General features: G+C 36.5%; 1 protein-coding gene and 1 non-coding gene across 3 annotated transcripts; both read right to left on the bottom strand.

The window, feature by feature from the left end:
• Positions 1-19787: 19787 nt before the first annotated feature.
• LOC116016884 lies at positions 19788-29354 on the bottom strand. Of its 2 annotated transcripts, XM_031257322.1 has the most exons (11): positions 29045-29354; positions 27029-27208; positions 25905-26015; positions 24806-25126; positions 22612-22788; positions 22234-22524; positions 21831-22154; positions 21492-21745; positions 21206-21401; positions 20491-20805; positions 19788-20264 (listed from the first exon to the last, which is right to left on the bottom strand). In XM_031257322.1, the coding sequence occupies exons 1-11, from the start codon at positions 29249-29251 to the stop codon at positions 19953-19955; spliced, it is 2688 nt and encodes an 895-aa protein (XP_031113182.1). In that variant the 5' UTR covers positions 29252-29354; the 3' UTR covers positions 19788-19952. The 2 variants fall into 2 exon arrangements, with proteins under 2 accessions (XP_031113182.1, XP_031113183.1); XM_031257323.1 differs by lacking the exon at positions 24806-25126.
• An 8198-nt stretch (positions 29355-37552) lies between these two features.
• Positions 37553-37659, bottom strand: LOC116018032. Its single transcript, XR_004098067.1, has one exon. It is a non-coding gene; the product is annotated as a small nucleolar RNA R71 (small nucleolar RNA).
• Between the last annotated feature and the right edge of the window lie 22234 nt (positions 37660-59893).

Raw genomic sequence — 59893 nt, 5'->3', positions numbered from 1 at the left:
AAATGATCTAAGTGGTGCTGTGTTCGAATCCCAGGAGAGTTTATTTTGAGAAAAATTAATTCAGATGAAAATGAAATTAATTCAGATGAAAATGCACATTGAAGACTGCGAAAATTCATGAAGGAATATTACAAGGAAGTAATACAAACACTAAGGACAAATGAAGGAATATTACAAGGAAGTAATACAAACACTAAGGACAAAAGAAGAATATTACAAGGAAGTCATACAAACACAAAAAGACAAAGGTGTATAAATCTGATTTGTTCACTTCAACGGATATATTTGACTGATTTGCTCAAAATGGTTTTGAGCTGTGGTGGAGGTACGGAGATACGAAAATAAGGAGAATAGGTCTATTTACTACATTCCAAACAGATGAAGAATATCTGGAGATTGAACACTACACTACAAAATGGAATATGTCTACAAACACTACACTACAAAATAATATGAATTGTGGAATAAATATATCAACTCAACTCAAAGTAATCTGACTACATTGTGGAATATATCAACTCTATATCAACTCAACTCTCCAACGGAATTAAGGCCAGAAGAAAAGAGGAGCAATTTCAGGAGGAATATAAGGAAAAGAAGAAGGAGCAATTTCAGGAGGGAAAGGAGGATCAGGAGGAATATCAAGAAGCGGAAGAAATACGGAGACTGCAATAAGCACATCAACAATAAAGAATTAATCTTTTCCAACGGATTAATTCTTTCATCAGCTATAAATACGAGACACTTGAGCAAGAAGAAAAATAGAGATATACAAGTGAAAGGCAAGAAAAGCAGTGTGATACATCTGAGAATAGCAAAGCAAGAAAAATCCGAAAAACCAAAAATCCATATTTTTAGTTCCTGAGAGTTGGAGAAAAATATTTTCTTTTACTACCTTGTATCAAAATTTCTACTGAGTGTAGACAGAGGGCTGAGTAACAAGAGAAGCTTGTGAAAACCCTAGGGAGTGTAGCTTTGTGCGAGACACTCGTTGGTGTAGGAGTATAGCTTTGTGCGAAATACTCAATATCTACTAGGTGTAGATAGAAGTGCTGGGTTGGCACTTGGTGTTCACTATTGTATCTGGGTGATTGAAGATAGTGAAAGGAGTATAGTGGACGTAGGCTGGGTTTGGCCGAACCACTTAAAAATCTCTCTCTCATTTATTTACTGCCCATATATATTTTTGCTCTGCACACATAATATTCATGCTCACACACACACTCTAATTTGCAGCATAATATTTTCTAAACCCAGTTACTATTTCGTCACTATTCATCACTATTCATTCTTATCTGGGTTTGCTATTATTTGTTATCTCTTACGTCCGCATGCAAGTCAAATTTATTATATATCACATTTGAGCTATTCCAAGTATTTCTATCGTATTGCATGTGATATATCTCCTCTCCTTCACTGCGTTTTAATTATAGCATTTTACGTACTTTATTCCGCTGTGCATTTCAAGTTCAATTTATTCACTTGGAATTATTTTTAGTTAAAGTGTTATTAATTTTTAATTTGCTTGAAAAGTCTATTCACCCCCCCTCTAGACTTTTCACCACCCATTCGGGACCAACACCAACCTTTCTCCACTCGTTTTTCCCACATTTGATGGGACATGCCATAAGACAATTTCAAGAATACATATTTAATAAATGTAGGAAAAACATAATATTTTCACTGTACCCTTGAATTATAGTGATATAATCTTTGTTGCTGTAGACACGGAAAATGAAGCTGACAAATTGGTTGATTCGTATGTTTTGGACTTCATTTTGATGTAATTGGACTAATTATTAAATTATTTTGATTAATTAAATTGTCCAAATAAATTGACACAATTGTCCGAATTAAATATTATTGAAGGCTAGTGGACTCAAATTATAAGGATGGCATGTGTCCATATATTTGACCCAGCAAGTAAATATTTATATATTTAATTAAATTAATTATTTAGTTTAAGTATATGATAAGATATTCATATATTTAAATTAATTTTTATTTTAAATATGTGATAAGATCATAAACCTAGATGCAATTCTAGTACACACATTTTGGGTAAATATTCATATTATCCTAAATATTAATTGATAATATAAGGATAATATTGAAGAATTTGAGTTCTAGTAAAGATCTTCTATATTCTCTTCTATAAATAGAGCTCTTCATGGCACCCGGTTTACACTCCCACATGGAAGGGAGTTGGTTCGAGTCTCAGTGGAGGCGACTGTTGAAATTTAAACCTTTGAAATTTAAATACATATATTCTTTGAAATGGGAAGCCATACAGCATTGAACCCTTCCATATATATATATATACACATGAGTTTTGGTGCGAAAAATTGCTCAGGTGCGAATATGCGGTTTAATTTGAGCCCTTGATCAAATCTAGATCAACGACTCAAATCAATGAAATTAAAAAAAAATACGTCCTCAATTAAAGAAGCAAACTGTAAAAAATGACGCACCTTAAGAACAAAAACAAAGAACTTTAAAGAAGGAAAACCACACATCTAAAGCTTTAGACCGACGCACCTTAAGAAGGAAAACCACACACCTACAACTTTAGGCCAACGCACCATAAGTTTTAACAACTGACGCACCTTAAACACACAAACCACACCTTAAGAGGAAAAACCACACACCTAAAGCATTAGACCGACGTACTTAAGTTTCAACAACTGACATACCTTAAGCACGCAACACAGAAACCATGCACCTTAAACACAAAAATTACACACATTAACTTTGACCTAGATGCAAAAAATAAAATTGCCACCACATTTTTTTTTAAATCCTTGTTAGTCACGGACATTGATTTTGGCAAGATCAATGACTCTCATCTCACTCCATGTCCGCACCTGAGCACATCATCCACATTTGATATGTATTATATATATATTGTGATACCCCGGATCTAAATCATGTCGTGAACCCCGTTAATTCTTCCTTTCATGGGGTTAATTTAATTAATTGGGCCCGATTCTTTTAAATAAAAATATATTTCCTATTCTAGCTCATTAAATTGTTAAGAAAGCTCAATTCTCTCATTTAATTTTGTAAGGGATACCAATTGGGTCTTTTCATCCCTTATAATAAATTGAATATTTAATTGGCTCAATCCTTTGAAGAACCAACCCTTATGCTATTTAAATTAGTTCTTGATTGGGCATAGCCCATCCTTAATGTGAGAGCTCATATTTCATTTAATTACCCTAATATTATATATATTATGTATGTATAGATTTTTGGGGATCCATATAAAAGCTCTCTAATAATTAATTTCCCTAGTCTTCTCCCTTCTCTTACATGATATTCACAGCGCTTTCTTCATCCCTAAAAACCCTACACATCATCTTTCATCCTAGCAAGGGTTCAAGCAAGACTACTCTTTTAGGATCTCATATGCTTGGATAAGTGCTAGTCCCTGTTTAGATTGCATTTTTTCCTACAATTTCTTAGTCTTTATAAGTTTCTTATGGTTTTTCTTGGGGTATTCTTGGGTCAATATGATCATGGTGATGGTGGTGGTTTGATGGATTGAGCTAGGAGTTGGTGTTTGGAGAAGCTAGCATAGAGGTAATCCTCCATGTCTCACTAAACCTACTTTCACTCTTGTATATATGTGATTTGGTGTATCGTAGAATCTTGTGGATTATTCCTTGGTTATATCCTATGATTTGTTGGATTATTGAGCCTATATTGTGGATCTTTGGATTTGTATTCATTATTCTTGAACCTTGATGTGTCTGAGTATTGTTGTTATGGATTCCATGTGTTATTTGGCCTCTAAAATGTGTAATATGATCATATTCTGGGTACTAGAATGAGCTATCGTGTATTCTGTTCTAAGTCTGGGATCGGTGCTTTGGGGTTGCACTTACGATGCATTCTGGCGGTATAATGTGTCCCGTTGGGGTCTTCCGCATGGGTAACGGCGGTGTGGTGTGGCGGAGAGTGGGGCACCGTGGGGGTGTTTCGCCCTCTCTTGCGGAATGGGCTGGCGGAGAGTGGTGTTCCGCGGGGACGTTCAGCCAGGTCGTGTTCCAGTTTTGTTCCAGTAGTTGTTTCGTGGTTTAATGACTCTGATTGTTTCCCCTTTGATTCTAGAGTATATTCTGAATATGTTGTGGAGTATACTACCTTGCTTATTGAGTATGGATTCATGATTGTTAGTAATTTATCTTGAGTTATTGATCAATTATTGTTGGTTGATTCTTTGGCTAATGTTCTGAGCATGTCTTGTATTCATGTTCTGAATTTGAGTACTGTTGGTATGAGTATTCCTGTAGAGATGAACCTGAATTTGATATGTTGAGGTCTTGAACTCTTGTGAGTAATTCTTTGGCTTCTTGAGTCTTGTGTACCCTTTAGGAAGTGGTTATCCGAGCTACAGCTCTACATGTGTTTGTTATTATGGGAGGAGTTATTTGGGCTTTATGCCTCTGTGATTGGGCTTATACGCCTCTGTGATTGGGCACCATGTGCCTCTGTGATTGGGCTTTTATGCCTCTGTGATTGGGCTTTTACACCTCTGTGATTAGGCATTATATGCCTCTCGGGTATGTTATTTATGTTACAGTTGGGAAGTTATTCCATGTTCCTTGGCTTAGGTCACTCTAAGGGAGTGATGTGTGGATGTTGATTGGTTGATGTCACTTGAGTTGTTTAGTTGAGCTTGTGCTTGGGTTGAGTATTTGATTATAGAACGGTGGTATTGTGGATTCATTCTTTGCTATTGAATTCGTTTGAGGTGGTCCTTGGTTTGTGATTCATTCAACCTATTGTTGTTGAGTCATCTGGTTTTTAAATAAATGACAGTTTCGTTGGCGTATATATTCTATATGCGTGTGTAAAATCTATTTACAAGCTATGCTATACTATTGTAGTTCTCACGAGTGTGAGTGGTTGATTATTACTTAACATTTCTTTGCTAATATTTCTAACTATTTTCCAAGTATGGAGTAGATTGCGCATGAGAGAGCGCTAGCAGTAGATCTACTTCTCAGGTCTGCATGTCTTGGACTCATGATTTGTATTGACTTGTTTAGATTGTGATTGCCTTTGAGGATTTATGAGTTGGATGTTGGATTTTGCCTTAGCATGTAGGTGATGGTTAACCTAGATGTAGCGTATGTGTGTGTTAGGGGGAGATTAGAGATCATATAAGAAGCTAAGGACCTTGTGGTCTAGTGGCACCAAGGTGATGGTTAACCTAGATGTGGCGTACTGAAAATTTAGTGGTGTGGTTAACCTAGATGTGGCGTACTGAAAATTTAGTGGTGTTACATATATGTATATATGTGTGTGTTAGGGGGTGACTCTTGGTGCTCCACAAGAATACAATGTGGTATCTGTTCATAACTACTTTCTCAACCTATTGAAGCACAAGAATCAGTATTGTCTCCACTGAGGCTCGAACCTACCACCTCCCATATAAAGGGAAGGGTTTGATGCCACCGGACCACAAGGTCCTTGGCGGTTGGTTCTTTGATTAGTTGTCCATATTGGGAGATGAAGCAGACCGCACCAGAGGAAGGTGATAACACAGAAGGCTAGGGGCTTTATGGTCTTTCTATGTAATAGTTTGTTGTAACCAAATTTGCCCGGCTTACTTCCTTTTCTGGTCACCTTTATATACCTTGTATGTACAGCTTCAATACATGAATCACCATTTTTCTTTCCTCTTCACGCTTCAAGCCAAAATGCTCTGTTCTCTCTGTCAATAATCACCATTGCCAGGCTCCATCATGGTATCAGAGCCCAGGCGAAACAGTTATGCAGCCGCGGTCGCCGGTGAATCCAGCCAGCGAACACTTTCGACGACGCCGGTGAACAGATCTCCAGTTCGTCTGTCTCCAGTAGTTGATCCGTAGAGGATCATAACCTTATCCAGCTAGCGAACACTTCCGACGATGCCGGTGAATAGCTCTCCAGTTCGTCGATCTCCCGTAATTGATCCGCAGAGGATCATAACCTTACAGAGGAATAGCCATCTCGAAGATATCGAGAATCCTTTGTTCTTGAGTAGCAACGAGAATGCAAAATCAACTAAGCAACTCCAAAAACGGATCTCTCTTCTCCAAAATTAGATGGGACAAAATCAACTCCAAAATCAACATGTTTCCACTTCTGCAGCCGTCTCTCTTGTTTCAGAATTCAATAAACCAAATCCTCTAAATGAAGGCAAGTGCCACACTATTACTCATGTTAATTCTATTACTTTGCATCCCTCAGCTTGGATTTTGGACTCGGGAGCAACTGATCATATAGTCTGTTCATTGAAATTGTTTGATAACTATCATACTGTTAAAGGAATGGTGGTTAACCTACCAAACGGAAAGCAAGTCAGTGTTGAACATGTAGGGGATATAAGGTTTGCTGATGATATATGTCTACGAAATGCTTTGCACATCCCTTCCTTCAACTTCAACATAATATCGGTTAGCAGATTACTTAAGAATTCTTCATGTATGCTAACATTTACATCTGATCAGTGCCTGCTTCGGGGGAATCGTGGGAAGACCGTTGGTTTTGCTAAAGAGGACAATGGCCTATACTTGATGCTTAGATCACCAGATGTTTGTTCTAATTCTTATAATCACTTTGCTATGTAGTGTACTGCCAAAATTTGGCACCAGAGATTGGGGCATTTCCCTCTAAATAAAATACACCTCTTACATGGCCTTGATATCTCTGTTTCCCATACAAAGCCTCCAGCATGTGATGTGTGTCACTATGCGAAACACAAAAGGTCACCATTCCCGATTAGCAACACAGTGGCAGAAACAGCTTTTGAGCTTGTACACATGGACATTTGGGGACCATTCTTGATTCAATCGTTAAATGGAGAACGTTATTTCTTAACTATAGTGGACGATCACTCGCGGTTCACATGGGTTCACCTAATGAGGAATAAGTCTGAGACACAAGGGCTGATTAAGAAATTCCATAAGTTTGTTAGCACACAGTTTGGGCTGCCCATCAAAACCATTCGCAGTGACAATGGTATGGAATTTAGTATGGAAACTTTCTTTGCTGAGAATGGGATAGTCCATCAAAGATCATGTGTGAACACGCCGCAGCAAAATGCAGTAGTAGAGCGCAAACATCAACACATATTAAACGTAGCAAGATCTCTACGTTTTCAGGCAAGTTTGCCCCTAGAATTTTAGGGCCAATGCGTGTTGCATGAAGTTTTTTTAATAAATCGTGTTCCATCACCCATTATCGAGTGGCAGAGTCCGTATCGAAGGTTATATGGGAAAGATCCAGATTTGAGCAATCTAAGAGTATTCGGGTGCCTATGTTATGCTTCGACTTTACCTCATGCTCGTCATAAAATGGCACCTCGAGGGAGGAAGTGTGCATTTATTGGAATTCCTGCAGGAATGAAGGGCTATCTAATGTTTGATGTGAATGATAGGACAACATTTGTTTCTAGAGATGTTATATTTTATGAGACTGAGTTTCCTCTAGCTAAGGCAGAACATCATACACATGAGCTTGATCCAGTACACAATCCTTCACTGCCTATTATTCTTTCAACTAACTGTGAGGAGTTCAACTTTGAAAAGGCCAATGACAATTGTCCTGGTTTGCCAACTGATGAGAATGTGAATCCTGGATGTCTATCCCCAATACCTGATGAATCTATGATCAATGACAGCTCATTACATACAGATGAATCAAACACCGCACCAGCACATGATGAAAATGATGGAGCTAATGAACCCGTGCTACCAGATTTGCATCATGACACCTCTGGCAGTTTTAATAGCATGCAGCCTCGCAGATCGACTAGAGAACGTCATGTGCCAAGTCGATTACAAGACTACTATTGTGACACAATCATCAAAGATAGGACTTCACCTCATTTTCTTTCAAAGGTAGTCTCCTATGATAATCTTGAGCTCCATCATAAAGTTTTTTCTATGGCAGTTACTTCTGTCAGTGAGCCAAAAACCTATAGTCAAGCTGTGAAACACGAATGTTGGAGAAAAGTCATGGAGGCAGAAATTGAGGCTTTACAGATGAACCAGACATGGGAGCTGGCAGAACTTCCTCCTGGAAAGATTCCTATAGGCTGTAAATGGGTCTTCAAAACCAAGCTCCGGGCAGATGGAACAGTAGAAAGGCACAAGGCAAGGCTCGTTGCCAAAGGCTACACGCAGCAACTCGGAATAGACTATCTTGAAACATTTTCCCCGGTGGCACGATTAACCACAATTCGTACATTCCTAGCTGTAGCCACTTCCAAATCATGGCACATTCATCAAATGGATGTAACAACGCCTTCTTACACGGTGATTTACATGAAGAAGTATACATGGCATTACCTCTCGGGTTTCAAAGTGAAAGTCCCAACCAAGTTTGCCGATTATTGCGCTCCTTGTATGGTCTCAAGCAAGCTAATAGGCAGTGGAATGCAAAACTCACTGAGGCATTGGTTAACATTGGCTTCAAACAATCACAATCAGACCCATCCTTGTTCACAAGAGGCTCCGGTATCAATTTTGTTGCCCTGCTTATATACGTTGATGATATTCTAGTAGCTAGTTCTAGCATGGATCTAATTCGTGAACTGAAAGGATTTCTGGACACTACTTTTAAAATCAAGGACCTAGGGTCACTTGGTTACTTTCTGGGAATGGAGATAAAATCATCAGCTGAAGGGCTTAACATCTGCCAAAGGAAATATGCCCTTGATATTCTAGAGGAAGCTGGATTTTTGGGTTCTAAACCGTCAAACACTCCCATGGCACAAGGCTTAAAACTAAATCATGGTGATGGTACTCCTCTTGAAGATGCCAGTAGCTACAGAAGATTGATTGGCAGGTTGCTTTACCTCACAGCCACGAGGCCCGACATCTCATTTGCCATCCAACAACTAAGTCAATTTGTTGATGCTCCTACAGACATACACCTCTCAGCAGCACATCGTGTGCTGCGTTATATCAAGAGCTCACCCAGCCAAGGTCTCTTGTATCCTGCGAACACGGAACTACAACTCAAAGTTTTCTCCGATTCCAACTGGGCCACTTGCTCAGAAACTAGAAAATCCATTACTGGTTATTGTGTGTTCTTAGGACCTGCTTTGATAGCCTGGAGATCTAAGAAGCAAGCAACCGTGTCCAGGTCTTCCTCCGAGGCCGAATACCGTGCAATGGCTGCCGCCGTATGTGAGATACAGTGGTTGACATATCTGCTCCATGATTTACAGGCTGAAACAACAAAACCGGCAACATTGTTTTGTGATAATAAATCAGCCGTGGCCATTGCGGAGAATCACGTTTTTCACGAGCGTACTAAGCACATCGAGATTGACTGCCACGTTGTGCGTGAAAAATTAAGCCAAGGGTTGATCAAGCTTCTTTCCGTCTCTTCTTCGAATCAGGTAGCCGACGGGTTCACCAAACCTCTCCCGGCACCTCAGTTTCGTCATTTCACATCTAAGCTGGGCATACAGAATCTGCATGCGCCAGCTTACGGGGGGTATTGGGAGATGAAGCAGACCGCACCAGAGGAAGGTGATAACACAGAAGGCTAGGGGCTTTATGGTCTTTCTATGTAATAGTTTGTTGTAACCAAATTTGCCCGGCTTACTTCCTTTTCTGGCCACCTTTATATACCGTGTATGTACAGCTTCAATACATGAATCACCATTTTTCTTTCCTCTTCATGCTTCAAGCCAAAATGCTCTATTCTCTCTGTCAATAATCACCATTGCCAGGCTCCATCAGTCCAAAAAATAACATTTTGTAAGTTTGTATATAAAATTTATGAGCACACATTGAGTCTTTCAGTTACACTTCGTCAAACACTTAAGACTTTTATTTTGGTACGTCAAGCTATGGCATCTGGAAATTTATTGATTAAATTTGAATTTTGACCAACTATCTTAAAAAATAATACTCTGTATATAAAATTCATAAGCACACATCAACCCTATCGGCTACCGTTCGCCAAATACTAGACTTCTTTTTTTAGTAACATAACCGTACGTTTGTGACTCATCATTTTTCACTTACATCATCATCGTATTACCGGGTGCCTAATCCGTATATATTTATGGTAGCTAGCCACCAACGGTTTGTGGTTGAAGAGAAGTACTGTACTTGCTCTTCAATGGAGTGTGTTGTCACTCAAAATCAACCAACATATTAGATTAATTGTCAATGTGCCTCAATGATTTGCATATTTTTTTCAAAGTGTCTCAATGATTTGCATATTTATTCAAAGTGTTTATATACCAATGCCTATAATAAGATCAATTCTATATTTTTTCTTGTTGGTAGAAATGGAGCCTTGCATTATATTATTATGCTTGCACCATGTAGTTGCCACTAAAACTAACATAACTTTTGTTTATTGATTTATTTATTTATTTATTTATTTATTGGGTTAGTCAATTAGTTTAGTTGTGTCACAGCACCAATATAGAGAGTATTTGGTAGTTCATGATATAGAAACACACTATATATTATTGTTTGTCAAATCATTTTATTATGATACGAAAGTACTGTGTTTTTACGTGTCAATTCAAATTATTTTATGATAGGAAAATATTACGTCCTCGTATGTCAAATCAATGATATGATAAAGGTACCACGTCCTCATGCGCCAAATCATTTTACGGTAAGAAAATACCACATTCTCATATGTCAAAATCTTAAATATCAACTGGATAAACTCTTCATCTATGGGCTAACATATATCATTAAATTCAACGATATACATACAGTGTTCGCTAGTTCATGATATAGGAAAATACTATATTCTCGTATATGAAATCGTTTTATGATACAAAAGCATCATGTTCTCCCATGTCAATTCAAAAGAAATAAATACTACATCTGCCAAAGACTTTTTAGTCTAGTGGCACCCGGTGTCCCGGTTAACACTCCCACATGAATAATGGGAGTGGGTTCGAGCCTCAGTGTAGGCAACTGTTGACTCATTGTGCTTAAGTAGGTTTAGAAAGTAGTTATGAACAGGTACTACATTGTAACAGAGTCAGTAGTACTCAAAAAAAAATACTACATCTCATATTTACAATAAAAAAAAATACCATTGCACATTCTCGTATGTCAAAATCTTAATCATGCACCAACTGCTAGTAGGTTGAGAAAGTAGTTATGAACAGTCATGCAAATACTGCATCTCATATTTACAATAAAAAAATACCATTGCACATTCTCGTATGTCAAAATCTTAATCATGCACCAACTCCATAAAATATGCATCGATGAATGGACTAACATCGTTAAATTCAATGATACACATAATATTTCCTAGTTCATGATATATGATAATACTATATTTTCGTTCATCAAATCATTTTTTGATACAAAAACACCGTGTTCTCGCGTGTCAAATAAATAAATAAATAAACACCATGTTCTCATATGCCAAACCGCTTAATTAATAGTAATTAATTAAGAAAATATCATGTTCTCGTCGTCAAAACTTTAATTATCAATTGGATAAAGTTTTCATTGAAGGACTAACATGGTTACATTGGATGAACTAAATAAATGGAGTGAAAGGTTTGTTAAGAATCAAATGTGGGAAGTCATTTGGAGTGTGAAACAGATATAGGTGTTGTTGCCACTCCAACAAAAATAAAGTTGTGAAAGAGGGGAGGGATTAGGAGATCATTAGGCCGGAAATGAAAACAGATGGCCTTCGATCCATACAATGTGCGGAAGATATTTTGCCCACTAAAGCTTTCTATTAATTATCCAACGTCAATTGCATCCTTTTCTTCTCTTTTGCACTGTATTTATGCTATATATTTCCGGCCTTTGGTTCCCGGATTTTCGCTGTGTTCATATAACAAAACGGATAACATTTTGCCCAACTTTATTGCTATCTTTTTTTTTCTTCTTTTTTTTCATTTGTGATTTGTATTCATTAATCATTCTATCTGCACCAATGTTAGATATTAATTACCCTTAGACCCACACACGCTCATGTCAACCAAAAAAAAAAAACCATTATATAATGGGTTTTAAATTTAAGATAAGTAACTAATTTGAGTTAATGGAAAGAAAATGTTTCATTATTAGGTAAATTAATATGTATAAACTCATGTTTACATAATGTAGTAGTATAAAATTACAATATTCTTTGATTTACATCAAAGTCTGCAACTTGCATCGTGACTTTAAGGTAATAAGCAGCTCTCACTTATAGGGAGTTGAACTTGAAACATCATGGCTAATTACTAAGTTAATTAACTATCTGATCAATTAGACTAGAATTGTCCCAAAATTACTATATTATTTCTCCATTGAGATCCAGGTGTCCAGTTAATTTAAAAGTTCTAGGTAATTTGTTCACTTAAAAAGTTTGGTTTAAAATAATGAATTTTAATTAAAGAGTTAAAAAATTTTTTTTTTTGGATCAAGAGGAGGGTCAAGCCCGAAGTTCTCGTTATTTGAAATTCAATAAAAGGTTTTTGTTTTTACCCTTTCCTTTTGGATTCTAGTGATGAAGAACGAAGAACGCAAAGGATACAAGGGGCCTTTGATCCACTTTGAATTCTTTCTTTGATTTTGGATTTTTGGCATTCAAATATTTTTTATTTTGGCTTCTCCCAAAACATTATTTTTTGTACAAAAAATATATTATTTAAGATTATTTGAGTACTAAAAGTACATTATTTTGTATGATATCAAATATTGTACATTCAATACATAAATAATGTGCTTTTAGTACATTAAAAATATAATGTAACTTATATTTATGGAAAGTAAATTATTTGCGTACTGAAAGTATATTATTTTATATATATCATATATCAAATTATATATATTTAGTACATAAATAATGTTTTTTAATATATTAAAAATGTACCTTGTATTTATACTACTGCATGGACCATGGTCCCACAAAAAAGTTACCGCCTAACAATCCTTATACTATAGACCAGGGTTCACAGTTCATTTTGGACCCTGGTTCATGTGTATGTGTTTTGTGTTATTGACTTTTTGTGTCTTAAATTATGAAATTCTATACCTTAAAAGTATAAATTCTATATCTGAAACAAATTAGTAATTATGTCTTATGCTACGAATATATGTCTCTTGTGTTATGAAATTCAGTGCCTATGAACACAAATTATGTACATAAATCAAATTTGAAAATTAAGTAAATATATAACACGTATATTGGTCTTGTATTCCTCCATGTGAGGGAACCTCCAACGAACATAAGTCTGAGTGAATAATCTCCAACTATTTTGCGGCTTTCCTTGACTTGCCCACGGGGAAGGGATCTCTATGTTTCTTCCCAATCAAACAAATCTCACAAATATGATCAGGGACATTCACAACAGGTAAATCAGAAATAAGCTCCTTTTTCGCTAGATAGTTTAATCCAGAGAAATGGAAATGTCCAAATCGCATATGTCATAACCAATTATCATCACAAATTTCAGAATTAAGCAAGCAAGAAGCGCATGATTGATTTTCAAAGGAAATAGTCGATTTTGGGACATATTTACCTTTACAATCAAAACTCCCTTAGCATCTACAATGGTACAACATCCCTGAGTAATATTTATCTTATATCTTTTTTCTGACAACTGCCCCATACTCAACAAATTTTGGTGTAGTTCAGGAACATAGAACACATCGGATATAAAATTGTGAGTACCGTCCTTCAACTAAATAGAGATTTTACCTTTTCCCAAAATTGGCACTTTTGACTTATTACCAAATGTCACTTTAGACCAGACTGATTCATCTAGTTCGAAAAACAACTCTTTCTTCCCAGTATACCAACAATTTGTAATCTTATGCCCATACTTGCCACAATTGTAGCAATGAAATGGAAATTTACTTTGTTTGGTATTACCTCCACCTCTTCCTTGGTTGGAGTTACCACGTCCTCCTCTTTGATTAGAGTTACCATGTCCTCTTCCTCTAAATCCTCCTCTTCCTCTTCCACGACCTCTACCAGATCCTCCACCTCTTTGATTAGGGTCAGTCATATTAAGGGTGACTTGTCTCTTCAAAGCTTCTTCTATTAGTGGTTCCGATTTTGACTCAATCCTGTCAATATGACTTTCAATCATACCTTTCAGCTCTGCAACTGATAAGAGCTCGGTTTTGTGTGGCTGAGTTATTGAAGCCACCACATAGTCATATTTCATCGGCATAGTTTGAAGAACTTTTTCAACCACTACACCATCTTCAATCGTATCTCCATATAACCTCATCTTATTCACCTGATCAATAGGACGAGTGAAATACGTATCTACTGTTTCTATAGAGGTCATCTCACAATGATCATACAACATTCTCAACGACTGCAACTTAGATTTCTGTGCCCGATCGACTCCTTTGTGTGACACCATTAGGATGTCCCATGCTTGCTTTGCTGTTTGGGCACGAGCTAATTGCCCAAAAATTGAGTAATCAACGCCTTGGTGAATCTGTCCCAAGGCTAATTGATCTCACCGTATAGCGGATGCTTCAGCTCCTTCTTGTAAACCGGGATCAATAAAGCTCCAAAGATTCTAGGCTTTCAAATGTGTGGTCATCATAATTTGTCAATAATTGTAATCGAGTTTCCCATCTAATTTGGGATCTGACCACACAATATTGAAATTTGTGGTCATATTTTACTACGGACAATATCTCGGGGTTGGAAGTTGATAGGCTCTAATACCAAATGTTAGATATATTAAATATAATATATCTATATATTATATAGTTATATATATATGTGTGTGTGTGTGTATAAATATATATATATATAATTGAGAGTGAGGAATAGATAAGAAGGATTTTCAATTGATGATAACAAGCTTTGAAACACAAGCTATTTATAGTAAAAAACAAGCTTTGAAACACAAGCTATTTATAGTAAAAAACAAGCCTAGAAATTAGGAAATGTAGCTGCATCCTCTATCCACGTAATTCACTCAATTACTCAGGTACGGCTAAGCATGACCACTAATTCCTAACAAACTAATTACTTGGAAGTTGGTTTAACAATTATAATAATTACTAGTTTTACACGCGATTGCGTGAATGGGTTAATGCTCAATGTTTATATATTAATATTATATAGGAGAAGTTTATACATAGATAATTGAATGTCGAATTTGTTTATTTAATATAGGAAATTCATTATAATTGTCACTAAAATAAATGTTTGCAACTTTATAAAATCGATAGTCTAAATACCACTACAAGAATGAAGATATTTAGTGACAAATCTTTTGTGACACTTTGTAATTTAGTCACAAATAGTACAGTTTTTGTGACCAAAAAATAATTCGACACTATTACGCGGGATAATCGTGATAACATTTTTTCCGTCACTGATAGTATGGTAATTCTGACAAGTAAGTATTTGTTACGAATAAGTTGTCACTATTACTAGAATAATAGTGGCATAACATATGTTGTCACTATTTGTTGTCACTAAATGTATGTGAATTTTGGCGGCATTATAATTATGGCGGGAAAGAATACAGTTGTGACAAAATATAATGTTGACACAAATTTTAATACTTTTTGTGACAAATAGTTGTTGGTCACTCTTGTTTATAATACTTGTGACAACTTATTTTGTCAATAAAAATACAATTGGTTAGTACCATTATAAATGAGAAACAATTCTGAGAAAAAAAATACTATTATCACTAATATTATCATTTTTTGCGACAAAATTGTTACAAATATTTGTGACGCTCTATAATTTCATAACAAAAATTACTAAAGTGTGACAAAAATTGTGTTGGTTTCAAGTTTTGTCACTAATTTATGATAATTGTGACGAGTAATTAGTTGTTACTAAGAATGTCATTCATAGGGATCGCTTGTTCTTCTATCAATATGGTGTCTTCATCTCTAAATTTAATTCAAAATTAATCAAATGTATCGGATGACTACCCTAACGACAATAGCCAATTATTTGTACATTAAGAGTCATCCATTGTAGCACAATTTTTACAATATATGGTTAGTTATATCAAATATATAATATAAAATAAATTATATATAATAAAAGTTTGGTTATGAACTAATTAATCGAATTACTTAAAGTATAATTTAGTTTGGTTGAAAAAATAACAATTTCTCAAAATAAAAATTCAATTAGTTTGATTTAAAATTAATCAAATTAATTGAAATATTACTCCTAAGTCCTAACCACATTAGCATATTATTTGTATATTAAGAGTCATCCTCTTAGTACAATTTTTGTACAAGATGATTGTATCAAATATATAATATAAAAATATTATACATAATAAAATATTGATTAATCCGAACGACCAATTAATTGAAACAATCAAAGTATTAATTTAGTTGATTATGTAACAATTTCAATTCTCTCATACGGTAATTCAATTTTAAATTGATCAAATTATTAAACGAATTTAGTCTTTTCGTTATTTATGTACATTATCAAAAAATTAATTATTTAAAATATTAACTATAGTCAAATATATCTTATTATAGTTAATAATTAATAATTAATTAATTAATAATAATAATTATTATATAAAAAAAAAAGAAGAGAAAAGTGATGTGGGATCAAAATGATAGAAGAACAACCCATCTCTAGGAATGAAATTCTTAGTAACAACTAACTACTCGTCACAATTATCATAAATTAGTGGCAAAACTTGAAAACAACACAATTATTGTCACAATTTAGTAATTTTTGTTACGGAATTATAGAGCACGCATCACAAATATTTGTAACAATTTCATCACAAAAAATGACAATATTAGTGACAATAGTATTTTTTTGTCACAATTGTTTCTCATTTATAATGGTACTAACCAATTGTATTTTTATTGACAAAATAAGTTGTCACAAATATTATAAACAAGAGTAACCAACATGGTTGCAAAAATCGCGCCTAGGCGCTAGGCGGCGCCCGGCCGCGTCGAGGAACGCCGAAATCGGCCTCCTCCGCGGCCGGCCGCCTAGGCGCCGCCTAGCCCGCCTGGGCTGCCTAGGTCTTCGGCCGACTAGGCGGCCGGCAGGCTGGCGTTTTTTTTTTTTATTGCAAATCTTAAACATGTAAACTATTAATGTTATAATGTATTAACTAATACTCTAATGGTCTAATAAGTAATAACTAATAATTAATAACTTAATAAAATAAAAAGTACTACGTAATAACTAAATTAAACTAATAAGTAATGCACTAATAATTAATAAATAATAACTAATAACTTAATGAGTGTTAACTATTTAACTATTAAAGTGTAAAGACTTACAATATTAAACACTTTACAATTATTAACACTTAAAATATTTTTAAATTTTTTTAAAAAAAATTCAAAATTTAAAAAAAAAAACTAGGCGCCGATTAATCGGCGCCTAGGCGGGCTAGGCGCTAGGCGCCCCCCAGGCACCTAGAGGGCGCCTAGCGATTTTTTCAACCTTGGTAACCAACAACTATTTGTCACAAAAAGTATTAAAATTTGTGTCCACATTATATTTTGTCACAACTACAATCGTTCCCGCCATAATTATAATGCCGCCAAAATGCACATAAATTTAGTGACAACGTATGTTACGACACTATTATTCTAGTAATAGTGACAACATACTCGTAACAAATACTTACTTGTCACAATTACTATACTATCAGTGACCAAAAAAAGATTATCACAATTATCCCACACAACAGTGTCGAATTATTTTTTTTTTGGTCACAAAAAGTGTATTATTTGTGATTAAATTACAAAGTGTCACAAAAAATTTGTCACTAAATGTCTTCATTCTTGTAGTGTTTATCCACTACTACAAAAAACACTTTTAACCGACGTCGTATGTTATTTTTATTTTTATTTTTATTTTTCGCGTAAGACATACGACGTCGGTTATTTAATTAACCGACGTCGTAATTTTCGCGTGAGACATACGACGTCGGTTATTTAATTAACCGACGTCGTATGTTATTATTTCACTTTTAACATCGGTTTTTCAAAAAACCGACATTATATCTCCGACGTTATATGTTGTTTCTGTAGTAGTGATCTCTAAATTTGATTCAAAATTAATTAAATGAATTGGATGACTACCATAACACGAATAGCCAATTATTTGTACATTAAGAGTCATCAAATTTAGCACAATTTTTACAATATAGTTGTATCAAATATATAATATAAAATAAATTATATATAATAAAAATTTAGTTATGGACCAATTAATTGAATTAGTTAAAGTATAATTTAGTTTGGTTGATTAAGTAACAATATCTCAAAATAAAAATTCAATTAATTTGATTCAAAATTAATCATTATTACTCCTAGCCACATTAGCCTATTATTTGTACATTAATAGTTATCCTCTTAGTATAATTTTTGTACAAGATGGTTGCATCAAATATATAATATAAAAATACTATAGGTAATAAATAAAAATTTAGTCTACAAAGTTTCATCTTCTACATGACTATCAAGGTATAGTACTGCATGTAGTACTAATAGTAGTAATAATAATAACAACAACGTAACAACAATGTTACATTAATAATAATAATAATATAATAATAATAATAGTAATAATAATAAAATTTAAAAAAAAAAAGAGTGATGTGGGACCAAATTATTATTAGAGAAGAGGGCGTTGGACTCCCTCATTAAAAGGGGAGCTCAGCGCCCCCTTATACTGCATCATTAAATACAAAATTGAAGCCTCAGGCTTCATTGTAATGAAGTCTGAGGCTTCTAACAATTATTATTTTTAATTTACAATTTAAAATTAAAAATATTAAGGACGTTTTGAGTGTTTACTCAAAACATTAAGGAGAAACGATGTTAAATACAATATTTGTTACTGTGTTTGTTATCCCAACAAAGTAATTATGTGTAATTATTTTTGTCACTAATAATAATTTTGTGTCAAGAACAATTCTAACAAGTGATTAAAGTATTGTCACAATAAAATAATTAAGTGCAACGATTTTAGTTGTCACTAAATTAATTTTTTATAATAACATATTAGGTCACAAATTGTACATTTATTGTGACCATTATTGGTATCACTCAAATACGGAAAATTATACTCTGGACCATGGTCCATAATGCATTGTGGACCATGGTCATGGTTGATACTACAGTTGTGTTGAACGCATACTGCAATTGTGTTGAAAAGATACTGCAGTTGTGTTGAAAGAAAAACTGCAGTTGCGCGGAACAGAGGTCGTTCATCCATTCAACAACTGCAGTATCCGTTCAACACAACTGTAGTATCAGTTCAACACAACTGCAGTTCCGGACGGATGAAACGACCTCTGTTCCGCACAACTGCAATTCACTTTCAACACAACTGCAGTATCCGTTTAACACAACTGTAGTATCAGTTAAACACAACTGCAGTATCAGCCATGACCCATAGTCCATTGTGGACCATGGTCCACGATATAACTACTGCTCAAATACTATTAGTGTACGTAAGTCTTCACTACTACAATAGTGAAGTGACGGAGGATATAGTGACCACGGGTGACGACTTCAAAAATTGGTCACTAATTTCAATAGTGACCAAAATCGATAGTTTTGGTGACAACTTCTGTTATCACTGAATATGAAATTTCTTGTAGTTTTGGTGACAACTTCTGTTATCATTGAATATGAAATTTCTTGTAGTGGGGTCACACGCGTGATCGTACTCCTGCGAATTTTCCTTCTTCTTTTGTCCTTCCTTCCTGATTGTCTTCCCCCTGCAAATAGTTCACTTCCAAAACCGAACAAGAAACACAAATAACATATGTACAAGAGAAAAAACTTCAAAACCGCTTTGGTTGCCTCCAAAAACTGTGGGAAGGATTAAAATTGATTAATGCTACAAAAAATTAGATAAGTTGAAGTCATATTTTGAGAATGTCACTATAATAATGAGGTCAAAATTGAAGTTTTGTCATTTTGGTTTTTGTAGTATTACTCTTTCATGTATAACAACCCTTATAATGTACTTAAACTTGTATTCAATGGTGTACTCCATCTTCTTGTCTGCTCTAAAAAACTTCCCACTACGGCAGACTGTTTGCCATCACCGAGTATATTTGCGTAGAGATGATAGTAAGCCGATGCATCCACATTTTCCAACACCTTCACTCTTTTGCCTTGCTTTTCATCAGTAATAACCATTTGCCCATCATCAGATTCTACCCCTGTTGCACATACTTTAATTTTCTTGATGCCAAATGTTGGTTTCAAGGCAGAAACATCACCTGCAACAAGTACTGATCCTAGGATTTCCCCAACAAATGTTCCCTGCATGCAACATAGATAGAAATGATCGATGATGAGTATGTAACTCAAGTAAAGGGCTTAAAAGACCAAGTCGAGCACCCAACCTTTCGAAAATATGATGACGGTCCATAAGAAAATAAAGTTACAACTTCACTATTAACTATAGATTTTGGCGTAATGGTAAGCGCTTATCTTTAACACTCTATGTATCGATCATTGTTCAGTTAGTATGTAGAATTGAAGTTACCGTGTGTTGATATCTATGAGACTTGATTTGCAGGTGATGTAGTGTTGACAGCAGACGTTTAGCAAACACTGCTTCAGGAGTTTCCTTTGGATTGAGAGCAGATATGATTTGGAGGAATGAACTTACTTTGCGTTGTGTGGCAAGTGGAATGAGAGTGATATTGAGTTTCGATGCGAAAACTGTTTTTGCCGCCAAAGGATCAAGAAACATATTGAGTTCTGCAAATTTATTTGATGGCAGAAGATTGATCACATTTCCTTTGTTAGAACTGTCATTACTACTGGTCTTGATTTGCCCCCCAACAACTACTACTTCCTGCACCACAGTACAACTCAAATGAACAGTCGAATCTCATTTTTTTTTAAAACAAAAATTAGTAGAACAAGAAAACCATCCTATGTTAGGATAAGACTGGTCTCGGTCCAATAATCCCCTAGTCATAGTCACATTATGCTGGACTTGGCTTTTATCGGCCTTCGCCCAACAATCCACTTAAGCCAAAGCTATAGCTAATAACAAATATGCAACTTTATTTCTTTATATCGGCACACATTTTCTAGAGCTAAGGTGCTGGACTTACCCCTTTGCAGGCCTCCACCCAACAATTTCTCTAGCCACATTATGCTGGACTTGGCACTTACCAGCCTCCGCCCAACATACTGCAAATTAAATATACACTTGAACATTAGCCTCTATATATATAACTATTACTTGCCTGGATAGCAGACCACATAGTCTCACCACCACCAACAATCTTTGCAATGTTAGTGAGTGGACCATTTGCCAAAATGGTAATCTTGGATTTGGGATCAAGGGATTTCACCACAGACTCCCACACCTGTAATGCAAGAGGTTGTCGGAGTTGAGGATGATCAGTATCGCGTGGAGCTCCACAATTCTCTGCTGTATATCTGCAAATTAAATGAGATAGATGAGATTAGCAAGAATGATCAATCTGAGTTACGTTTTGCAGGCAGGAAAAGAAGCTTAGCTTAGTTTACCTTAGAGGGCTACGAGGCAAATCACGAGCTAAACCGTATAGAGTATCTGAGTCAATAAATCCACCACTACCATGGGGGATAACCTTTTGATACTTGCAGTCTCCAACTCTTGGGTTAACTGGATTTGCAATGTTTAATGGAAATACATCTCCAAGGCCGACTGGAATATCGTCACGACCCATCATGTGTAACACATCATAGATTACATCAATTGTTGCTGCATTTGCCCACCCAGTTGGGCTCACCAGAATTGCCTGCCATGGGTATATGAACATATATTATCACAAAAGAATAGTTAAGCTAGGCAAATCAGATTATACAAGTATGAAATGGCCGCACCTTGAGATTGATAACCTCCACAGGAAGTTTAAGAAGATAAAAGAGAGCTAGGAAGTCTCCTGCGCTCATGTCCATGTCAAACACAACATTTTTCCCAAGTTTTTGTTTCCCCCTAAGATCTGGCTTGTAAAGTAGTTGTTTATAGTTAGGATATTCTGTTGTGAAATTGAACCTGCCAGTTTGTTGTGGGCGGTTTATTACATCCAAAAAGTTGACATAGAATGCTCTGTCTAATGGGCTATGAACGTGGTGGTTGGGTTTTGCTCTGACTGCAACAAGAACTGACACACCTTCTGGACCCTCTACCACTGGTGTATACCCATCCTGATTCATTCATATATATATGTTCAAGATTCAGAATATAATGTATGAGTTGATTGAGGGCATAAAATTATATACATACTCTGCATTTTCCAGTGCGAGTTTTGACAAGGCAAGATGCATCACGAATACCAGTCTGAATATATCCACTATGGACTCCATCTCTTTTTAACTCAAACTTTGGAGTGTTGCAGGCATCAAAGAATGGATTTGAGCCATGAGACACACCATAGGGTTGGTTGGAGGTAATTACAGTGATATTCATGTACTTCATTTCTGCAAACTCATTTTCACCTTTGCCATTTTGTGCCTGCTGCTTACTCATTATTGAAGCAGCTACACCACACATGAATAAGTCCCACATGAAGTAGTTCTGCATTGCATATATTATTGCAACAGATCACTAACTAATTAAAAAGCAATTATATATCAAGATGGCATGCATGCATGCATATCTTACTTTGTAGAATTGATGATCATTGGTAGTATCATGAACCATTTTCAAGGACTTGAAAATGTACTGTGACTCATATGTATGCTGATTACGCTCAAAGGTATCAAAAAATCCTGCAGTAATGGGAATGGTGTTTGTGGCATCCAATGGAACAAGAGTAATTGGAATTCCAGAATGAATAACCTGTAAGACCACATAATAATATATAATGATTAAAAAAAAAAAAACTAATTGGATCAGAATCTGAATATCACTGATGGATTAAAGTGACTCGGGTATCCGAACTAATTAACCCAATAATTAAAGAATGAAGAAATGAGTAAAGACAGGATAATGAGATGGAAAAGACAAAGAATATTGTATTTAGGAATTGGAGAAAATATCATTTTTAATCCCTCAACTATAATACATGTATCAATTTTGGTCCTTGACTATTAAAAATTTCAAATTAGGTGCATGACTATTCAATTTGTATCACTTTTGGTCCTTGACTATTAACATTTTCAAATTAGGTGCATCACTATTCATTTTGTATCACATTTGGTCCTGCCGTTAAATTTTCCGGCGAAGTCATCGGGGGTGACCGGCATTTTCTATTTTTTTATTATTATTTTTTATTTTAAGTTTTTTTTTATTTAAAAGTTACGGAGTATTAAAATAATTTTTAAAATAAAAATTAAATAAACTAGTCGGTCACCGGTGACTTCGCCGGAAATTTAGCCGGAAAATTTAATGGCAGGACCAAATGTGATACAAAATGAATAGTCATGCACCTAATTTGAAAATGTTAATAGTCAAGGACCAAATGTGATACAAAATGAATAGTCATGCACCTAATTTGAAAATGTTAATAGTCAAGGACCAAATGTGATACAAAATGAATAGTCATGCACCTAATTTGAAAATGTTAATAGTCAAGGACCAAATGTGATACAAAATGAATAGTCATGCACCTAATTTGAAATTTTTAATAGTTAAGGACCAAAATTGATACATGTATTATAGTTGAGGGACTAAAAATGATATTTGCTCTTAGGAATTGTGTAATGTTATTACAAAGATTAGATTGGTGTCTTAAAAAGATAATGATGAGAGTATTTATACTATTTCATCTGAGCATATATCATTTTTAGTCTCTCAACAATAATATATGTATCAATTTTGGTCCTTGACTATTAAAAATTTCAAATTAGGTACATGACTATTCAATTTGTATCACATTTGGTCCTTGACTATTAACATTTTCAAATTAGGTGCATGACTATTCATTTTGTATCATATTTGGTCCTGCCGTTAAATTTTCCTGCCAAACTTCCGGCGAAGTCACCGGTGACCGACTAATTTATTTAATTTTTATTTTAAAAATTATTTTAATACTCCGTAACTTTTAAATAAAAAAAAAACTTTAAAATAAAAATTAATAATAAAAAAAATAGAAATTTGGCCGGAAAATTTAACGGCAGGACCAAATGTGATACAAAATGAATAGTCATGCACCTAATTTGAAAATGTTAATAGTCAAGGACCAAAAGTGATACAAATTGAATAGTCATGCACCTAATTTGAAAATGTTAATAGTCAAGGACCAAAAGTGATACAAATTGAATAGTCATGGACCTAATTTGAAATTTTTAATAGTCAAGGGCCAAAATTGATACATGTATTATAGTTGAGGGACTAAAGATGATATTTGCTCATTTCATCTCCTAATTAACTCCACGAGAATAGGGCGGGTGGTTGGGAACCTCCTTGACCAAGTCCATGACCGAGGTTGAGGTCAGCCCTAGGCGCCTCAGACGCCTAAGACCGAGGTTGGCCTTAGGCACACTAAGTGCCCGAGGCCGAGGCCAAGGTTGGCTCCCGAATTGCTCTCATTTTCTCCACCGGTTGGTCTGTCGCGAATCCATTTCTATTATATTCATCAATCATAAATTTTTTTTTGGTAAATTTACAGGATTTTTCTCTCCGTCCATTTAATGGTCCGGGGTCCACCCACGTTCGCTCCGGGAGGCACGGGAGCTGGCCCAGGAGGAATCGTCACTTGTGGGGAGGAATTTCGGGAGAGGTTGAACCTGGATTCCCCCGAAATTCCTCCCCACAAAGAGAGCTCACTTGCCACTTGAGCTACTCCACTGGGTTCATCATCAATCATAAATAATCTAAGTGATCGAATGCGATCCGAGATGCATGTATGTATCACCTGGTATGCAGCAAAAGGATCCATAAAAACATTGTACTCTGCATAAGGATTAGTAGTGAAATCAGTGAAGAGATTGCCAACGTTGTTAGCACATTCACAAGATCTGCCGCCATTCATATCACAGCCGCAGCCAGTTCTCACACTGCCACCCATCACATATATGTGCTCTACATTTTGTTTCAGATGAGGATTGCTCATAAGAAATATAGCCAAGTTTGTATGAGCTCCAGTCATCAATACACTGGTTGGGCCACCAGAAATAGTATCAACCAATACTTGCTGAGCTGTGGGCTGCTCAAGGGGCCGATATCTTCTCTTTCCCTGCACTTTTTAAGTTCCATCACCAACTCTACTCTATATATCTATATTTTCTCAAAAAAAAAAAAAAAAAATATATATATATATATATATATATATATATATATATATATATATATATATCTAGAGTTTATTACCGAAATGGTCCATCGACTATTGCAAAATTATCAATTTGGTCCTTGACAATTTTTCGTGCCCAATTAAGTTCTTCGACTTTGAAAATTTTAACCAATTTGGTCCTCCATTAATCTTGCCGTTAAACATACGTTAAATCGGGACCAAATTGATAATTTTGCTATAGTCAAGGGACAAAATTGATAATTAATTTTCACTAAAATGGTCTCTTGACTATAACAAAATTACCAATTTGGTCCATTGACTATAGCAAAATTATCAATTTGGTCCTGATTTTAACAGATGTTTAACGGTAAAATAAACGGAGGACCAAATTGGTTAAAATTTTCAAAGTCGAGGGACTTAATTAGACATGAAAAATTGTCGAGGACCAAATTGATAATTTTGCAATAGTCGAGGGACCATTTCAGTAATAAACTCATATATCTATATATGTATGCGTTGGATGGAGGCCGGTAAGGGCCAAGTCCAACACCATGTAACTAATACATTGTTGAGCGAAGGCCAGTAAAAGGTCAAGTCCAGTACCCTGAGTCTTGAAAATGTGATGGCATTTTACAAGACAATAAAATTAAGTTTTCGCTACCAATAATTATAACTTTTGGCATAGTGATAGTAAGCGCTTGATCTTAATGGTAGCACGTACCTGAGGAAGAAAGCTCTTTCTCAACCCAAAATTTGTGTCAACATCTAAACGTCCCCCAATGCCTACTGGAACAGCTTGTCGATATCTACAATATCCAATCGTACCAACTCCCTGATCCATCAATTGTACATTATTGTTTTAATCAAACATTGCACTTTTACTTCAAAATGTCGATCAGTTGACTAAAATTTTTACCAACTATGCATTTTAGACACTTTGGACTACAAATAAAGTATCTTCCAATCAAACATCAAAAAGTAGGAAAAATAAAGATTAAAGTCCTTATAAATAAAAGGAAAAATGACACTTTTTCCCCCTATGTTATGTGCATATAGCACGTTTCCCCCTGTGTTATTAAAGTGACACTTTTCCCCCTTCAGTTATTTTAAAAGTGGTAGTTTTCTCCCTTGTAATGTTAAATTGACATTTTTGTCCTTAAAATAACTATTTCATTTATTTTTATTCTCCAATCAATTGTTACTAATATGTATGGAAGATCACGGTTCGATACGAACCTAATCAAACACTGTAGCAATTGAACTTAAATAGTATAGACGGTTACGGTTACGATTCAGAACCGAAAAAATAAAATAAAATAATTGTTAAATTTAGACTATTTTTAAATAAGAAATAAAATTATAAAAATAAATACGTAGTAAATAAATACATAAATTTTGATTGGCGGTTTAAAATCGAAATTGGAACCGAACCGTACCGATTTATCAAAATAAGTGTTTGATTATTTTCACTATATATGACTGTGGTTAAGTTGCGGTTCACGGTTTAACAATTATTTAATTATAAATTTTTCGGTTCTCAATCGTAACCAGAATCGTCCATACTATTTCGATATGATTGCTACAGTGTTTGGTTAGGTTCAAACCGAATCTTGATCATCCATACATATAAATAATAATTTGTTGGAGTAGAAAAATAAATGAAATAATTATTTTTAAGGGTAACAATGACAATTTAACATTTCAGGGGGGGAAGGTGCCACTTTAATAACACAGGCAAGAAAAGTGCTATATACACATAACATAGGGGGAAAAGATGCCATTTTTCCTAAATAAAATTAAAAGTACTAGTATATATTCAAGTGACCATTTAGAAAGGTGGATTACCTGTTCAAGTATAGGGAGATATCCACCTACATTAGGCAAAATTGTACCATTATCAAGTATTCCACCCTCTCCTCCCACACCAACAGGAATATCATCGCGACCCATCATGTAAAGCATATCGTATATGTGATTAACGGAATGCCCTGCATCACTCCATCCATTTGAGCTAATGGTTACCCCCTGTAACAATACATTTATTTAAATCATAGCTCCCTTCGTTACTAAAGTATTTATACATACTAGTGACTCTTGCATATTGTTACTAATTTTGATACACGCTATATAGATATCAATCGATATATAAACATTCTCTAAATAAGCAAATATCACATTGGACTTCAATTTTAACATAATTTAATAATTAAGCATTTAAGCTATGCATTTTAGCTCGCAATTGAGCTAGCATTTAGTTGTTTAGCGCACATATATGGCTTAATGAATAAGGGTTTGACTTCTAATTCAGCTATAGTGGGTTGGGGTGGGATGTAGTCCACTGGAGTAAATTATTATTATTATTATTATTATTATTATTATGACACGCGTATGCCTAACACACGATAATCATTGATTTATATCAATTACATATTTACATGCGTGCTACCACTGCTACGCCACTTGTGGTACTGGCTTGGCAGAGAAAGGAAAAAGTTATGCTGGTATTACAAGTGAATGGACGGTTTTGCCCCTCATGAACCATGTAAAACTCTCCCGCTGCGTTTTTCCATCGACATATATATAGTATACATGTACTTTCAAATTTACTCCCGCACTTTTACTCCATAATGTAGCAAATAAAAATAAGAAATTTTCCTCATGTGAAATTCTAGGAAAAGTGTCTACAAAGGTTTGTGAGAGAGAATAGAACTTAGGAGTAAGAAGTGTGAGTACATGTTTCTTTTCCGTTTGTCAGTGTCTTATCCCCATACTTCTTATCCAAAAAATAAAAATAATGTGGTTTACTTTCCTATGGTCCTTTATCAGTTAGGGTCACACAAAAAAATAACGATCTTGAAAGTGCTGATCAAATGAATAAAACATGATTGTCGACTTGTCGTATCATAAAGCTACTAGTTCAATTTTAGTCCACACTCTTTTAATCGCACCTATTGTATATGATCTTCTTTTATGTAGTTTGCGTGTTATTATATAGAAGTTTGAGTTTATTTCGTGCATATCAAGAGGTGGTCGTGGGTTTCCCAAGCACATCTTAGGATTACAATCCTTATACCATGAACTAGGGTTCACATTGAATTGTGGACTTTGGACTCTGATCCATGATATAAATTGTCCTGACATCAAGGATGTATGAATTAGAGTATGGCTGTGTTAGGCCAGTCGTTATACTGTATTGTGGACCATGGGTCATGGTTGATACTGTAGTTGTGTTGAACTGATACTGCAGTTGTGTTGAAAGGATACTGCAGTTGTGTTGAAAGGGAACTGCAGTTGCGCGGAACAGAGGACGTGTCATCCATCTAGAATTGCAGTTGTGTTGAAGGATATTGCAGTTGTGTTGAACGGATGAATGTATTCTGTTCCGTGCAACTGCAGTTTCCTTTCAACACAATTGTAGTATCTTTTCAACACAACTGCAGTATCTGTTCAACACAACTGCAGTATCAACTATTATCATGGTCCACAATGCATTGTGGACCATGGTCCACCATATAATTTGCGGTGTTAGGCTCACTGATGTGTCACAATTATATAATAATAATAATAATAATAATAATAATAAATACATAATAAAACCTAAGACTTGTCAAAGACGTTGTGCTCTAGACACTAAATTAATATCATATGGGAAGTCATGAATTTAAGTTAACAGGAAGTTTTTAAAAAAAAACCTAAGACTTACGTGAGTTACCTCCATTCTATTCACAGAATAAAAATAAATGAAGTAGGCCGGAATACTCGTAAAATGATCCAAGAAAGAGCTTAGCCTTTACAGAGAAATTATGTATATATGTACACAAGAAATATAGAATTTGGATTAAAAGATAGTATTGTTTGTACCTTCAAGTCGAATTCTGATCTGTTAAGCTTCAAAAGATACAAGAGCGCAAATAAATCATCGGTGTCGACGTCGGTATCCAACAGAATCCGGTGAGGCAGACTCTGTATAAAGCTCAGGTTGCCTCCGACCACCACCGCCACCGCCATAGCAACCACCAACGCCGCAAATCTCTCTACCACCATCTTCTCTCTTCTCACACTTCTCATGTTCACAGAATTGAATGAAACTAACAATAGCAGAGCAGGGAGCTGAGCGCGAATGCTACAAATTAAATACTTAGAGAAGTTCCAGCTTTAATTTGTTGATCAGATAGACACGAAGTGCTCCATCAAATTAAGACATCCCATTATATATATTTGGAAAAAGTGTGGCCACTGAACTTATGATTTTTGTGCAATTGAGCCATTGAACTTAAAAAGTGTGCAATTCAATCATCAAATAATCAAAATTTATGTAATTGGACCATTTTTACAATTTTTTTTTGATAAAATCCAATTATATTACTAACATATATGTATTAAGAGTGTCATTTTCTTCTACCATACTAGTTGGGAGTCCATATTGAAATGCTTTTAACTCAAATTGAATTAAAAATTTTTGTAAAAATGGTCTAATTGCACAAATTTTGCTTGTTTGATGGTTGAATTGCACACTTTTTAAGTTCAATGACCTAATTGCACGAAAGCAATAAGTTCACTAGCCTATTTGATACTTTTTTTTATATATTTTGATGAGAGTAGAAGCAGAGAGCACAAGATAGAGAGAGAAACGGTTAATGGAGCATTCTGGTGAGAGATGGAAAAGAAAGTTGTTATTCAACTAGCACTAGCATGCAGATTAGAATTTTTATATGAATTACAGGTGGCGCTAAAGTTTGTTGTAATTATCTCCAGTATTGAATTTACTACACTGCCCTTCTATTGATAGTTCAATATACGCTAATATATTTATTTCTGAAAATATTTGAGAAATGAGAGAGGGAGGGATACCTGGCCGGCCTGTTGAAGCTAATACTCAATTATGATAATTGAAATTACATAATGCAGATGATGAGAACTGAATATTATATTGATTCAATTGAACAATTACAATGATGAGGAATAGGAGATATATATACAAGGGGAGTCTCAGGTAGAGTAGGATAGCTAGTCCTACCGTGACTCAAACTCAGAGAGTCCTAATACTCCCCCTCAAGCGCAGGGTAAACTAAAGCTTGTCCCTAAGAAAAGAAAATCTAGGACTAGGCAAAGCTTTTGTAAAGATATCAGCTAATTGATCTTTTGTGGAAATAAAGTTAACCTGAATATCTCCATTGGCAACCCTATCTCTAACAAAGTGGTAGTCAATCTCCACGTGCTTAGTTCTTGCATGAAAAATTGGATTCGCACACATATAAGTAGCACCAAGATTGTCACACCATAATTTGGGAGTAAGGATGCCATCAATTTTGATCTCACGCAGCAAGGACATGATCCATATGACCTCAGCACAAACATCAGCCAAGGCTTTGTACTCAGCTTCCGTGGATGATCTTGCAACTGTCTTCTATTTCTTGCACACCCAAGAGATAAGATTGGTGCCAAGAAACACTGCATACCCACTAGTAGATTTACGGTCCTCAGGACAACCAGCCCAGTCAGAATCAGAGAAAGCATGAAGCTCTCTAGAATTTGACTGAGTTACACGCAAGCCGAATGAGAGGGTGCCTTTGACATACCTGAGCACTCGTTTTAGCTGCTCCCAGTGAGACAATGTTGGAGCATGCATATGTTGACACAATTGAATCGCCGCGGCGGGAATCAGTCACGTGGCGGTGCTGTTTTCGCCGACCAGCAGCAGCAGCAGGGCGGTGGTGTGCAGCGTGGACGTGGCTCGCATGGCGGTGGCAGGTGTTTTCGATGTAGAAATAGGAGTGGCGAGAGGTTTACAATCAGTCATTCCAGCCCGTTTCAAGATGTCTGACATGTACCGCTGCTGAGAAAGAATAACACCATTGCTAGTTTTGACTAGCTCAATTCCAAGAAAGAAACCAGGTTCACCAAGATCTCTAATTTTGAAAGCATTAGACAGTTTAGAGAGTAAATCAGACACTAGTAGCTCATNCCGAATGAGAGGGTGCCTTTGACATACCTGAGCACTCGTTTTAGCTGCTCCCAGTGAGACAATGTTGGAGCATGCATATGTTGACACAATTGAATCGCCGCGGCGGGAATCAGTCACGTGGCGGTGCTGTTTTCGCCGACCAGCAGCAGCAGCAGGGCGGTGGTGTGCAGCGTGGACGTGGCTCGCATGGCGGTGGCAGGTCACGCAGAGGTGTTGGCGTGGCAGGGCCATCAACGAAACCCATGAGGTCGTGCCCACGAAGAAACGGAATAACCTGCATCCTCCAAAACAAGAAATTCTTGTTCGTTAGCTTAATGCTAACATAGTGATGCGCAGCAGACAGAGAAGCGGCTGCTGAAGAAATTGCAGAAGAAATAGCTGCATCAGAAACGGTCCGTTCGGAAGAATTAACAGAGTCATCAGCCATTGGAAAATAAACCTAGGCTAGCTGATACCAGATAAGAACTGAATATTGTATTGATTCAATTGAACAATTACAATGATGAGGAATAGGAGATATATATACAAGGGGAGTCTCATGTAGAGTAGGATAGCTAGTCCTAACGTGACTCAAACTCAGAGAGTCCTAATACAGATATGTAACATAATATTAAGCAATAAAAAATTTTCCAAAATTAGTACACAGCTGAATTTGATAACGCAATTGGAGAACATCTCCTAATCTGCGGGGCCACTCCCAAAAACTTTTTCACTCAAGATCAACCCGCTGGTTTTACAATTACAAGGTTCAATGAATTACAAAACTAGGTTGATCTACCACCTATTTAAACATTAACCTTATAAAATAACTCTATGAGAAAGTTTACAAGTACAGTTTGAACTAATTTTACTAATTAAACAAACGGTAACCAACCTAGATTTTATTTATACTATGATTTTTAGACCAAGTATTTAGACTATTGATTTTATAAAGTTGCAAATATTTATTTTACTGAAAATTATAATGAATTTCATATATTATATTGGATTCATATATTTTAAGTTACATATTTAAATAAATAAATTCGACATTCAATTAGTCAATTACCTATGTATAAACTTCTCCTATATAACCTTGCATTGATATACTTTCAAATATTTATTTAAATATAAACATTGGGCATGAACCCATTCGCGCAATGCCCGTGTAAAATTAGTATACATATATATATATATATGTATTTGTATCTATGAAACTTCAATTTCTTCATTGTGGAAGTATCAATTTATATTGCAGATTTCTTCCTTGATTTACGTTAGCACGAACGCATGAAGCCATTTCAAAATGCATTTCATTTCCACAACTTGCGCCATGATGCATTATTTCCTTAGGTTTTGCTGTAGTTGCTCACGTTGCATTCTCCACGTATGTAATATATATATATATATATCCATGCATTCTTTTTCTCAATTCAATGTATTCACCCATTTTGCTTGCCCCATGCACACACTTTCACAAGATAACATGTATTGCATTTTCCATTTACTCCACTTACGTGCATGCATTACATCTTTCCCTTATTTTGCTCCACACCCACATATTTGTTTCACTAATCAATTATGTTTGATTTCATATGCCAATTTATCATACGTAATATATCTATATACATAATATATTACTAACAATTATATTTAGGGTGTGTTCGGAATTCGGATAACAGGTTGAGCTATCCATGAGTATCAAAGTCATTCTTTTTATTTGGTTGACATGTTTTTAAAACACTGCTATATGTTTTGATTACCCCATTAATTGTAAAATTTATTCCCTAATAAAATAAGGATTCCATTTTCCTTCCTCATCTTCTTCCCCAACTCTTAGGGTGTGTTTGGTTGGGGGGTTTAGGCATAAGGTATGGGTATCAAAGTGATTGTTAGTGTTTGGTTGATAGGTTTTGTGAATGCTACTATGGGTTTGGAATACCCCATTAATAGCAAAACCCATACCCTTATTAAATAAGGGTTTCATCTTCCTTCATCATTTCTTCCCCAACTATTAATAATCATTCCCATTCCACCCAACTACCAAACATGCTAAATACTTTCACCAAAACCCATTACCCTTACCAAGTATTTGATACCCATTCCGATTCCGATTCCCATGTGCGAACTAAACGCACCCTTAATAATCATTCTCATTCTACCATACTACTAAACATACAAAATACATATTTGATACCTTTCCAATTACGATTCCCATGTGCGAACCAAACACACCCTTAGAGTATGTTTGGTTCATACCCAAGAATAAGAATCAAAATTATAGACATGTTTATTAGTTGACAATTTTTTAAAATACAATTATGAAATTTAATTACCCTTTCAATTAAAAAATCATTCTCTAATTAAAAACGAGTATCATTCCATATTGGTAATGTGATTTTTAAGTATTGATTAGTACGTTTAGATTTTTGTTTTAATTTTTTGATCATATTAATGCATTGAATGTTATATTATATTAGGATCAATTGATTTGATTTTTTTTATTTTTATTTTTAATACATTTATTCTCATTATAGAGTTATACATAACTAAGCATCAATATATATTAGTAATCATTCTAATTCTATTATACTAAAAAACATGCAAAATACTTTAACCAAAACACATTACCATTAGTCTATTACTAAGTATTTCATTTCCATTTCAATTCTAATTTGCGAACCAAATACACCCTTAATTTATCTATAATGGAATATAATACGTACAGTGATGGGGATTGGGTGGCGGGGAAGCAGTGGAGCATGCATAATTTTCTAATTCTTGGAAAGAGGCATAGAGTGAGAGAGTTTGTAGTGCGCATGAAAGAGGCAAGAGTCCAGTGCATTATATTTATGCCTGCATGGAATTAAAGCCTTTACGTGGTGGGACTGTAGGTTGTAGCCTGTAGGAGTCAATCAATCCAAGGCTCTCCGGTGTGTGATATACAATATAATCAGATAAGGACATACATTAAGCCCACTTCAATTATTTGAAAAAATATCTAACTTTTTCAAATATTAAATTAAAGAATGGATATATGAAGATATACTACATTGTAACGGAATCAATAGTACTCAAAAAGAAAATTAAAGAAGGGATATTTATTGTAAATAAATATTAATTGCCTGGTTAGTTAAACTATTTTTTTTTTTTTTACATTTTTCATTTCTTATATCTAAAAAAAATTCATATTTATAAATTAAAAAGTCCAAAAATATTTATTTTTTAATCATTTAAGGGTGTGTTTAATTTCGAAAGCAGGTAAATGACTTATGCAAAATGCTTTCTGAAAAGTGAGTCATTTTTCAGAAAATATTTTCATTTCTAGTGTTTGGTTAGATTCCAGAAACCTATCTTTGTGTGTTTGGTTCATTTTCTGAAAAATGAGCATAATTATTTTTAATTTCAAATATTTAAAATATACAATGGTGGTGGGGTGGGTGGGTGGGTGGTGTTAGGAAATAATATTACGAAAATAATATTTCCAGATAATAACAAGCACAAGAAAAAGAAAGTATTTTTTGGAGGGTGGTAAGCTTGAGTCGTGTACCCACTACACTATCCTTAAAACCTTATTTGCTACCTCCCCTGGTGCCCTTAAAACCTTATTTGCTACCTCCCTTGGTGCTAGGAACGTTGTAGCATAGGTTTCCTAGGATAAAACAAGCTTCGATTTCAAGTTCGAGCATTCAAACAAAGAAACCCGGCGAACTAGAACAAGGTTTCAAGTTTGAGCACTCAAATAAAGAAACCCCCCAGGATAAAACAAGCTCGAGTAGAGATAATGATAAGAAACCCGGCGAACTAGGACAAGGTTTCAAGTTTGAGCACTCAAATAAAGAAACCCCCCAGGATAAAACAAGCTCGAGTAGAGATAATGATAAGAGGCTTATAACTCCTGTAACACGGCGAACTAGAACAAGGCTTCAAGTTTGAGCACTCAAATAAAGAAACCCCCCAGGATAAAACAAGCTCGAGTAGAGATAACTCCTGTAACAATTAACCCGATTTAATCTAATAATAATAAGAGGTTCCTCCCCTTCGTGCACGCGAGAAAAATCCTTTATGCTATACAATTCACTAAGCCTAAGAAAGACTATTGTATAAATAATGGTGCAAACCCACTTCCCAAACCAATGTGGGACAAAAGCTTACTTTAAAGCTTTTCCCACCATTTTCCCAACTCAAATGGGTCAACTTTGATAACCAATTTCTTATTCAACCATTATTCGTTTTGTGCGTACTATATATCAATCTCTTCGTCTAACAACGAAGAACCCGAATCCACTTTGACCCGACCCAAATCGAAAGTGGACCCCACATATATTTATACCACAAAATAGCCACTAAAATTGCCATTTTATGCTATTTTTCCAACAGGTATGTGGGTGGGTGGTTGAGGTGGTGGTGGGGGGGTGAGTGGTGGTAGTGGTGCTGATGGTGGTGGGTGGTAGCGGGGGGAAGGGGGGGGGTGATTGGTTGCTGATAAGTGTCAAAATGTTCATGTTTTCACCAGGCATTTAAGTTTATTTTCCTTGTCATTTATGCGCAGGAGTGCTGCCCGGTGGCTAGGCAGTACTCCACTGCTTTCTGGCCACGAGCGTGGCCACACCCGTGGCCAGCACTCTGCACTTTTTGACAACACGATTTTGCTCTTTAAAATGAGATTTTCTCCACCCCAAAAAGACATCTTTCATTTCATCTTCATTTCCTAGCTAGGGTTTGTTTAGAATAGCATATAATAGGGTAGAATACTATTTTCTCTTCACTTCCAAGCATCAAGAACATAGCAAATGTTGGATTCAAAAGCTCAATAGAGAAGTTTTTCTTACCTATCTCTTCCTTTCATTTCTCTTTATGCTTTCATTTACTTCTTTAATATTTTGCATCTATTGTTATATTATGAGTAGCTAAACCATTTGAGACAAGGATTTGGTTTGATATCTTGCTATTGATGCCTATTTAAGTTGTATTGCATAAAGGAGATTATTTGGGTATTAAGGAGAATTTATGCTTTGTGTTCTTGTTTAGGCAACTTTAGGTTGGATTGTCACGAGAGTGGAGTTCATAGTGATGTTGCAAGTCCAAATAACTACGAGAGTGGTATTTGGACATTTTTGTGCATCTCACTTACCCTATGCCTTGTTCTAATCCTCTAATCCTTAGTGGAATAATTGGCTTCTTAGCTTGAATCAACCAAGTCCCGGTCCTTTGTTTTACTTGTCTAATTTGTCATTTGCTAAACCATATCAACCAAACTCTTTAACGATAGGCCTAGCTTCTATAAGAATAGTTTTAGCTTGTGCTTAACTCCACATTCCATCAATTCCTAACATTACAAGAGTCATCTCCAGTGGAACGATATCTAAACTCTATACTGTAATTTGATACTTGATGGATGCATGAAAAACGTCCTCATCAAATTTGATTGTTTTGTTGTAGTTAACATTGGTGAATGACTATTCTAGGAGACTAGTCCATTTTTTTTATTTTATCTTATTTTCTTTTTACCCTTTGCTCTAGTTTTCTTTGCTTGAAGAGACATTCTTGAACTTATATGCACACAAGATCCAAGGGAGTTAGAGGCTTGCAACCACTTGACTTGGAAATTGAGAGAGGTGTCAAGCAAAGGAGAAAGGAGCGTTGTGCTATTCTTCAACAACAAAAGGTAGCCATGGAGTCACCAGCCAAGGTGTTACCCGTGATACTCCGGAGCAAGAAGGGGAACAATACACCATGTTCTAAATCCTCAAAATGATCCGAGGAGGGCTCCAGTTCAAAATGATTATCAACAAGTTTCTATTGAAGAGCATGATCATATTCCTCCTCAAGTGGCTAGTCCTCGACATCAAGGGATGTTTCAACAAGGCTATCAACCACCTCGTGGAGAGCCACATCTAGGAAATGCACCTCAAAGGAATCCTCCTCATGCTCCACCGCCATACCACCATCCATATCCACCTCGTCTTCCTTACCACTATGGATACTATTATCCACCGGGTCCACCACAACAGCCTCAAGTGCCACATGATCAAATGCCACCACCGAGAGGTCCCCAACAAAGGAGGAGATTGCTTGACTATGTTGCGGGAGATATTGATGAGGAGGATAGTATTTACTATCCAAGAGTAGAAGCCAACAATTTTGAGATAAAGTTGGCAATGAATTCCTTGATTTCTAATAATCAATTTGGAGGCTCAAAGAGTGAAGATCCTATAAGTCATATGAGGCAATTTCTAAGGGTTTGCAAGACCTTGAAGATAAATGGAGTTTCAATTGATGCCATTAGATTGAGGTTATTCCCGTTCTCACTTAGGGATGATGCACAAGTGTGGCTTGACTCCCATCCGGCCGATCATTTCCAAACTTGGGACCAACTTCACCATGAATTTATGAGAGAGTTCTATCCACCGTCAAAAGCTTCAAGGTTAAAGAAACAAATCCAACAGTTTAGACAAATGCCTTCTGAATCTTTGTATGAGGCATGTAAGAGGTATAAAGATCTACAAAGACAATGCCCCCATCATAATATGTCTACCGGTGATTTGATTGTTTCTTTCTCTGAGGGTCTATCTGATAACTTCAAAGTCATTGTGGATTATTCTTCAAATGGTGCTTTTATCGAACTAGAGCCCGATGATGCTAAAAATTTGCTTGACAAAATTTGCTCTAACAGTGCTTATTGGTACAGTGTGAGGTCTAATAAGAAGCTGGGGCTGGGAGTTATTATGAAATTGATCAAACTTCTGCTTTGGCTGCCAAGTTAGATTCTGTGGTACACATGGTTCAAAAGCTTGCTCAGAATCAGACTCAAGCACCGGCAGTGACTACCCTTTCGGTTCCTACTCATGTGCTAGTGTCTATTTCTACACCACCGCTAGTACCACCCTATCCTGCTTATGCTTCCTCTACTTGTTGTGAGATTTGTGGTGGTGGTCATGCTTCAGTTGATTGTTATATTCTTGAGACCGGATCACAGGGTTCACACGGTGCTATGGTGGAACATGTTGATCATGTTGATTATGTGAGATCTTCAGGGCCATATCAAAGGAATTTTCAACATTAAGTTAATGCTCATCTTGGTTTTTCTTGGGGCAACCCTTCAGGGGTTGCTAATCCTATAGGTGTTGCTAGCTGGGTTTCAAGGTCAACAAGGTTATAAGGGGAATTATTAAGGGACTCAGCAATAGTGGAGGCCAAATCAAGGATATAATGGTCAATCAAGTTCTCAAGGCCATCAAGGAGGACCTAGTCAATTTGGGTATCATGGAAATCAATCTCACTCACTAAGACCTGCAATTGAGGCACCTAAGGGGCGAAGTTTGGAGGATTTGTTTCAAGCTATTCAAAAATTGAATGCCAAAGTTGATCAAGTAGCTGCTCATAACAAGATGCTTGAAAATCAAATTGCAAATCAAGCTTCACCATCAAGCAACAAGTCTATTGGCATGCTACCGGCTTATTCAGAAAATCCTAGGGAGCAAGTCAATGCTATCACAACTAGAAGTGGAAAACAACTTCAAGATCCACCATTAGTAGTTGAAAAAAGACTTGATGAAGTGTTTAAAGACAAAGAGCCTAATGTGGATAATCTTGTGGAAAATTAAGATTTTGAGGGTAGTGGATCCCAAAAGGGTGGTGATGATAAAAAGAAAGAGGTTGAGAAATATATTCCTTCATTGCAGTTTCCACAACGTTTGAGGAAAGTGAATATGGATGAGAGAAAAATGAAATTCTTTAATTTGATCAAGCAATTAAATATCTTCATCCCCCTTCTTGATGCTTTGACTCGAATCCCTTCATATGCAAAGTTCTTGAAGGATGTTCTATCCAACAAAAGGAAATTTGAGGAACAAGCCACAGTAGCCATGAGTGAGGAGTGTTCAAAGTAAGTTCCCACCAAAGTTGAAAGATTCGGGTAGATTTTCTATCCCATGTGTGATAGGGGGTACGGTGATGAGTGAAGCATTGTGTGACTTGGGTGCAAGTGTGAGCCTTATTCCATTCTCCTTGTGCAAAAAGTTACAACTTGGGGATCCTCAGAGCACTAATATGACAATCCAGTTAGCATATCGTTCAGTGAAGAATCCCGTGGGAATTTTGGAGGATATACCCATGAAGAACGATAAATACTTTATTCCCACAGACTTTGTAGTACTTGATATTGAGGAATATTTAATATTCCAATCATACTTGGTAGACCTTTTCTTGCTACAACAGGTGCAATTATTGATGTGAAAAAGGGTACATTGAGGATTGAGGTTGCAGATTAAAAGATTGAATTCAACATTTTTCACAAGGCTAAGGATCATTCATGTGCGAGAGAGTGCTTAAGGGTGGATGCAAGTGAAGAATCAATTGTTGATTGAACTTGTTGAACTTGTTTAGCAATGATGGAATACGTGATATGGGAGATGACACACTTTCCAAATCCATGAAGCATAAGAAGAAAAAGTTGAAAGTCATGGGATTTGGAAAGATAGCTTCAAGCATAGGAGGTAAGCCCCCCAATGAGGATAAAAATGTGTTATTGTAACCCTCCAAAGCCGCCTTAGCAGTCCAAGGTGAAAGAAAGAAATCAAGGTCCCTTTCAATGCACAAGATTTGGCGGCCGAAGTTTTTCAACCCTCCTTGAAGGATTAAGGTAACGTCAAGCATACGACGTTAAAAATAGCGCCCAAGTTTGGTTTATCATTGTTCTATTTTAGTGATATTATCATTCAATGCTATTTTGTGCCCAAGTAATTTTCTAGCATCCCCTCTCTTTTAGTAGTTGTTGATCTTTTCTTTTTGTTAAAAACATTTAGGATTTCACCTTATAACCTCTTGTAGTTGTGATTACTCCCCTTTGTTGGTTTGTGGTTTGTTGTGGTGGAACTTGAAGTAACTCAACTTGTGAGTGATGAGTCAATGCGTAACACATGATTGATCTATTCTCTTGTCAATGTTCTTGTTAACCATTTAATAACTGAATCAATTCTTGATCTTGTGTGTTATGCATTGTTAGTGAAGGCTTATGTAAGATTCCGGTGATGATCGTTTTGCTAGAACTTGCCTCATTACTCCTCAAGTGAAGTCTTAGATTTGCATGTTTTGAAATGATGTAGGCCATTTTTGTTTAGCCCAAGCCTTTGAACCTACCTTTTACACATATGTTTACCCCTAGTTGTCCTCGTTGAGCCTTATGTTTGTTCAATAAGTGCTAAGAACTTAATACTCTTTGTGTTTGTTTTCTAGATATTAACCCTCGTCATTTAACCCTTTAACCTTAGCCAAAATGTTTTCCCTTCACCCTTGAGAGAATAGAACACTTGTTCTTTTGCTTAGAAGAGATTTTATTTGGAGCTTTTCCTTTTAGTAACATTCTTGATAACTTTGTCTAAGTGTGGGGGTCTTGGTTCATTGAATAAGTTTGTTGGTCGTTGTTTCTTGAAAGAAAAAGAGATAATGTTGAAAAAGAAAACAATGTTGAATTGAGAAAAGTTGAAAAGAAAAGAAGAAGAAGAATAAAAGTTTGAAATTGTTTCTTATCCTTTTTTAAAGTTGTACTCAACTCCCACCACTTTAGAAGTGTTGCTTTGTCCTAAACTGAAAATTGCTCCTTTGTTCATATTTGTCTTGTCTCTTCTAGCCCAACTTGTGAATAAGTGTGAAATTCTCTCTTTTGTTTATTTTACATACCCCTTCTTTGTTAGCCATTCACCCTTAGCCTCATTACAAGCCTAATAAGAGACCTATTTGATCTTAGCATTCTTTCTTAGAGTTGAGCTAGTGGGAGTATGGAAGACAAGCTTATGGAATCTCATTCGAAGCCAAGTTTTGCGTAAACTCAACTTAGTATTTATGCACACTTGATCCTCACACACTTTAATGATTTTGGTGCTTGATCATTGTCTTGAGATTGGATCTTGTGTGCCAAGCTAAGGTGATTCTTGAAACAAGTTGTGTTGTGTCGATTTGGATTATGGTTTGTTAAGTTGTGCAAAGTGGGAGTATGACCAACTTCAATGCTATATCGGTAATTTAGTTTTTTTTTTTTTTTTTTTTTTTTTTTTTTTTTTTTTGCTTGAGGACAAACAAAGGCTTAAGTGTAGAGGAGTTGATAAGTGCCAAAATGTTCATGTTTTCACCTTGTATTTAAGTTTATTTTCCTTGTCATTTGTTATAATTTTACTCAAAATGTTCCTCATTTGATTCATTTGTGTGTTAGGTGTAATGCTTGATGACTTAGATGAATTGGATGATTTTTGGATGCATATAGAGCCAATGGGAGCCTAGGAGAAGCTATGAAGATGGAGAAAAAACCTCTTGAAGAGCCAAAGAGTGATGTTTTCAATGGTTTTGGTCATTAGGACAAACAAAGGCAAAGTGGAGCAAAGAAGCAAGAAGTTGAAATTCCCGCATAACTCGTCCACTGCTCAGTTGTTTTGTCATATCTGTTCGTAGGAGTGTCCAAATGAAGTTCTCTTTATGTCATTGGAAAGATGACTTGAAGGGCTACAACTTTGATGAAGACCATAAACACAAATTCAAAAGATTCAGGGGTCAAATATAACCTTAGAATGCGTACACTATGCACATGAGCGCTGCCCGGTGGCCACAAGTCTGGCCACGGGCGTGGCCACAAGTCTGGCCACGGGCGTGGCCACTGGGCAATAGTCCACTGCTTTCTGGCCACAAGTCTTGCCACGGTCGTGGCCACACCTGTGGCCAGCACTCTGCACTTTTTGACAGCGCGATTTTGCTCTTTAAAATGAGATTTTCTCCACCCCAAAAATACATCTTTCATTTCATCTTCATTTCTTAGATAGGGTTTGTTTAGAATAGCATAGAATAGGGTAGAATAATATTTTCTCTTCACTTCCAAGCATAAAAAACATAGCAAATATTGGATTCAAAAGCTCAATAGAGAAGTTTTTCTTACCTATCTCTTCCTTTGATTTCTCTTTATGCTTTCATTTACTTCTTTAATATTTTGCATCTATTGTTATATTATGAGTAGCTAAACTATTTCGGACTAGGATTTGGTTTGATTTCTTGCTATTGATGCCTATTTAAGTTGTATTGCATAAAAGAGATTATTTGGGTGTTCTAGGGTTAGTTGTGTGAATTGGATTTGTTATGCAATTGTGTATAATTGTTGGATCCCTTTTATATGCATGATTTGGAGTGTGCTTGTTGCTACGAGAGTAGAGATTGTACACTAGCCACACATTCACACACTTAATGCCCAATACGAGAGTATTTTGGGTATTAAGGAGAATTTATGCTTTGTGTTCTTGTTTAGGCAACTTTAGGTTGGATTGTCACGAGAGTGGAGTTCATAGTGATGTTGCAAGTCCAAATAACTACGAGATTGGTATTTGGTCATTTTTGTGCATCTCACGTACCCTATGCCTTGTTCTAATCCTCTAATCCTTAGTGGAATAATTGGCATCTTACCTTGAATCAACCAAGTCTTGGTTCTTTGTTTTACTTGTATAATTTGTCATTTACTAAACCATATCAACCAAACTCTTTAATGATAGACCTGACTTCTATAAGAATAGTCTTAGCTTGTGGTTAACTCCACGTTGCATCAATTCCTAACATTATAGGAGCCATCTCTAGTGGAACGATATCTAAACTCTATAAATTTGATACTTGATGGATGCGTGAAAAACGTCCTCATCAATTGCTCCACTATTGCAAACGGAAAATGACTTCCCCCCAAAAAAAGGGGAAGTCATTTTTTGGAAAATCTCCTCTATTTTTGATTGACCACACTCATATTTTCCATTGATTTCCGTTTTTTCCGTCTAGCCAAACATTGAAAACCCGAAAAATGATTTTCAGAAATCATTTTATGGGTTTCCAAACGCACCCTAAAATTTATTTAATGTCTTCATATAGAAATAAGTTTATTGGTAGCAGACGAGTGTTGATACGATAGTACGAGTCTCATCCAACTTAATACATGATTAGTATGAATGTATGAGGTCCTAATTCATTACTACAAATAACACTGCACCTTTTACGTCAATTATTTGGAACATATGACGTTGATTTTTGTCCAACGTGGTTATGGCCAACGTAATAAATAAATGATACAATGTCGGTTTTTAGCGAAAAACCGACTTCATAACTTTATATTAAATAAAATTTAGAGATACCACGTCGGTTATTTACAAAAACTGACATGGTATCTTATTTTAAAAAAATAAAAAAATACGGCGTCAGTTCTTTACAAAACCGATGTCGTATATGTTTTTGTTTTTATTTTTATAAAAACAAACCACGTTGGTTTTTCTAAGTAACCGACATGGTATGCCTTTTTTAAAATTATTATTTTTAATTAGGATAACAAACCACGTTGGTTTTGTATAAATAACACATCTAACATTAAAAACCTGTGCAATTTTATATTCATAATTTCAAAATTATTCATGCTAATAATTAAATCTCACAATTGATACTAATCAATAATAAAAATTTAAAAATAAAATTATCAACATCAATTATTTAATGTGCTAAACAAGTATTATAGTAACTCATTCATCAATTAGAAACTTGCACCATGTGTCTCTAACTTCATCAATCTTTTGTTGATTGTAACTCAATATAATCTATCAAATCTCTCCAAGCTGTACAAAGTTGTAAAGAAAGAAATAATTAATAAGCTAGTATTTTTACAATTTGAAGGAGAAATATATTTTATTAAATTACTTACCTTATCCATTCCTTTGTATGCTTGCGCGGAAAGAATTCCTAACATGAAATTCATCACAAAATATCCGCATTCGCTAATTCCAAGTTGTTTGGCACACTTCATTTGAATTAAAATACAATTAATTTTTTTTAAAAAAACAATAGGATATATGTAGTTTTAAAAGTGTATGAAATAGCTGAAACACCGAAGAACATGATCTCCTTGAGCGCAGTACCAAGAGAACAAAAACGACGACAGAATCTCCGATGGGCCAGGCATCCTAGAGCAAGGAGGATGACACGTCTGTGGTGAAGGCTGGTGCACTTTCTTTTAAGCAAATAGTCGCAAACAAATCTGCAAGCGCCTCTATGAGTCAAAATGAGTTAGATCTAATCTCTGATGATGAGGAAGAGGACCCTGATGAACATATCGACGCTGGCTGCCTAGTTATCCGCCTCACCAAAGAGGAAAAGTATCGGATGCGAAGTAAATGGAAACAAACACTCATCGTGAAAGTTCTGGGAAGGGCTATTGGGTATGCTTAGATATTGAAACGGTTGGCTGCACGATGGAACCCGAAGGCAAGAATGGAGTTAGTGACCATTGAGGGAGGGTATTTTCTTATGAAGTATGCCTCTTTGGAGGATTATGAGTTTGTAAAGTTTGGAGGACTTAGATGGTTCTTGATCATTACCTTGTTGTGTGAAGGGAGTATTTTGCGGTGAGGTGGATGAAGGGTAAAACGGAGAAAAGATAATTCCCCGAGTGTCGTGTTTTCAAGGAAGGTAAATTGGAGTTGAATAACGTGTTGGCATTTGGGAAGTTAAGAGGCAAGAGTTACATGAATGGCCAGAGAACGAAAAGGTCATAAGAACAGAGGGGCGCTAGAACTAAATAAGGTAAACTACGAAAGGGAAACGGGGATTGGGACTCTTGACTAGCACATGTGGTCGACACTACTAATGGGTTTGTAAACAATGTGATTCGGACTCGACTAGGGAGTTTATGGCACATCACCGAGTGACGTCACACTTGGACTCCCACATCCTCAGTCGGTTGGGGTATTTCATCGAACACCTTGTCTACCACTCCTCCCATTTCCCCATCCTTCTAGATAGAGGGCGGGGATGTGGATGAGTTGGACTCGTGAGAGGCCGCTATCGTGCACACACTCACTTTCACAGGGTTTGCTACCTAATGTGGCCACACTTAGGCACAAAACATATCATACATCAACCACACAAGTATTTGAATCCAAGTTCATAAAGCTTATAATTTTTAGGAAATATCTCAACAAATCAACCACACATCTAGCTCGGGGCCATCAATCCCCTAATCTAACCTAAGCTAACATCATTCAAAGCAAAAGAGATAAACAAGAAATAACGAAGAAAGATTAAAAGGAAATAACAATGAAATTAACTAAATAAGAGTAGAGAAAAGTTACCACATGGATCTAAGATATCATATCCTATTACATCTTCACTCTCATCCATCTAGCTAAATCTACCATAGAAGAACCAATCTAAGCTAAGGGAATGGGGGATTTCCCCCAAAGGGGAGAAAGCAAAATGAAATCAGATCTGGAAATTGGGCTTCCTCCCTAAAAAATGCAGGGGAAGGGTTTAAATAGCCAACTCAAAGTCAAAATCCCAAAATTGCCCTTAATAGCTCGAACCACGTTGCATCCACGCGTGGATGGAGGCGTGGATGCACATGGGAATCGATCCATGCTACCTCCACGCGTGGAGTAAGCGTGGTTTGATCTTGCCCGATTGATTCTTCATTTGTTGCTTCTTTTCAGCCTTGGATCCTATTCTGTCCTGCGGAAATGACTGAAACATACTATAAAATAGAGTTTGCAATTTTGATCACATCAGAGTCTTTTACGCATGAATTGATTATAAAAGGGCAATAAAACTACGCAATAATGTCCTCTGACCAACCCTAATCTTGACTGTTCTTGGTGCTTATCATTGTGAAAGAGTGGGTACCAAACTTTAACCCTCTCACAGACAAAACAGAAACAGTGATCGTGTGGGTTCGGTTCCCTTGCTTGTCGGCAGAATATTACGACCACAATTTCCTCATGAGAGTTGGAGGTAAAATTGGGAGGGCCATTAACATCGACACGACAACAAGCTTAGTTTCTCGAGCAATGTTTGCAAGGATTTGTGTTGAAGTGGATATCACTAACCCTCTTTTATCAAAGTTCACGCTTAGGAGGAAGGTGAGGGGGATTGTCTATGAAGGTTTACATCTTATCTGTTTTAAATGTGCAATGTATGGCCACAATGCCGAGCGAGGGCTTCCCGCAGAACCATAAACAGGTTGATGGAGTGGAGCAAACTGGAGATGAAGTAGAGGGTGGTTGGCTGGCGACGGGGGCTGTTTTTGGGAACGAAGAGCAAAGTAGTGGAAAAGGAAAGAATATTTCGAATAAGGCAAAGGATCATATCAGGTTGGAAGTCATGGAAGCTTATGCTCCTAGATGGTAGCTCCTCGAACGGGAAGAAAATGGGCAAAAAATTAGGAGAAAAGAAATCAGCATAGAAAATCATATGGTAAAAAGAAAATGCGTAATGAAGGAAAAAGAAAGGAAAAAATAGGAATATATTCAGGGTCACGATTTTCCACCCTTATGGAAGAGAATCCGGGTGAAGAAGAAATTGAGAATCAAATCATTAATGGTGACCTAAGCAACCATGGAGAGGCTGAAAAGAACAAAGGCCCAAGCTCTTCTGGCCTAGTCAAAGGTAGATGACCTATAACTCAAGTGTCAGAAAAACAAATAGAGGGTAATAATAAACATGGAGAGCATAAGGTGACGTTCGAGGCTCTACTAGGAAAACAATTCTAATAGTGATCAGACAAGTCAGAGGAAGACGCCTAACCAGGCTGGGGCAGCTAGCAAGCACACTCTTGTCAAAGGCAATAGAAATGGAGGGAAAACAACACATGTGGTGGACAATGAACCAGGGACTATGCTTGATAACCTGACCAATATTGAAAAAGAGTTGTTGGAGCACCATGGCGACCCTCCTGACCAACCTAATGGGGGACATCACCTTATCACGGATGGAGAAATCTTTGAGGATAGTCTGGACAATGCAGGCGAGAGTGACATGGAGGTGGAAGCTTGAGCTACTTTTGTTGGCGGCTTGTTGGGTTTGCTTCTCTTCCCTATTGTGTTTTTCCTGTTTGTGCGTGTTTTCTATGTTTGCTCGTGTTGTTTGCCCTTTTGTTTTTGTTTTTTTTGTTTTTGTTTTTGTTTTCCTATGAAGGTTATCACATGGAACTACCAAGGAGCAATGTCTAAGAGCTTTCTTAGGGCTGCTAGGTAACTTTCTCATAGCCACAATCCTGACATTTTCTGCTTGTTGGAAACAAAGAATTCTGGTACCACTGTAGATGAGGTATGCTATAAATTGCGTTTTGAGAATTGAGCTCGGGTTGAAGCCCTAGCTATAGTGGAGGCATTTGGGTGCTCTGGAAGGAGGACGTGAATGTTGAAATTCTAAGCTTGCATCCCTAGTTTGTTCACATGAAGATTAATGAACACAATGGCCAGTCGTGGAACTTCTCAGCAGTTTATGGCAGTCCTTAGCTCGTTGCGGGGGACTTTAATGCAATGATTAGTGCCGACGAAACCTCTAACCCGAAGAACCAAGGGGCTCATCGGAATAACGATTTTAAGAATTAGATTTTCGAAGAGGCGCTTATCAATCTAGTGTTTACTAGGAAAAAGCTTTCATGGAAAAGAGGACCGGAGTGTGGTACCTTTAAGGGTGCTAGATTGGATAGAGATTTAGCTTCGATGGAATGGTTTGATAGGTTCTGCTCCACAGAGGTAGTGCACCTGGCGATGCTTAACTCTGACCATTGTTCTGTTTTACTCCGTATAAACCAAACTCAAGAGAACCATTTTAACCCTTTTAAGTTTCAAGGAGCTTGGCTAAGGCATCCAAAGTTCTTAGAGGCAGTCAAGTCATATTGGAATGTGAATGCCACTACTTGGGGAAATAAAGATAACCTAGCTACTAACCTCAAGGATTAGAATAGGCACACGTTTGGGAATATCCATAAGAAAAGGCGTCAGCTTCTCAGGCGGTTAGAAGGGACATAGAAAATCATGGATACAATCAATCATTTAGGAACTCTAAAACTTGAAAGAAAATTGAAGGGCGAGCTTGAAGAGGTCTTGCATCAAGAGGAAATTTTATGGTTTCAACAAGCCAGGGAGGAATGGATTGCCTCTAGGGATAGGAATACAAGCTTCTATCATGCAACCACAAAGGTTAAGAAGGCAAAAAAAAAAAAAAGGGTTACCAAATTCTTGATAATTCGGGACAGGAAATCCTAAATGAGGAAGAAACTGAATACGCCATTCTAAACTTCTTTAAAAATATGTTCACTAAAGATTGTGTCACAGTGAAAGAGCGTGTCCCCACTGGAAAGTTCCCTCAATTCACGGAGGAGACATAGAATGCTTTTAATGTAGATTTCACCATAGAGGAAATTAAAGCAGTGTTATTTGACATGGGACACCTTAAGGCCCCGGGTCCCGATGGTTTTCATGCATGTTTCTATCAAAAGGCATGGTCAATCATAGGGGAGTCCATTTATATGCAGTTCCACGATTTCATGGAATCAGGAACACTCGAGGAGGAAATGAATGATACTCTGATTTCGCTTATACCTAAAAATAATTGTCCAACTAGTGCTAGTCACTTTTTCCCAATAAGCCTATGCAACGTTCTATACAAAATCATTACAAAGGCTTTGAAAAATAGGATCATACCTATTTTCACGGAGCTCATTGGCCTAGAGCAAAGCAGTTTTGTGCTGGGACGTCAAATTACGGAAAACATTCTGGATTATCAAGAAGTTCTCCACTCGATGCGTACTAGAAACACTAGTACATGGCAAATGATCCTAAAAATTGATTTGGAAAAAGCCTATGATCGATTGGATTAGGACTTTATCCGGGACACGATTAGTGAAACAGGAATGAATGAGAAGTGGGTTCGAAATATTATAACTTGCTTTGAATCTACCAAGCTGAGTATTCTCTGGAATAGAAAGCAGCTTGAGCAAATTGTCCCTTCCCGAGGCATGACGTAAAGAGATGCCATTTCGCCATATATCTTTGTGCTATGCATGGAGCGCCGAAGCCACATAATCAAAGAAGAAGTGCAGAAAGGAAATTGGAAAGGCATCAAATTAGCCAAGTATAGCCCCCTTCTCATCCACTTGTTTTTCGATGACGATTTGGTTCTTTTTGCAGATGTATCACATGAGCAAATCATGGTAATAAACGACTGTCTTGAACGGTTTAGCAAGGCATTTGTTCAAAGAGTAAACCTAAATAAATCCTAGATATTCTTTTCTAAGAATGTTAGTGCAGATGATGCAAAGATGTTCACGGATCTAGTGGGTATCCCAAATACAAGCAACTTGGGGAAGTACCGTTGGGTTCCGTCCATCCATGGGAGAATTACGAACAGTTTATTTGATCCACTTCTAGAAAAGATTGATGCGAGACTTGAAGCATGGAAGATGAGGTTCCTCACTATGGTAGGAAGACATGTCCTTCCTCAAACGGTACTTCATACCATTCCCTACTATGCCATGCAAACTATATTATTACTGCCTTCAAGATTATGGGAAGCTATTGATAAGCGAGTCTGTCGTTTCCTTTAGGGAAGTACCAATGAAAAGCGTAAGTCCCATTTGATTCGATGGGAAGAGGTGACGAAGGCAAAACAGGCAGGGTGCCTTTCCAAAGAGGTTAATATTTCATTTATGGCAAAACTTGGCTGGAGACTCATCACTGACGAAAATAGTATGTGGGTGAGAGTCCTGAAAGCCAAATATGCCCATGGGAAACAGGGCATGAGCATTTTTTAATAGGGGTGGGCGGTTCGGTAAAACCGAACCGAAAGAACCGATCGGTACTTAATTTAGAGAAACCGAATAATTAGATTCAGTTCGGTTTTTTACCGAACCGAACCGAAAACCATTCCTTTATATATATATAATAATAATAATAATAATAATAATAATAATAATAATAATAATAATAAATAATAATAATAATAATAACCTCTGAAGCCTCAAGTCCTCAACCCTAACGCATGTAAACACATATGTCGACTTCTCTCTGGCTCCCTTCGTAGTTCTTGTTCAGTCCAACTCTCCTCGACTCATCTATGACTCTCTTCTTGCTAAGTCCAACTCTCCTCGACTCTTCTCTTCTCTAAAGGTCACCATTGAAGATCGATTCTGTGATCAAAGAGGTAATGTGGTATTTGTATTTTCTTGAAATTATTTGTTGTGTTTATTGCTATTTGCGTTGTGTGGTTTAGTACTTTAGTTCGTGAGTTTGTGTATGTACTGTACTTCTGTAGGTGTACTGCTTGTTTGAACTTTGAAGTTTGACTACATATTTATGTGCTTCCTGTATGTACTGTAGATAAATGGAAAGGAATTCCAGTTTTTTTTACGGGAATTTTGAAATTCGAATCAACTGGAATTTCGAAATTCCAATTGGAATTCAAATTCCAATTTAAAGTTTACTAGATAAACAAGATATTTCTTTACAATTTGGATTGCTATGTTAATTTTGTGTTTTAATTGTTTTGTTGTTATGTAATATTTATCTTTTATACTTTGGATTATGCGAGTATGTATTGTTTGGTAGTGTGTCATTTGGAAAATTAGTAAGTGTTGAAAATTGAACATCATAAACCAAACCGAAATAATTTCGAATTGAAACTGAATCGTTTCATACCGAACCGAAACCGAACCGAACTTTATTGTAAAACTGAATGGTATCATTTTTTGTAATACCGAAATACCGATACCTAAACCGAAAAAAAACTGAACCGAATCCCGAAGTGCCCACCCCTATTTTTGAACCCAAGAAAGGAAGCTCTAATGCTTGGAGAGGAATTGTCTCTACTTTTCACTGTTGTAAAAATCCCCGCCTAGGCCGCTTAGGCACCCGCCTATGCGCTAGGCGCTCCTAGACCAAGGCGAATTGCTCCCTAGGCGTCCGCCTAGGTGGCCGGCCGCCTAGGAGGCCGCCTAGTGCCTAAGGCCGAGTTGGTGGCCGACTGGGCCGAATTTGGCCGAGTTAACTCAAGCGTGTAAATTTTATTATTATATTTATATATATTTAAATTTATTTATTTATATAAGTAAGAGAAGTAAGAGAGATATATATAATATAATATATGACATACACCCACACACATGTATTAATTTTTTGTTTTTATAGGTCACCGCCTAGATACTGCCTAGACCGCTTAGGCGCTAGGTGCTAGTCTACCGCCGGACTAGCGCTTAGCGCCTAGAAAAGTAGCCTACTATCCAAAGAGACTCGTTTTGTTGTGAGAAATTGTAAATCGGCAAGGTTTTGGGAGGATGCATGGGGATACAGGAACAACCCCTTCATACATACCTCCCCAAGCAAATGCCTGCTGCCAGAAGAGGCAAATTAGTTTACGAATACTAGACTGAAACTGATGGATGGAACTGGAATAGCTTGGGCAGTATCCCGAACACGCACTGTGAAAGAGAGAATGGAGCTAATTACTCTAGACGGGGGTGATGACAACGATGAAGCAACATGGAATGGCGAGGCATTTGGTACGTTCTCTATTAAATCTGCATATAACATTGTTACAGGCACCACAACTAACATGCAGGGGACACTCTGGAGTACAATATGCGACTCAAAGTGCTGAGTAAGATGAAAATGTTTCTTTGGACCGCTCTCCACGATAGAATTATGGGGAATGCATAAAGAAATAAAGAAAGAAACGAGGCATTTCATCTGATGGGGACTGCGTCCTATGCCCGGGCAAAGAGGAAACTACCATGCACGTTCTGAGAGACTGCTGCTAAGTTGAGGAAGTGTGGGTAGCTATGATCAGGAGGAGCCGGTGGCAGAGATAGAATCAACTGAACTCTTGACGGTGGTTGGAGCATAACATCATGGCAAGGAATGACGAGGAGGATCAAACCGAATGAAAGAGAAGATTTGCAATAACTACTTGGTGGCTCTGGAAATGGAGAAACGAGAGGGTTTTTAACGCAGGCCATATGGAGATCAACCGAAAAGTGGTTTTGCTTCGTGAAGCAGACAAAGAGGTGACCCGGGCTTTCATGCGAGAGGCGAGCATAAGAAGTAGACCTATTACTGAAAAGATTCTTAGGTTGTGCTGGACTCCCTCATCCATGCATCGTTTCACCTTAAATGTGGATGGGAGTGTGAAGGGCACCATGCGAGCAGCAGGCATTGGAGGAATCCTCAGGAGTGCTGAAGGTATCTGGGTTGATGGGTTTGTGGGAAACTCCGCCTACATGGATCCAATTGTGAACGAAATAAAAGATATTACCATGGCTATGAAGTGGGCATGGAACAGGGGTGTACGCGATGTTGAAATTCAGTCAGATGCAAGGGATGCCATTCGATGGATCCAGGAGAAAGTTAAGCTAAGGGTTGTAGCCCGTGACCTTGTGTATGAAGCCAGTCACTAGTGCAGTAAGAATTGGAACATTTCCCTTCGTGCCATATTCCGTGAACAGAATAGAAGCGCAGACACCCTTGCCGTTTTGGGTACAGCTCAAAGGGTGGACTAGAAAGTGTTTTCCTCCTGCCCTCCGGAGTGTGAAGAGGCTTACGTGAATGATCTCGAGCATGCCACGATGGCCCGTAGAGTAAGGGAGACCAACTAGTTGGTTTCGCCTTGGGTAACTCCCTCCTTTCTTGATAAAAAAAAGTGTATGAAATACTTACTGAACATATAATCCATTTCAGTGGACAACTTGGTTTCTTTCCATTCAACATACTTGTTGTCTTCAGACAACTATAAATATAAGAGATATAAAATATACGTAAATACCTTGATGACATTATAATATTGATAATAACTATTAGTAATTATTTATAAGTTTACATACGTTTCAACTATATATCTTTAATGTGGAATTAAACCAATAGATTTCAAATAACTAAGGACAAATCACCATCACCATCACCATCCAATGCTCACAAATAAGTAATTTATTAGTTTTGTGTGAGCATAATATATAATAGAAGTATATTATATATAAGTTATTTTATTAAAAACCATTAATGCTTACTTGTTAATAACATGTTGTAAATTAATGCTCTTAACAACGCTCAAAGTAATACCAAGAAGAAGAGAAAAGATATTATTCATTCGAACGTTTCTACATATTACAAGTATATGTATATGCATATGTACAATTTTCGTGCACAGTTGACTAAATTTAAGCCATTTATCTCAAGTATGTAAGTATATATATATACTTGAAATTAATGACTTAAATTTAGCCAACTGTGCAACTGTGCACGAGAACTGTACAATGCCCATAATGTCCACAATAAATTATGTTTATAACAAAAACAACTTATTTTAAATATGTCAAGTGTCGTTATTTAATCATTAAAACCTGTGTATATATTTATTATTTGATGGACATACATACATATTTATTTGTTTGTTTATTTAGATTTATAATATTTAGAGCAAGGTAATTATGGTGTTTTGAATAATTATTCCATCTCTAATCCTTAAACCACCAAAAAGTTAGAATAGAATTCGTAAATTCCATCCCATGCGCAAATAGACTATTAGCTTATTTGATTATTTATTTATTCCATTCCTTTGAAATAAAATTTCACAAGCTAAATATGTTGTTAGTGATATAAATAAGTTGTGATTGGAACACGTACTTGTTTAATCCATATAGCTACAGTCATATAGATACACTAGCAGATTTTTGTGCAATACCGCAGCATATATACCAAGGTAAGGAACATGAGTAGTTGTTGATTCATGATGGTTTCTTTGAACTGATTAACTGAACAATTTATGCTAATTTATCTTTTAATTTTATGGTTCCTTATCTGTTAAAGAAATTCTGAATTTTATCAGGACACCCGTGTCTCTTGTAAACAAAAAAAAAAAAAAAAAAGGAAAAAAAAAAAAAGCTAGTTCTTGATTCATGATTGTTTCTTGAATTGGAGCACTCCTATCCTCGATCATGGTTTATAAGTCCACTCTAAGTGGTCAGCCACGATATTCCCCATTCCATTTTTTTAATCACAAATCTTTAAGGTCTAACTACACTTTTAAGATATATCATATCAGAGAATTGAAGAGTGTAATTCACTGCACCTTATAATTGCTGCTTAGACTCCTTTTATTGTCTTCATCAAGCACTTGATTGCGATAAGGTTGATGTAGACACACATACACTAGTAGTGCTGATCAAGTAAGCTCTAAACTAGTCAAAAGCAAGCACTACAATTGCTACCATTTCCACTTTCTGTACTTGCATAATTTAATTGAATTGAATTGGTACTCATTGAAGTCTCATAATACAAATTGACTTATCTTTGACATAATTAGATATGCACTTTGTTTATATTATAAGTTTCATAAATTTTACGGATGAAATAACGATATTTCGTCTAATACAGATTACAGAATAGTCGTTTTTAGCCCAGGGTCATGTACAATCTTCCTGCAAAAGGTTGAATTCCAACCCTAAGAGTCTCCCACACCTTGACCCGACAGAACATTCGATAGGATGTAAATCAAGGTGACTATCAGTCTACTTTGGACATAATCCCGACACTATCGTTGTCAGGTTTTGAACTTTGATCTCTTCTTCCAAATACTTTCTACTGAACCAGTGAACTAAACCTATGCGGCTAAAAATATATTACAATGTATAACTATAAATAGGAGACAAGACAAATTAAAGTCATGAACCAGTGAACTAAGCCCGCATGGGTAGCTCATCAATTAGTCACATGGGTGAAGTTGGGGAGAAAAGACCAGGGATCGAGTTTTAATACTAACGGCAGTGTGAGAGCAACCTCTCAAAGTAAGGGGAGCACTCCTTGTGGTTTAGCTGAGTTACCAATTTACCATGATTTACATCCTTTTATATGCTTTGTCGGGTCGGGACTTGGTGGCTTTTGAATTGGGTTTCAACTTTTGGGTGGAAAGACAAAGTCATGAAAGAACAACGAACTCAATAGTCACCTCATCTTCCGAGACAATAAATATATATTTTGTGATTTATGTTGTCTACTATTTAGTTTACAACCAGTGGTATTACTAAGACCACTCTCAAATATAAACAAAAGGTCTTGGGTCTAACAAGGTTGAGATGGCCAAGTTGGTCTATGGCGTCAGATTAAGGTTTGTATTACAAAGACCACTGTCAAATATAAACAAAAGGTCTTGGGTTTAACAAGGCTGTGATGACCGAGTTGGTCTAAGGTACTAGATTAAGGTTAGGTCTGAAAGGGCGTGAGTATTATTTTGATATTTTATTTGTAACTTTTGCATACTTATCCATTCCCCAATGCATCAAGATTACTCCTATGCGTATAATATTATATTCGGTCTCATTTATGCAATTAGGTCCTTCCACTTCAAAAACTCCAATTAAGCCCTTACACTTGTTATTTTGGAGCAAATAAGTCTTCTAATCTATTTGTGACCTGTTATATATTGCAGGTCAACTAGACTGCCGGTCAATTCCGGCGAACCACCGACCAAACTCCGACAAGTAAAACAACACCGAAAAAGTCGCATCCTGCCGAGAAAAGTGACCCGCCTTCTCTGGCGCAGTGTCGCCATCTCCGTCGAACTGGAGATTGTCTCCAGTTAGACGAAGATGGAGACCAGTTTTGTCTCCATCTCCGTTCGGACGGAGATGGAGCCCAGTTCGACAAAGATGGATACCAAAATGGTCTCCATCTCCAGTCGAACGGAGATGGAGACCAGTTTGGTCTCCATCTCTGTTCGACGGAGATGGTGACACTGCCGGAGAAGGCAGAAAGTGACTTTTTCAGTGTTGTTTTACTCGTCGGAGTTGGCTGAAAGTCTAGTTGACATGCAATAACAGGTAATGAATAGGTTAGAAGGCTTATTTGCTCCAAAATAACAAGTGTAATAACCTAATTGGAGCTTTTTAAAGTTGAAGGACATAATTGCACAAATGAGTATAGTTTGAAGGTCTATTTGACCTTTACCCCTATTTATTTAGTACGTATTTAACATTACTAGTATAGTAAATTTCATGACAGATCTCCTTTGACCTTTGTGCCCAAAATTTCTCCCAATTCATAATCACTAATATCATACATTAATTCAAATGAGAGATCCCCCTCAAGCAACAAAAGTTGGAGTTGCAACCAACTAACTTATCACTCAAAACATTATGAAAAGCAGTGGAACCATCCTCATCCTAACAAACAAACTTTTTTTTTTTTTTAAGTCAACTATACACATTTATTCAATTTTTCCCTTCACTTTAAAAATACATAATTTAGCTCTTTGGCTATTAATTAATTTTGTATTCATGTTGGTCTTTCATTATTTTTTTTAAACACTCGTAATTCTTTACAAGGTACTATTTATTCAATGCTTTCTCAAAGATTTTCAACTCAAAAAATCTAAACTCTCACCACCCGGAATTAAACCTATGACTACCCATTTGGAACGTCTCAAATGAAATTTATGTCAAAACACTCCATTAGCGCTTTGAAACTCAACTTTCGTTGTTCTATATAACACCATGGACACACTTTAAGAAAGCAAAGTGAAACCCTAGTACAAAAGAACTTATGCCTAATTTAGACAATTTTCTATATATCTTTTTCTAAAGAATTAATGCCTAATTTAGACAATTTATACATGTTGTTTGCTTTGTAGATTATATTTCATCGAGTACAAGAATGACACATTTGAATCTTGGTTGGGAGCTTGGAGTAATTTCTATATATAACATAGAACCAAGGTTTGAATTCCTTCAGTGGAGGCAAAGTGAGCTATTTATATAATTAGATAGTCCCAACATGATGCCAAATGAATAGCTAGAGTGTTGAACAGTTGTCTCGAGGTAGTACTATAGGTCCGACCTTGAGGGAGTACTGATCGACCCAACCTGATGAGTTTGCCCCTTATTAGCTTGAAGAGCTTTTGCTCTCACCTTTCTGTGTACGGTCTTGACCCGAATGCTTGGCGGTGATCTCGCCCCCCTCCCCACCCCCCCCCAATGAGATAAGCCCTTAAAGATATACATTGACATTAACACTTGAACCGAGCCCAATAGCTATTGGTTGATCAGGTATTCAGCTAACGCTACACATGGACTTTTCTCCTTAGACCCACGGTCTACCGAGTGCATGTATGAGGGACACGTGGCATACATGTCGGTCTCCTGACTTGTGTTCCCCTTCAATGTCCTATAAATACCCTGCTAGATGCCTGTAGAAAGGACTTTTGACCCATTCTCTCTTTAAGAGTAATCAAAGAGCTCGGGAACCTCCGACTTTCGGTCTCAATCACTCGAGCACCTATACCCCATAATATATAATAACATATACAAATACGTACACCCAAGAGTATTTGCACTATCACTAGTTTTCCCAACATAGCCATAATATATCATTGACCCCATGAACGTGCGCCCAAACACATGAAGTGATAATCGAGTTAATCTGGTTTCAAGACTCAACATCAATCTATACACTTTCGAGTACAAGTAGTCCATCCCAAACCTGTCCAGTCTGATCCAGTTGAACAACATGTTCCCTTTATTTCAGTGTATGATTTAGTTTAAGTTGATAGACCTCAATCTTTGTTAAAATCTAAGTTAAAGAAACAAAGATTGGAGAGTGGAGAATTGGACAAGAAAAAAAATGAGTTGGATATTTATTTGAGTGAGGCAATTGTAGAGGAGAAGGGAAAAATTGACCTCTTGAGGTGGTGGATGCTTAAAGCGGGAAGGTTCCCTGTGCTGTCTAAAATGGCAAGGGATATACTTGTTGCTAGCTCCCATCTCTGCAGTTAGATTGGAATCAACATTCAACTCAAGTGAGAGGGTACTAGATGCTTTTAGGAGTTCTCTAACTCCTAAAATTGTTGAGACACTTGTGTGGGCACAAGATTGGGTGAGGTTGGCCAATCAACCTATCTCAATTGAAAAAATATAGATGATGTTGAAAGACTTGAAAAAAGTAAACTGTATAACCTTATAAAAAATTAATTATTTTACCTTTTAATATAAATATCTAGCTTTTAAATGTTACTACCTCAAAATGGTTGTCTGGTTCGTTTAACGAGACTTGACTGAAGTAATTTTTAATCCAATTTTTCATATTATTAAGTTTAGCATTAATATATAAAATTTATATATTTAGAAACTACATTAAAAGTAGTATTAAACACAAAAAATTAAATTTAAAAATAATAAAAAATTACTAAAGAAAATAAGCAAAGAAGAAAGAGTTGGTTTGACCAATGAATAGTAAATAGGACAGGTAAAATGGGAGAGAAGGAGTATTTTTTTGTTGAGTTTTGCACTAGACCTACTAGTGGAGTTGGTCCTTTCCTGCCTATTATACTTGTATACTTATTTCTATTTTCTTCCATTTTCTTATTCTTTTATTCAATATTTTAGTTATTTATTATTTTTAGTATTTGATCTAATAAATATATGAGTGTATGATTGTCTCTTAAAGGTGAGCCCTTAATAGCTGACTGGATGACTCCCTAGATGGAAAGTGCAGTGGCTCAATATTGCCGCGGTATGAGGTATTGATGAGTGCCAAATATATCTTATTTTGTGGAATGTTTTAGTGGTCATTAATGCTTTGCTTGAGTCCTTTTGAGTTAAATTGTGTGCCTAATTGCTTGATTTTCATAAAGGTTGTATTTAAGAACTAACATTCGAACACTTTCTCTAGGGCATTTGAGTAGTTTTAAGGCATTTAGAGGCAAGAAAATGGCAAAGTGAGCAAAAGCATGGAATCTAGAAGTTGTACGAGGGGCGTAAGCTCGTACTGTCCTCGTACAAAAGGTGGTTGAACTTGATCCGACCGAACCCGTCCGTTGATCTCTCCTACATGTAGGGGTTGAGCTCAGCGGACTTGGCCGATGCCCAACAACCCCTTTGGTTAATCATTTTAAACTCTCATCTAGTCAATGTCCCCAACTAATTTGTGAGATTGAAAATATGGGAATGGTTCCTTATGCCAGTGTAGTTGACTACTTAATGTATGCAATGGTTTGTACTCGGCCTGATTTGGCTTATGCTGTTAGCCAAGTAAGTAAGTACATGTCTAAACTTAGGAAGCAACATTAGGAGGCAGTTAAGTGGATTCTCCGGTACTTAACAGGCACTATAGGGTATGATATTGTATTTGAGAGTCAACAGAGTGAGCTTGTACTCATGGGATATGTGGATTCTGAATTTCTGATTATGCTGGTGGCATAGATAGCAAACGTTCTACAACGGGATATGTCTTTGTTAGGAACATCATGTAATAGGTTTTGATGATACCAACTGTTAAGTAGAAATCCCCAAGTCTCGACACATAGGCAAAACGTTGTAAGTTCGACAAGTAAACCAAGAGCGAAAATACAACCGGGTAACTTTGAGCTCAACTCGGAAAATATTTTAGCTTGAAGTAAACTTGTTTGAACATCTTAGATATCTCGTGTTGTAATTTCATAGATAAAACAGAAGAAGGCATGGGACAACACTGGAAGAATAAGGGTCTGCGAGACATCAACTAAGTCTCGAGACATAAGCAGAGTTCGAGAGGTAGTACCTCTCGATACAACCATCCTGTTCGAGACATAAGCAGAGTTCGAGAGGTAGAGCTCTCGATGTTTGGGTTCGAGACATCAAAACAATCGAGACATCAACCTTGGTCTCGATAAACTGACACTTCTCCAGTAATGCTGAATGACGGTAAGGAAGCATACTTAAAGTTTGGAGAAGAAGAATATCATGGAGATAGAGGTGCCGAACGTGAGGATTTCAAAATGGGCGGAAATGGATGACACGTCAGATTTCCACCACAAACGGTCAAAAGGTGCACCAATGTTGAAGTGGTCTGATTCCCTACAAACAAGGAATAATGGGAATATAAAAAGAGTAACTTTTACCAAAAGATGAAAGTGGAGCATGGACTCAAGAAAGTGAACTATGGAATATTCACTACAAGACAAGA

The sequence above is a fragment of the Ipomoea triloba genome, chromosome 4, assembly GCF_003576645.1.
Source record: "Ipomoea triloba cultivar NCNSP0323 chromosome 4, ASM357664v1".
NCBI classification, from domain to species: Eukaryota; Viridiplantae; Streptophyta; class Magnoliopsida; order Solanales; family Convolvulaceae; genus Ipomoea; species Ipomoea triloba.
The sequence above is the reverse complement of the archived record's forward strand: the minus strand, read 5'-3'. Positions and strand labels throughout refer to the sequence as shown.

Excerpts from the sequence above, each read along its gene's own strand:
- LOC116016884 (XM_031257322.1), bottom strand. The coding sequence starts at position 29,251 with ATGAGAAGTGTGAGAAGAGAGAAGATGGTGGTAGAGAGATTTGCGGCG. Across the intron at positions 22,525-22,611 it reads ATGATCATCAATTCTACAAA|AACTACTTCATGTGGGACTT; the intron begins GTAAGATATGCA and ends TATGCAATGCAG. Across the intron at positions 21,746-21,830 it reads TGGAGGTTATCAATCTCAAG|GCAATTCTGGTGAGCCCAAC; the intron begins GTGCGGCCATTT and ends TACCCATGGCAG.